Source organism: Engraulis encrasicolus, chromosome 6 (genome assembly GCF_034702125.1).
Source record: "Engraulis encrasicolus isolate BLACKSEA-1 chromosome 6, IST_EnEncr_1.0, whole genome shotgun sequence".
Taxonomy (NCBI): domain Eukaryota; kingdom Metazoa; phylum Chordata; class Actinopteri; order Clupeiformes; family Engraulidae; genus Engraulis; species Engraulis encrasicolus.
Genome location: NC_085862.1, coordinates 23,307,019 through 23,358,397, shown reverse-complemented (window position 1 = coordinate 23,358,397; position 51,379 = coordinate 23,307,019). Strand labels below are relative to the sequence as shown.

The 51,379-nt window shown below is 42.2% G+C and overlaps 4 protein-coding genes across 6 annotated transcripts in view; 3 read left to right on the top strand and 1 right to left on the bottom strand.

The window, feature by feature from the left end:
* LOC134450923 (E3 ubiquitin-protein ligase RNF138) overlaps window positions 1-6,593 on the top strand; it is a 16,460-nt gene extending 9,867 nt beyond the window's left edge. For both annotated transcript variants that reach the window (XM_063200977.1, XM_063200976.1), the window contains exons 4-9: window positions 142-221; window positions 1,167-1,532; window positions 2,425-2,490; window positions 3,858-3,960; window positions 5,971-6,078; window positions 6,279-6,593. In XM_063200977.1, the coding sequence (XP_063057047.1) occupies window positions 142-221; window positions 1,167-1,532; window positions 2,425-2,490; window positions 3,858-3,960; window positions 5,971-6,078; window positions 6,279-6,359 (804 nt within the window). In that variant the 3' untranslated portion in view covers window positions 6,360-6,593. The remainder of the gene's footprint in view (window positions 1-141; window positions 222-1,166; window positions 1,533-2,424; window positions 2,491-3,857; window positions 3,961-5,970; window positions 6,079-6,278) is intronic.
* Window positions 6,594-8,800: 2,207 nt separating this feature from the next.
* On the top strand, window positions 8,801-19,844 carry mep1ba (meprin A subunit beta a). 2 transcript variants are annotated; one of them, XM_063200125.1, is made up of 15 exons: window positions 8,801-8,854; window positions 9,264-9,282; window positions 10,565-10,618; window positions 10,989-11,032; window positions 11,239-11,317; window positions 11,480-11,597; window positions 12,230-12,408; window positions 13,214-13,432; window positions 13,979-14,131; window positions 15,126-15,332; window positions 16,647-16,906; window positions 17,327-17,534; window positions 18,290-18,475; window positions 18,777-19,016; window positions 19,545-19,844. In XM_063200125.1, exons 1-14 carry the CDS (start codon window positions 8,807-8,809, stop codon window positions 19,007-19,009), a joined length of 2,007 nt encoding a protein of 668 aa, XP_063056195.1. In that variant the 5' UTR covers window positions 8,801-8,806; the 3' UTR covers window positions 19,010-19,016; window positions 19,545-19,844. The 2 variants fall into 2 exon arrangements, with proteins under 2 accessions (XP_063056195.1, XP_063056194.1); XM_063200124.1 differs by having other exon boundaries at window positions 10,989-11,056.
* A 123-nt stretch (window positions 19,845-19,967) lies between these two features.
* mcm3l (MCM3 minichromosome maintenance deficient 3 (S. cerevisiae), like) lies at window positions 19,968-34,187 on the bottom strand. Its single transcript, XM_063200974.1, has 17 exons — window positions 33,997-34,187; window positions 33,683-33,795; window positions 32,800-33,008; window positions 31,552-31,682; window positions 30,817-31,055; window positions 28,278-28,386; window positions 27,591-27,744; window positions 26,996-27,127; window positions 26,300-26,508; window positions 24,904-25,078; window positions 24,148-24,274; window positions 23,502-23,652; window positions 22,329-22,469; window positions 21,980-22,074; window positions 21,576-21,664; window positions 21,265-21,340; window positions 19,968-20,669 (listed from the first exon to the last, which is right to left on the bottom strand). Exons 1-17 carry the CDS (start codon window positions 34,069-34,071, stop codon window positions 20,468-20,470), a joined length of 2,427 nt encoding a protein of 808 aa, XP_063057044.1. The 5' UTR covers window positions 34,072-34,187; the 3' UTR covers window positions 19,968-20,467.
* A 237-nt stretch (window positions 34,188-34,424) lies between these two features.
* si:ch211-191a24.4 (uncharacterized protein LOC100150331 homolog) lies at window positions 34,425-40,328 on the top strand. Its single transcript, XM_063200123.1, has 5 exons — window positions 34,425-35,021; window positions 35,442-35,568; window positions 35,982-36,112; window positions 39,089-39,243; window positions 39,807-40,328. Exons 2-5 carry the CDS (start codon window positions 35,444-35,446, stop codon window positions 40,263-40,265), a joined length of 870 nt encoding a protein of 289 aa, XP_063056193.1. The 5' UTR covers window positions 34,425-35,021; window positions 35,442-35,443; the 3' UTR covers window positions 40,266-40,328.
* The last annotated feature ends 11,051 nt before the right edge of the window (window positions 40,329-51,379 follow it).

Below are 51,379 nucleotides of genomic sequence, written 5' to 3'. Positions count from 1 at the left end.
GACATATTTCGCCTGCCAAAGGCCAAATTCACCCGTAATTGGCAGGTGGACGGGTGCTTATTTCCATCCCTGACACACACACAGGGAGGGGAACATAGACAGACAAAGATGTATTCACAAACTCGTGTTGTTTTTATCCAGGTTAGACGTTTTCTTCACAGACGTAATATGACACCAGTCATGCGTCCATTGGATCTTCCAACTCCTGCTGCCATACAGAAGTAAGGCTTAATAACTTCATTATTTCATCATGAGAAGTAAACATTCAGTATATAACACTGTACCAGTGTTTATCAAAGTGGGGGGTGAGGACTCCTGGGGGATGGCGAGGGGGTGCTAGGGGGGCCATGGGAGGTTTGCAGGAGTCAGGAGAAGTATAGCAAAACAAATAAATAATCATAGAGATGCACTCAGAGAGTGCAGACCTCCGCCAAGGAAGCTGTTTGATATGTTACGCCCTGTCTTTCTGCCTTCTTTTTGTGGAGCTAGAAACTGGAATGTCAAAATTCGCCCTGTCCCGCAATTCAATTTGTGGTTACCAGGGCATCTAGATTTGTAGGCTAGCAATGGTGAAGAATCTTTTAAAAAGTCCTGGTTCCGGTTCGTGATCTGGATCACCACCAAAATGTAATCACTTGTTCCTTTCGCCATTTCCAGCATTCCAAAGTTTCAACCAAATCCGTTTACAAGTTTTTGAGTTATCCTGCTGACCAACAAACAGACAGGCAGACAAAAAAAACAATGCAACCAAAACTATAACCTCCTTGGCGGAGGTGATAAATTGAATTACTAGTGTACACCACAATAAACAAAAAATAACCTAAACAATATTCTCATTACATTCCTATTACAATGTTCCCTCTATCTCTGAACATAAAGTCACTTCTATTATTTTATATATCCCAGTGGGCACGGCCTCACAGACCTAGACTATGATTGCAAAAGGGGGTGCGGAGGCCCTTGGCTGGAACGCATTGGTATATGGGGGCCTTGTCATGGCAAAGTTTGGGAATCCCTGATATATACTACAAAACATACAGCTGATTTTATTTGCTTCTCGTGCCTCTGTCCATAGCAATAAACTGTTTCCATTGCTTATAGCTAGCCCCCCCCCCCCCTCTCTCTCATCCCCCCCTTGCCTTTCTAATCTCCTGTGTTTGAATCAGCCCTTTTCTAGACCACACCGGATATGCTGCCAACCCCAGCTATGCACTGCCACCCAACCCCTTCAGGAGGACCTCTGCTCTGGGACTGGCATTGGCACCACCATTGATCCCTGCCCCTGTCCCTGCCCCTGTCCCTGCCCCTACCCCTGCACCTGTCCCTGCCCCTACATTTACCCCTGCCCCTGCTCCCATGCACTTGCAACCCCTAGTCTTCCCGCCATGGCCTTTCCTTTCCCAAAGCGACGTTGCCGGTGCTGGTGGGCCAGCCCACCTCAGGCCGCCATTCCTGGCTCATGCTGCTCCTCAGATGCTCGTGCCCATTCCTCCTCCTCCTCCTGGCCTCTCCATCTTCAGAGATGACAATGAGTGAGTAGTGTACCATGCACTGATGATGGCTTAAGAGCCGAAACGCGTCTGCTTGTGGACATGGTGGTAATCTATAAATAAAATGTGTAATCATAACACACAATAGTTAACACACATACATGCACACACAGCATATATAGGTCACCCTCATCATCTTGTTTTTTTCTTAATGTACAAGGCTTTTATATTATAGGGAGCATGTTTCAAGATGGCTTATTATTGTCTTGTATACTGTATTGTACAATTGTACTTTTAGATGATTTATATGTTTTATTAGAGTAGGTAGCCTGATCAGGAACTGAGGTTGCAAATGAGCTATCTAGCTATAAACCTTCCATGTATTCACATCTGCAAGTTGTGTCATGGCTCTGCCATGTCATGTTTGTAACAATGTGCACTGCATTGTCCCTGCCAAATAAACTACAAATAATAATAATTAAAAAAAAAAAATCAGACGTAGCTTGTGAGTGTAAATTGTTCTTCTTTAAAATGAGTGAGTAGTGCTACTACAACCCAGAGACAGTTAATATTCATGTTGTGACTGATAGGGTTTTTGATGTAATGATGGGTTTATAAACTGATAACCTGTAAGTGTTTCATAGATAGATAGATAGATAGATAGATAGATAGATAGATAGATAGATAGATAGATAGATAGATAGATAGATAGATAGATAGATAGATAGATACATACATACATACATACATACATACATACATACATACATACATACATACATACATACATACATACATACATACATACATACATACATACATACATACATACATACATACATAGATATATGCATAGTTAGATTAATCAATTAGTTATATCGTCACAGCACGAGGGAAATACTGATTATGATTTTTTTTGTATATTTCATTTCAGATGGATGGACAATCTACTTGTTGAACAAGCTCAGACAGAGCAGAGAGGCCCTGCACCTAACACCAGGTGACCATCTCTGATACATGCATACACAGTACATTTAAACTGAATCCTTCTGACGCGCATGACTAGCTTGAGCCTGCCCATCATGTTTGTGAATGGACAGCAGCAGATATTCCAGTTTGCAGAATGGCAACCAGTTTGCAGAAGGACGTTTCAGGTCAGAGGAGATTTCCTGACAATTTCCACATGGAGTTGCAGTACTCACGCTATCCCTGACCTGTCAATACCTGAGGATGCTGCATTTTTATTTTTCATTCAAACCTTTCAGAGATCCCGGCCATTCTAATGGGGTTTGTTTACATTCAAAAAGCATAATAACTTAACATACTCCAACTATGGGAGGAGCTGTGGTTCAGAGTGCCACCCGTCACATATGGGCTTGCATGTTCCTGGGGACCCAGGTTTGAGTCCAGTCTACGTCATTTCCCAATCCTGCCCCACCACCCACTGCGACTCTCTCTCCTATCAATAAAAAGACAGAAAAAGCCTGTAGCCCCATAATGCCCGCTGTACCACCAGTGGTAAGCTGTAACAGTCATTGAACAGATAACCACCATAGTACTACACTACTATAACATAACATAGGGCCTTAAGTAATGCGCTATGACATGGTCATTACCATTCTGCTAACAGCGAATTTATAACGCCATTATAACACAGGTTGAAAACAAAACATAGGCTACTCCAAAAATCCTCCCAAAAGTTATGTAACATCAGCAGACACCTTACAACACACCGCAACTTTGGGCTCCTTTGGGTCTCTCCAATCCAGTGGTTCTCAAACTTTTCCCATCCTTCCCCTCTTCGGAGGGTCTGGATGCTTCCGAGCCCCCCCAAGCAACAGCAGTACTCGCTGATTGATTTTATGATCGCTGTGCTGCGCAGAATCAAAGGAAAGGTGACTGGTGAGATAAAACAAAGAGGGACGTGTAGTCATTTTCTATGCTATTCAAATTCATGACAATTTATAATATAATGTTGGTGAGGGCTTAAAATGTATAGCTTATTGGAGAGACAGGAAATATTTTCCTTGCGGGAAAAAAACCCAAAATCAGATGTCACACGCCCCCCCTGCAATGCCTCCGCGCCCCCCCCAGGGGGGCTTGCGCCCCACTTTGAGAAACACTACTCTAATCCTTCTCACTTTCTCTGCCTCAAGCATGTTGTTGTGTGGCCCTGCCATGGCCTAACGGTAGGGCACTGGGTTACAGATACCCGGGTTCGATTCCAGCTTGAGTCATTTGCCGATCCTTCCCCGTCTTCTCTCTCCCAACTCGTGTCCTGCCTCTCCTCCGCTGTCCTGTCAGAAATGAAGGTGAGGAAGCCCTAAAAACATTTTTTTAAAGCATGTTGTTGTGCTCTCTTACCAGTGCACGGGTCTTTGAGTGTCCTTTCTGCCACCATGGAGGACTGGATGAACTGGCTCTGAGGGATCACTGCAACAGCCTACACAGAGGCGACCCCACCCCTGTGGTCAGTGTCAACATCAAGAAAACCTCAGGCCTTTGATTGTCACGTTTAAAGGAACAATCCACCTCATGAATATGAATGAATGAATGAATATACCTTTATTGCCCCAGGGGGAATTTGTTTTGCATTTTGGTAACACTTGAACATACAGACAGTTACAACATTATACAAGGACAAGACTAAAAAACAAACAAAACATACAAAGCATTCAAATAAGAATAAACAGTCCTGGCAGAATGGAAATAATTAAATAAAAATCCTATATAGGCCTACTTTTAGTATATTAAAGTTATTATATTAACTCTGTCTGAACTTATTCAACAGTTGGATGTTTGTAGGCACAAAGGATGTTAACCCTCTATTAGCTTTAAAAGAAGGGTAACCTGTATCTTAGTCCAGATGGGAGGAGGGAATATTCAAAGAAAAGGGGGTGGGATGGATCATCTACTATTTTTAATGCCAAGCTGGTAGTGTACCCATCAGAGATTTTCCTGATACGTTTAACTTCTGTTCCAGTTATTTTAGAACCTAAGTGTGTGATTTTGTCTAGCATGTGTCTGGTTTTAACAGAAAGACCTCCTCTCCAACACTGAATGGCAGACCACGCTCATTTCAGGAAAGTTCTCATATGTAGGTAGTTAACCCTCTACTGCATGAATTATTATATTTACAATGTAAAAAATGTTTCAGTGCTTTTTTAGTGTTAAAATGAGTTAAATAATAGATTTCCCAAAAAAATGTTTTAAAAATATTTTTAATTAAGATTTTAGCTTATGGTTGCCATATGGCAACTTCATGCAGTCGTGGAATCTTGTGTAAAATCAGGTTTTTCCTCAAAAAGAGACTTTTTCCTTGATAAAACTCCAATATATTACTTTCCAAATGTTAAAACTCATTAAATTACATACATTAAAATATATATTGTTAGTATTTAGTGAAATTATTTTTGGTAAAATAGCAAAATATGGTCAACAATTCGGCCCATAGACATGTACACGCATTTACAAAAAAGCTTCCGAAAAGGTTGTTTACACCTATTTGCAAATATGTACAATGTATTTTTACATTGAACATGTCTAAAATTACAAATATAAGTACAAATTATTCATTTGGTACAAGAATTATAAGAAATATCTGTAAAAATAGCCTCATACTACTCTAATTCTAAGTCATTCCAATGGGGTTGATTGGGGTGAATGGCCAAAATGTTGTTCCATAACTGGCAACCATAACATTTTACCATTTTACAAAAAAACTTTTGCAACTTAAGTTGTTTTAATGATGCAAAATAACAGTTTACATATTACAGATAGTGTTTTTATTTTTTTATAACAATATTTTGGGCTGAAATGTTGGTAATACCTTGGTTTATGGAGGCCTTGAGCGATGACCTCCACACACCAAAGTAGGTGATGAAAAAGGGCTTCCTGTGTTTATTTCTTAATCATGTGACCTGAAAAGTTTTTTTGGTTTCAAAGTAAAAGGCTGTCTTATCACAAATAAGTCTAAATATATTGGTTATAGTGTACCATCTACTAGAAAAACTGGAAAAGTTAACGGTTGCCATATGGCAACCCTATGCAGTAGAGGGTTAAGCCCTGGTAAAATATGAGAAAACATCGGATTCTCTCTGTCTTTGCAATGCCTAGTTGATCAGTATAGCCTTATTAACAATAGCAATGGAAGTCTATGGTACAATACATCATCAAATGCACTTATAAACCACTTTAAAATGAATGTGGTCCAGAGTTCCATTCACCAGAGTGCAAAATGGCTATTTAATTCCGTCCAGCATTCACTGGTGGCTTGATGCTAACGGTACCATTTACTTCCATAAGCTGTGCCGATAATTCTGATACTAATAAATTTAAGTAGGCTACACTCTGAGAGAAGAAAATTATACGCACGTTCAGGTGTAGTACTTGGAAATAGGCCTACTGCAAATATGTGAAAATCAAAAAAGGGTAGACTGTTTCATTAACACATTTAACACTGTGCACACTTGTCTCCCAGGTGTGTCCAGTGTGTGCGTCACTGCCACATGGAGATGGGAACTACCGTAGCCGTAACTTCATTGGGCACCTGAACATGCGCCACAGTTACTACATCCAGAATGTCACGGTGAGGTTTTACTCAGCACTTTAATACACAAAGACACAAAGATGTACACATGTGCAAGCACAAACACCAACAAGATGGTTTACTTGTAATTCATTTACAAATTAAAGAGCAATAGCAGATACAGTGCAGGGACAAAAAATAGTTTTGCTTAATATCATACACCTCGTTTTTCAATGTTTGTTTACATTTTATTCTTGCAGGATATCCATCAGAGTGATGACTTGAATATGCAACAGGCTCTACTGGATTCTTTCAAATCACCTGAACCTGAAAATCAATAACCAATTGTGCAATAAACAATCTGTCACCATGTTCAATTATCATCATGACAAAACTTATGAAACATGAAATATTATTAAAACTTAAATACTTTTTCCATTGAAATCAACACACAACAAGATCAGTTGGTAAACATGTATCCAGGATCCGTAGCATTCTCAGTCTTTTACTTATAGTATGCACTAGCTCACTTCCTTGCTTTTTATGTGCAATATCGTGTAGCTGTATATGTTTGTTATGTCAATAAATATTGGGTATTGTATGCACAGTTTGGTTACTTTTTCCGTTTTACTGAAGCAGAATCATGTGTGCCTATAAGCTTTAGAACTGGCATTGAGTTATTGTAGCCCTTTTATGGCAAACAGGAAAATGAAAAAATGCCTTAAAAAGTACAAACCCGAGTGAGTGAGTGAGTGAGTGAGTGAGTGAGTGAGTGGGGTTTTTTGTTCAAAATTGGGGCCTTCTACGTTTGCTTAGTGAATAGGTCACCCATAGATTTTGGTCGCACAGACCAAATGAAGCCCATATTGAATTGGGCAAAGTTGTCCCAGGCCAGGGGCGTAGCTATAGGGGGGAAAGTGGGGCATTTTCCCCTGGGCCCAGGGCTCTTCTGTTTTAGTGGTGGGGGGCGCTATTATGCCCCATGTGTGTTCAGGAGTGTACAGTATATCACGAAAGTGAATACACCCCTCACAGTTTTGCAGATTTTTGAGTATATCTTTTCATTGGAAAGCATTACAGAAATTTCACTTTGACACAATGATTAGTGACCTTTTAACAACATATTTAACCGCTTAAATTTCTTGTTCACTCAGAAAAAAACTAAATACAGCCATTAATGTTTGAACATGTACTCACAAAAGTGAGTACACCCCAGATTAAAATCCGGTAGAGAAGGGGCTGTGTTGGCTTGAATCGTCTCGAATTGAAACGAAATGAAAAGGGATGAAAAGGGAGGTCATCAGTGTGCGTTTCAACCTTTCTTTGCATTGAACTTTTACATTTTGAGTCAGCATCTGGCTTAAATAGATTGGTGTGAGATTTGAATGCAATCCTATGGAGAATATCAAGATCTGCTTCAGTAGTCACAGTGCATGTTGACATGCATGTTTCTTTTAGGTGTATTTCAGATTGCCAATGTTGACAGCATTCATGCATCCCCAAACCATGTCAGTCCCACTACCATGCTTGGCTATGGAGAGGATACACCTTTTTTGTAAAACTCACTTGTTTACCACCACACATGCTTGACACCATCTAAAGTATATTTGTTTATCTTGGTATCTTCAGATCACACGACATGGTTCCAGTGATCCATATCCTTGGTTTGTTCATCTCTCTTGAGACCAAGATAAACAAATTTGCTTTAGATGGTGTCAAGCATGTGTGGTGGTTAACAAGTGAGTTTTACAAAAAAGGTGTATCCTCTCATAAGCCAAGCATGGTAGTGGGACTGACATAGTTTGGGGATGCATGAATGCTGTCAACATTGGCAATCTGAAATACACCTAAAAGAAACATAAATGTGATCATGCACTGTGACTACTGAAGCAGATCCTGATATTCTCCATAGGATTGCATTCAAATCTCACACCAATCTATTTAAGCCAGATGCTGACTCAAAATGTAAAAGTTCAATGCAAAGAAAGGTTGAAACGCACACTGATGACCTCCCTTTTCATCCCTTTTCATTTCGTTTCAATTCGAGACGATTCGAGCCAACACAGCCCCTTCTCTACCGGATTTTAATCTGGGGTGTACTCACTTTTGTGAGTACATGTTCAAACATTAATGGCTGTATTTAGTTTTTTTCTGAGTGAACAAGAAATCTAAGCAGTTAAATATGTTGTTAAAAGGTCACTAATCATTGTGTCAAAGTGAAATTTCTGTAATGCTTTCCTATGAAAAGATATAGGCCTACTCAAAAATCTGCAAAACTGTGAGGGGTGTATTCACTTTCGTGATATACTGTATGTGGATGCATTATGTGTGTGTGTGACCTGCATACTGTAGTAGTGGCCATGTAGTCTACTGTCTATGGGGTTAATACTGGTCAGTTTTACATTGTATTTATCGGCAACAATTAATTGCTTATTGCATAAACACCATAAACTAATATAAACTACAGTCTAATGGCACAGGACAAAGTAGCAACAATATAACTCTGGATGGTCTGCGTACACACACACACACACACACACACACGCACGCACGCACACACACACACCTCCTACTATCTCCTATGTCACTATCTTTATCTCTGATAACACCGCCTGCCCCGCCTTTCCAACCAAAACATAAAAGGTGGACACCTTATGACAGTCAAGGACACGTGCCCTGCACACAGTCAGAGACTTGTGTGTACACTGGAGAAAACACACATACAGTACACACACACAGACACACATCGAGACACATTGAAGGCAGCGTTAGTGGTCTTGGGGTAACCATGCCAACCTTCATCACCTTCCTCTTCCTCCTGGGCCTGTGTGGTGTGGTGAGTACGTAGCATGTATGATGACTGTCTGTGTGTGTGTGTGTGTGTGTGTGTGTGTGTGTGTGTGTGTGTGTGTGTGTGTGTGTGTGTGTGTGTGTGTGTGTGTGTTCTGTTTGCCGATTCATGTAGAGATTAATATGAGCAATGGGACACAATTTAATGCCTCGTCTACGTAGTGAATAATAGTGTAGCACTATGACTTCCTGTGAAGTTATGGGGTGAACTTTTGACATTCACTGTCCAATTTATGTGTAGCGTAGCAGCTTTATGCTGAAACAACGAACATGACTTGTTTTTCAAGCACTATAAATGTTGGACAGTGACCATTAAACTTAGCAGAATTGACTTTGTATTATTAATTAGACGTTGTATTAACCTTCTCCATTTACTCGCCTTTGTCCCCAACCAGACGCAAGCTGCACTCCCAGGTAAGTTGCTGTGCCGTACATCCATATTGCTGTGTGTAAAGGCATGAGGGAAATACATTGACACACTTGTTTCATTGCTATTATAGCCTTTTAAAAAGGATATTGTCACCGTACAAACTGTAGTATAAACTGAAACAATGATTTTGCATAGCCAATGCAAAAATGCAAAAACATTAATTAATTAATGAATTCAATAACATTAATTAATGATATTTCAAAATTATGGATAATTTTCCATGTGTGTGTGGAGGCATTTGTTTGTGAATGGATGAATAATCCAAAGCATGTACAGCTGGCCAGATCGACTAGATTGAATAGACCTCTACGGTTTGTCTTGAGGTTTTAAACATCCACCACACAGCTATAGAAAAAAAGGGTCCAAAAATCCAAACCCTATTCAGTTCATTAATTTACATTATTATATGGTGTGACGTCATCGGTCGAATGCTCCATTCATTTCAACGGGGCTCCCCAACGTTCGCACGTCTGTTATTTTTCGATAACGGACGGGTTGGTCTATAACAGACCGCTGTCAATGGCAACAAGACTTTTCACTGCTAAAGCGACTTTTCAACAAGACTCAGCTGCTGTGATAGACGTCCTGGCTACCTAGCTGTTGCCTAGCGGTGTTCCACAACGGCACTGTTTTGTTTTGCGCAGCAACAATCTTTTGACATGAAAAACTATAATAGACTTAACATTAAATAGGCCTAAAGAAATGTCCCCGCCATGTGTGAATCATTTAAGTATATCCATATAAGCGGGTTAACTTTCGGCGAGTCGGTCGCTTTGTGGAATAGCAGCACTTCAGAGAGAACAAGACCCCTCCGCTCCGCGTCGGGGTCTAAAGATTCTCTCTGTCGTGCTGCTATTCCACGGTAGCGACCTTCTCGCCGAACGTTAACCCTTACATATTTACAGGGATAGTGCATTCAGCAGGGCAACATGTGTTGGTGTTGGTATTTGTAAAATGTGTTTACATATAAACATGACTAATGGATGAAAAAAGCAAATAACATTGGCAGGTGTGTTTTAGTCCCCTAAACTCAGTTTATATGTAAACAAGATAAGAGGTTAAAACCTGCATTTGCAATAATATCCATGTACGCGTAAGCAGCAATTTCAATGTGACTAGGCTCCCTAGATGGCGCACCAATTATTTTTACTGACAGCAGCTGCTGCATTTAAAAACATGGACACTGAACAACTGTACTGACCAAATCGATCAAATGAAAAATATAAATACAGTAGGCTATTTAACCAGTGTGCATCTCATTTTCAGAGGAGACTGATCTGGATGGAGGAAGAGACTTGGACATCTTTGACATCAATGAAGGTGAGCTGATAGCACTATCGTGCCCAATAATAAACTGATCATTAGCTGACCGTCACAATTGATTTTTTTTTTCATTTTTGTTGCAAAATGTCAGCCTCTGAGTATTTGCTGTATTCATGTTTTAAGTAAAACCAATAACTAAAACCCTGTTACTTTGCATGGCCTCGTGGCTGACTGAGCATTCTGGCAGGGCCGGAGCTATAGGGAGGGCGAGCAGGGCATTTGCCCCTGGGCCCAGAGCATTCTTGCATTGGTGATGTGGCCCCAGTTGTGATCTTGTCAGGCCATATGCGGGCCCGATAAGTTTTGCCCTGAGGCCCTGTGTGCAATTGTTCTGCCACTGCATTCTGGCATCTATTTCCCTATCTAGAGGCCGGGTTGGACTTGATTGAGGGCGACATAGACATGGAGGAAGTAAGTACAAGAAACCGCAACAAGGTAAAATACTTCCTTTTCCTTTTCTTTTCTTTTCTTTTCTTAATCGTTCCATCATTGAACAAACACTTTGTGTGTGTGTGTGTGTGTGTGTGTGTGTGTGTGTGTGTGTGTGTGTGTGTGTGTGTGTGTGTGTGTGTGTGTGTGTGTGTGTGTGTGTGTGTGTGTCTGTGTGCGTGTTGCAGGATCAACTGAAAAACTCCATTATTGGGGAGCAGTATCGCTGGCCAATGCCTGTTCCATACGTGCTGGAGGACAGCCTGGGTAAGAAAGACACACACACACACACACACACACACACACACACACACACACACACACACACACACACACACACACACACACACACACACACCACCTTTCACAATACAAAACTGTGCAGTCCTGATTTAACCCTTGCCTGTCTGCTTGTGTGTGTGTGTTCAGATATAAATGCCAAAGGAGTCATCCTGCAGGCCTTTGAACAGTACAGACTGAAGACCTGCATTGACTTCAAGGAGTGGACCGATGAGGAGAACTACATTGGGGTGTTTAAGGGCTCTGGGTAAGCAACACAAATCCACATAAGGTCTCTTTCCATCATTGAAGAGCTCTTTCCAAAACGAGATATATCCATTTTATAGAATGTTGGGAAATTGATATTTTAATATTCTACATTCCATTGAATTGCATTGCAAAATGCATTTTATAGAGGTTTAAAAAGTATGTTCTCAAAACATTTGAATGGCAAGAATTCACACATAGATGATAGGACTTCTTAACAGTCAATTCCAATATTAAAATGCAAAAAGTCAAAAATGGTGGATATAGCGTTTTGGAAAAGAGCTCTTCCATTGTTTCCCACCTTTTTTGTGTTGCGTATGCTCTTAGACTTGTTTGTAATTGCATGAGTACTGTGAAAATGAAAATAAAGTCTGCACACCAAGCTCGCATTTCTCTCATGTGACTTTGCCTGTCCTCCACCCAAAACATTTTTGAGACGGATGTGCGCTTTTTTCTTTGTTATACATATGAGTACTCTCCAACTCGTGCTCTATATCTTCCTCTATCCAAATATGACTAAGTTTTTCCACGAACACGTTCCACGTGATGTAACAGCAGAGGTTGAAATGTCTTCCGGTGTAATGTAATGTGATGTAACAGTAGAGGTTGAAATGTCCTCCATTCCCACTGCAGGTGTTTCTCATCTATTGGAAACCGTCGCGAGGGGAAGCAGCGCTTGTCCATCGGGTCCAACTGTGACCGTCTGGGCACCGTGGAGCATGAGTTCCTGCATGCCCTGGGCTTCTGGCACGAGCAGTCACGCGCTGACCGAGACGACTATGTGGACATCATCTGGGACGAGATCACTCCTGGTAATTTTACACTAAAGTGGAGTATAATATAATATAATATAATATAATATAATATAATATAATATAATATAATATAATATAATGTAATGTAATGTTATGTAATATAATATAATATAAAGGATTTAAAATAAAGCATTTAATACAATAGAATACAATAGAATAGAAGGGTAGCCTATTACTGTATACCGTATGGTGCAAATATGTCTATCTTTTCAAAAGCTATTGCACAAAATTCAGCCATCTTGAATGTCGGCCATATTGATACCATTGGTCGACGCAATCCAATTCATAGCATGTACCAGAATGAAGTCCAGTTTTTTAAGATGGTGCTCTTTGGTGACAGGCTTGGTTGATTTCAAAAAAAGTTTTAGAAATACCAAGGCACTCATCTTCTTTGTAATTAAAATGCCTTTATTTTGTTGGGCATAGCATGATTAAAATACTTTGACGCGTTTCGGCATGAAGCCTTCGTCAGGAAGTGAGAAGCATGTACCATTGAGAATTACGTAGTTCACAAGATTGGTACAAATTGTCCTGTATCTGTTCAAAAGTTATTTTATGAAAACAAAAATCTCCTATGGCCAGACCACTGGCAAACAGAATTCATCCAGCAACTTCAAAAGCAGCTATGATAACTCTGATCACATAGCATTTTTAGACAGGAATGTTTGTATTGATGCCATGAGGATTCACTGATCTTCAAAGTTGTGAATGCAGATGTGTACATCAAAGCAAACAACAAAATATAACATTTATGTTACATATATTCACACAAATTCAACTTTCCAATCCTTAAAACCCACAGGTAAGGAGCACAACTTCAACAAGTACGATGACACTGTGTCCAGTGCGCTGGGTGTTGCGTATGACTATGGATCTGTAATGCACTATAGTAAGAGCGCCTTCAACATCGGGGAGCTGCCCACCATAGTCACAAAAATCCCAGCATTTAGCGACGTGATTGGACAACGCATGGGCTTCAGTGAGAGTGACCTGGAAAAGCTTAGCAAGCTGTACAACTGCAGTGAGTAGACGTACACGCACACACACACACACACACACACACACACACACACACACACACACACACACACACACACACACACACACACACACACACACACACACACACACACACACACACACACACACACACACACACACACACACAGTTTGTTCCATGATGGAACGATTAAGAGAAGAAAAGGAAAGTAAAAGGAAAGAAAAGAAAAAAAAGAAAAAGCATAGCAGTATGGTACGGTATTTTATTTTAACTAGTTGCGGTTTCTTGTACTTACTTCCTCCATGTCTATGTCCCCCTCAATCAAGTCCAACCCGGCCTCTAGATAGGGAAATAGATGCCAGAATGCACACAGACACAAAGACACACACACACACACACACACACAAAGAAACATACGTACATGCATAGACTATGAAACCTCATTATCATGACGTTTTTTTCACACTTACTTGCAGCGTTTCTGGACAGGTGTAGCCTTGACTTTTGATTAATTGAAGTTCCAATTTAGACATGGTCCACAAATTCATTCTTCACACTTTCTTGCAGGCAACTCCTTGACGTTTCTGGACAGGTGTAGCTTTGAGGAGGCCAATGTGTGTGGCATGATCCAGGGAGCAGATGGGAAGGGGAGCTGGAAGCGGGTGACAAAGGCAGTCGGAGGTCCACAGACTGATTACACCACCTTGGGACAATGTGCAGGTGACACGCACACACGCACAGACAGCCAACACACACAAACACAGACACATACAGAGGCATGCACACCCAGACACACACCCACACACACACACACACACACACACACACACACACACACACACACACACACACACACACACACACACACACACACACACACACACACACACACACACACACACACACACACACACACAGATAGGAATATTAAAGGTGATAACACAAAGGGTTAAAATTCTGCAACAGCTTTTTTGTGCAAAGTTATCTCCTGCTAAATAACGTCTTGGAAAAGGTCCTGGAAAACTGATAACAGTTCAATCATTTCTGATCAGTGGTTCCTTGACCTAAAGTGGCTATGGTCACATCTCATAAAATCAATAAAACATCAATTCAACTGAGAGAGAACAGAGAACAGATGAAGACATACACATAGAAAAACACAGTTGACAAAAGAAAATGTGCATTTGGCATAGTTTCAACACGCACAAAACTGCACTGTATATGCATTTCATATGTAAATTCACACAAATATACATGAAGAGCTCTTTTCCAAAATGAGATATATCCATTTTATAGAATGTTGGGAAATTGACATTTTTGTATTGGGCATTCCATAGAATTGCATTACAAAATCCATTTTATAGGGGTTTTAAAAGCATGTTCTCAAAACATTTGAATGGCAAGAATTCACACATAGATGATAGGACTACTTATCAGTCAATTCCAATATTAAAATGCAAAAAGTCGAAAATGGTGGATATAGAGTTTTGGAAAAGAGCTCTTCACATGTTTTCTCTTTGAATTGTGGATGTAGAAATTCTGTATGAGAAAACACAAAAAGGGGCCACTTTCAGGAATAAATGTACCAAAAAATGTATGCAGTATCTGTTTTCACGTTCCTATAAAAAATATTTTAGAATTCATGAAAAACTTCTTGTAAAACTTGTGTATGATTTTACAATATCCTTTCCATATGGGCGTCTATCTGCCACAGGAGTCGGTTACTTCATGCATTTCGATGGCAGCGCTGGGGAGACTGCGTTCCTGGAGAGCCGTCTGCTGTATCCCCGCCGCCACTCCCAGTGCTTGTCCTTCTACATGCATCAGGCCGCGGCCTCTGACGACAAGCTGAACGTCTACATCCGCGACTACAAGGAGGGAGACACCACGGGCACCCTCAGGCTTGTGCAGACCATCAGTGGTAAATCATTGAAACATGTTGGCCTCTGAAATTTAAATTAGAAGATCTAATACAGATTTGGTGAAAATCCATGTAAGTTACACATTTGTACCTGTTCAAAGCGTTGTCCACCTTGAAAGCATGCAATAGTAGTAATAGTATGACTTTGGCCTGTCACCTTTGGCAGAAGAAAGCATTGACAAGACATGTGGACGAAGACCATAGTTGCACATTTGTTGGGGGCACCCGCAAGCCCCACAGAATTAGAACATCAAGAGAAGTGAAACATTAAACTTTGCATTGACAATGATTATTCATGGGCATTCAATAAATATAAAGGCACTAGACCAGCTGTGCAATGCTGTGTTTACAGATATCAATTTCTAAATGCACGAAACGGAAAGGTGGTGATCGCCAAGGGCACCAGATTGAAGACTATTGTGTGATTTAAAGTACACCAAAAACAAGACACTGGCTATGTTTGTTTACATGACATTTTTAATTGAAGTGTTAACATGATGTTTTCAAAGCAGAATCAAGCTTAATTCAGAATTAAAGTGAGTTCATTCTGTAAACGTAGCCACTGACACAATTGCAACCTAAAATGAATTAAGATGTGATGCGGTCATGGCACTGGCCTCCAGTGTGCACATGGTGTTAATGGAACTTTTTACTTGTAAGGGAGCCAAAGTCATAATACTTGAACAGCACGTTTGGCAATCTACATGTGAGGCACTTTAGATTAATCACACAACGTTTATAGTTAATGGTGAGACTGAAGTTCACACTTTGTTGCTGAAGATAAAGCAGATGAGCCAGATAAAACAGAGTTCATATTATATTGGAAAATTATGCTGTGTTTATGTGAGCTTGTATAAAGTTGAACTGTGAGCACACTGATTTTTAGTATATCAAAACACAGAAAAAGACAAATACAAAAAAAAAAAAAACGTCCTAAAATTGAATCCCTGTTTCGTGACAACACGACAATCAACATCATCTAACTCAAGTTACAACAATTCACTGCAAGATGACCACACTAGACATATAAATGATAAAAATAGGGAATGGGGCCCTGTCGTGGCCAAACGGTAGGGCACTCGTCTACCATGCGGCTGACCCGGGTTCGATTCCTGGCCCGGGTCCTTTGCCGGCCCTTCCCCGTCTCTCTGTCCCCACACGCTTCCTGCCACCACCTTCACTGTCCTATCATACATAAAGTCAAAAAGACCAAATAAATCAATAAATCTTTAAAAATAGAGAATGGATGAACAAACAAACAAGCAATAAATGTCTAAGTGTAAGCATTGTAGCTTTTTGTTCTGCCTATTGCAGGAGGTGTGAAGGACTCGTGGGAACTGCATCATGTTCCTCTGGACGCATCCTCCAGAAAGTTCCGGGTCGTTTTTGAAGGAGTGAAGGGGAGCGCTGGACCTGATGGTGGCCTCTCTCTCGATGACATCAACCTGTCAGAGACTGAGTGTCCCCACCACACCTGGAGAATCCGCAACTTCAACGAGCTCCTGGCCACCGTCCCGATGGGAGAAAAAATCTACAGTCCCCGTTTCACCTCGCGTGAGGGTTACACCTTCCAGGTAACCACGCACTGATGATGGAGCCGAAACGTGTCTGCTTATGGATATGGTGGTAATTGATTAAACAAATAATGACACTTAGCTTGTGAATAGGTCTGTGAAGAATAATCAATATGTATCGATGCATTGATTCTACGGACGATGATCGAATCAAATCAAATCCTATCGTGGGGAATTCTTAACTATCGAAAATAATTAAATTGCTGGCCCCTGCCCAATGCTCCAACTCCATAACATAATACCAGTGGAAAATGATTGAAAAAAAAAAAGTTGAATCATATCGTATCGTGGGGCATTCTTTAGTATCGGAAATAATCGAATCGCTGCCTTAAGAAATCAATATCGAATTGTATCGTCATGGAGGCTATGATTTACACCCCTACTCGTGAGTGCCGATTTTAAGCTTTTTTAACCTTCCAGGTGGGCCTGTATATCAATGGCAACTCCAGTCCAGGAAGCATGGCCATCTACTTCTACTTGACCTCTGGTCCCAATGATGACACCCTCAAGTGGCCGTGCCCATGGCGACAGGTTACCATGAACCTGATGGACCAGAACCCAGACATCCGCGAGGCCATGAACAACTACAGAATGGTCACCACCGACCCTACTAAAAACGAGACAAACCGTGAGAGAACATGCACGCACACACTCTTACATACACACACACACACACACTCTTACACACACACACACACACACACACACACACACACACACACACACACACACACACACACACACACACACACACACACACACACACACACACACACACACACACACACACACACACTACAGAATGGTCACCACCGACCCTACTAAAAACGAGACAAACCGTGAGAGAACATGCACGCACGCACGCACACACTCTTACACACACACACACTCTTACACACACACACACACTCTTACACACACACTCTTACACACACACACACACACACACACACACACACACACACACACACACACACACACACACACAATTTTATTTGGGAGGACCAATACTTATTGAGAAATAATACAGTGCCCCAAACAATATTAAAGTAGCAATAATGTGTCTTCTACATAAATGCAAGAAAACGTATATCGGTCTGAAGACTATTCAGGGGTACAAGTGGCATAGGAGCAAAAACATAGGAGCAAAAAAAGCTATAATTAATACATTGATTTATGGTTTTCATCCATCCAGGTCATGTTAGTTAGCTGAAACAGTTGAAAACAACTGGACCTCTAAAGTCTTTCCTCTTTGGATTAGTTGATGTTCCGATCCTGATTTTAGACATCGTCCACAAAGAAAAGAAAGCATTATATAAAATGAGCACTAACTGAACATGATGAAAATGTCACTGATGTAGCCTTTATTATCCATTAAATCAGCTGATGGAACGCTGGAATTCTACTGGGACGACCCAAGGAAGGTTGGCAGCCTGCAGACTGACACTGACGGGACTCAGTTCTACCGCGGGCCCGGTACTGGAACAAGTTCCTTCATCACCCACGGCCGCCTGAAGAGCCGGGCCTACATCAAAGGAGATGATGCCATCTTTCTTCTCTCCCTCCGGGGTAAATGTCTTTAGCCTACTGTATACGTAGTTGACAGTTTCACATATGTAGATGACCTCCTCATATATAGGCTAATTTTAATAAACGTTCTGTATTTTTGTTACACACAAATATTTTGCTGATGTACAATTACCTGTTGAGACCCGTGTCGTGTTGACATGGCTAGAGAAATGATATGGGCTGTCTGTCAAGCTGAGCTATAAACCTTCCTACAGTAGGTCCACTCAGCATATCAGTTACTTCCGAACAAATATAAAATATTCTTTGTTTCCATATGTTCATTCTCCTGTTTTCTTGGCAGATCTGTCCTCTCTTGTCCCTTCAACGACCCATGGTGACAGGCCTCAGGCTAGGCTGTCCGACCAGCCCATCGGAACGGAATCCAATGGAATTCCCACGGCAACGGCTGCTCTGTCTGCATGCGCTGGAATTCTACTGTTGGTTGCCATGGTGAGCTCTGTGCTCATCGGCAGGTGGTACAGGAGAAGAGGCGTGAAAGATGACCAACAAGAGTTGGAACTGGAGAGCAGCTAAGATGCTGGTGAGTTTAAGGGTTTCTCCTTCACCAAGGCGGTACTAAAATCTCATGCCAAACTGAGAATACCACAATTTTACTAGCCTAGCTGTCGCGACTACAAAGTTCTTCTGAGCCTCTAGTCTGGCCAAGCAGTGTTGGTTTCAGACTTCTTAGAGGGTGGACAGTGTATCAAAAGCTTTTGCATGCTTCTGGTATACAAACAATCAAGCCAGTGTCAATGGCGGGACTAAAGTGTCTTCGTTATAAACCTATTAAAGTCAAATCAAAATGCTTGATTTTCACTGGTCCCAATTTGGGGGTAAATTTGAAAAGGAAAAGATATCCAGTTTGGCCAAACTAACAGGGTGGCAATTTTCTGTGTCTCATAGGAAGTATGGCCATTCTCAGGTCATACTTATTTGTAGGGAATAGTTTGGACATCGTTTTTAAAACAAATTACACACCTTTGCAAAATTGATGATTTATACATTATTTGGCCTTAGAAGTATGTTTCAGACTTAATGATATTCCTTGTCTTTCATGTGCCAACAGATGGCGATGCAATGGACCCTCTCCTCTTTTCTCTGTTCAGTCAGACAACCGCATGATGCAAGTTGCCAATTCACTCCTCTCACAATTCAACAATAATTTCATTTACCATATATACTGTTAATGTTAACATGTCAACGTTGAAATTCTTATATTTTTGTACAAATTAGTCCTTGAATAAAGATTTGTATCCTAATGCTTTGCTTTGCTTCAAGTGTGCATATTGAATTTGGTGTACTTATAGTGCTGAAGGGAGGCATTATGGAAACCTGGTTAAATGGGCACAACAGCCTCAAAGTTCATGAAAATAGTTTGCAGCCAAGATCATACGTTTTACCCATTTACGACATCCAAACATCAAAAGCCACACACGTATTACACATGTATTTATAAGTAGTAAATGGACAAAAATCAAGCTAATCCAGATCAGATGCAAAATAGAATTTATTGGACATATTTGCCTTTTCTTTCTTTCTTCGAAGTGCTTTTTTTCTTGAGTCCTGTAGACGTGTACATTCAATTCACAACAACATCCCATATGGTGCTCAGATCAGACAACGTCCTCAGACACCACAGCAAAGATGCAATATATTATTTCCTGGACAGGCATACACAAACAAACTGAGTTTGCCATTCAAGGGTCTTTTCTTCAGTTCTCAAGGCTTAAATTCATAGTAAATTCTCCGTAATCCTCTAGATTAGAAAGACCATGTCCACGTCCTCAGCGATCCTCTAGATTAGAAGACCATGTCCACGTCCTCAGCGATCCTCTAGATTAGAAAGACCACGTCCACGTCCTCAGCGATCCTCTAGATTAGAAAGTCCACGTCCACGTCCTCAGCGATCCTCTAGATTAGAAAGTCCACGTCCACATCCTCAGCGATCCTCTAGATTAGAAAGTCCACGTCCACGTCCTCAGCGATCCTCTAGATTAGAAAGACCACGTCCTCCGACACCATGACCTGGTTGTCGTCCTGCATGCGGTCCAGTAGCTGCTGAATCTCCCGCGGCTGGAAGGCGTCGTCGCTCTGGCCCTGGTTCACATGCGTCAGCAGCTCAGACACGGCGATGGACTGCGACCGCGTCGACTTGAAGGCCTTCAGCAGAGCCGCCTTGAACAACTTTAGTCTGAGTAAAAAGGAACACAAGAGGGCAATCAGAGATAGCAGACAGTATAGCGCGATACTTTTTTTTGAAAAAAGGTTGGCACACTCCTTTTGATTTTTCCTCTTTGAGTTCTTTTTTCTTCTCTTTTATTCATTCATTGGCATGATGCCGTTTCGACCTTGCATTCTTCCTCAGATTCCAGGAAGGTGCGAACGTTTAAAGAAAAAAAAAAAATTGCAACATGACAGCATAGCGAGATAGACCTCGACTGGAAGTTGCTATGGTTAAAAAGAGTCATTGCCAAATGCAATGTAACATAATATAGCTAAAGATAGGTCTTACGATTTTTTTTTTTTTAAAGCAACATGTTTCTTACAACCTTATAATACATGTGTACAATGCTGTTTTAGAGGTTACATGACCTTACATGATGGTGGAGATGGGCATCAAAATGGGAAAATGGCAAATCAGGAGGCACGGCCTGTCTTGGTGTATTTCGAATGGCAAGGCACTACCACATTTAACCAGTTGGGTGTGAAGATTAAAGCTTGCTCAATTAGGCATTGATTGGTGTAATTGAATCCTGCTCCAAAGAATGCATCAAAGCATACTGTACCTGTCCTGACTAACAGGAGTCTTTGTCTTCTGAGATGATGGTTGAGATGGGGGCTGAGACCTCTGACTAGCCTGGGCTGTGGACGAAACAATAGAGTATTAGAGTAGAGTAATTAATCAATCCTGAAGGAAATTAAGGTGTCCAGCAGCATACATAAATACACAAAAATATCATCTTCAATCATTCCTTGTGGGAAATGTAACATATGAACAACACATTTATGAGTATAGAATATGTCATTTGTATTATAAAATGTTATACTGCAGGTATATATACATATAATAAGTGTGTGATTGCAAAATAATACATACTCATTTCATCTTGAGAAAAGTCATAAGGGTCCGTTTCATCTCCTGCTTCAGTGCTGTCCAAATCATCTTTACCACCCCGTCCTCTCTTCCTGTAACGACAACCATGCAGCAGTCACCTTCGGCCTTGGCTCAAACAGTTAAGGCACTGTACAATTACCCCATGTTTTGGGTTGGTGGACACACACTCACTGACAGGTTAGGGTTAGGAATGAGTTTTGGCATAGGCACAGTTCGACAAATTTACAAACATGGCTGTCGTAGCCGTAGTAGCCTACAATAACCAAGAATGGCGTCACATCATGTGACTGCACTTGGAGTGGCATGTGCCATGCCTTCTCTCCTTATGGCTGAAGATTACACAGATTTTACCTTGGCACCATTACTGAAGATTACACAGATTTTACCTTGTACTCCTTTGGCTCTGGGTCTCCTGCGTCTCTTGAGATGCATCAACGTCCATTTCCTCATCCTGATGATGCTTCTTTGTCTTCTCCAAGACCTGCAATTGCAATCAAACATTGACGTGAAAACACACAGACACACACACACACACACACGGGAGTAAATAATACAGGTCTCTGACTGACTCCCATGTGTGTAGATTGAAGGTGAGTGTATAACTAGGTAATTTCCCCAGTCAGAGTCAGTATTGGCCTGAATAGAAGACGGTCCTGAAAATAAGACGACCCACCCCTTTTCATAGCACTATTTTTAGAACAAAAACTCTGTCTTATATTCGGGCCAATACAGTACCTTCTTAAAGTAGGCAAACTGCATAAGCTCCAGGGCCGCCTCTGCGTCGCTCAGTTCGATGGCTTTGCTCATGCGAGCCTTAGCGTGGGCTGTGGCCAACCGGATCATCGTCTCAAGTGCTCGCGCAGTCACAGGCATCGTCTTTAATCACAACACACCAGTCGAATCACACAGACACAGAGACAGACACAGAGGCGGACACACTCCTGCAAAACATTTTACTTGAATGTTAAACTTAACCTTCACCATATGTGCACCGTGTGTGTGTGTGTGTGTGTGTGTGTGTGTGTGTGTGTGTGTGTGTGTGTGTGTGTGTGTGTGTGTGTGTGTGTGTGTGTGTGTGTGTGTGTGTGTGTGTGTGTGTGTGTGTGTGTGTGTGTGTGTGTGTGCACATACATGTGGAGGAGAATAACTTTATTGATCCCAAAGGCAAATAAGGTGTCAATCAGCATATACATAAATAATACACAATGTTGTTCAGGTGTGTGTGTGTGTGTGTGTGTGTGTGTGTGTGTGTGTGTGTGTGTGTGTGTGTGTGTGTGTGTGTGTGTGTGTGTGTGTGTGTGTGTAAATGCCACCTATATCCTTAGGGCATTACAAACAAACACTTTAGTGTGTTACAAGACTCCTGTAAGCCAAATTTGGATTGTGTCATGATCAATGTATATCGGTCAGTGCAAATAAAGAAACTTAAGTGTGTGAGTGTCATAGCGTAAACTTGTGTATGTGTGCATGTAGACATGTGTTTATACAGTATGTGCATGCGTGTAGGCCTATACGCGTTAGGGCATTATGAACAGAAACACTTTTGTGTTGATTTGTACAAGATTCCTTTCAGCCAAAATGTGTATTGTACCATGATAAATGTATATCAGTTACTCAAAATAAAGAATCAGAAGAGAGAGTGTGTGTGTGTGCGTACGTATATGTGTGTATATAGTGTAAACGTGTGTATGTGTGCATGTAGGCATGTGTGCATACGTGCACAAGTGTGTAGGTCTATGTGTGTTTGTGTTAGTACCGACCCGTGCCGACTCCCGTTTGACCTGGTCATGGCTGTGTTGTTTGGAGTACTCCTCCGCTGTGTGTGTGTGTGTGTGTGTGTGTGTGTGTGTGTGTGTGTGTGCGCGCGCGTGCGTGTGTGTGTGTGTGTGTGCACGTGTGTGTACTGACCCGTGCAGACTCCTGGTTGACCTGGTCGTGGCTGCGTAGTTTGGAGTACTCCTCCGCTATGTAGTCAGAGGCCTCCTGCGTCAGCACCGGCTTCACCATCTTGGCTACGTGGATGTACTTGCGGATGAACTCCATGGTGACGATCTTCTCCCTAGAAGCACATACCATACACAGAGGGTCCAACTCAAACTAGTAGATCTAGATTCAAGACGTTTCTTGCCATGTCAACACAGTTGACAGTAATTTGTTGTGACGTGGCCTTGTGATGACATTGCAAGACATAATTGACAATAGCAGTTCTGTTCAAGATCTTGCAAAAGCACAATTCAAAAATGTCATTTTCTCATTTGAAATTTGGTTGTTGAATTGGGAAAAGCCCCTCAAAACTTGCTCTGTGTTGTCTGAAAGTGGGGAAGCTATATCGTTTTCTTTACAGAGGTGGGCCATCAGTGGGGCAGAAGGCCACAAGCACAAGGAGAGGATGGCAGGTACTAGACTAGAGGTACAGGCGCTACAGGCTCAGTAAGAAAAGAAGAAGAAAGTGTACTGAGAAAGGACACAATGCTACTCTGGGTGTTTGACTACATGTTATGGCGTGTAGGTAGCAGTGTACTGTACATCTGAGTGAGTGTTGGATAATAGATACCGTTTTTTGCGGTGGCCGTGGAGCAGGTTGTCCTTTTTCTCATAGATCTGCAATTCCTGTTCCGCTGTCTCGGTGATGTTGGGATCTTCGGTGGCAAAAACGTCCACTGTGCTTCCCAGGGGCATCGCTGTAGATGCAGACACGTGTAATACTTCAGCACCAAAGCTACGAATATATTACATTACATAACGGGGGCGACACGGCTCAGTGGGCTAGTGCACCGTACCATTACGTCTCATTTTCTGTCTCCTCCACCATCCTGTCTAAATAATAAAGGTGTATACAGTATTTTTTTAATACTTCAAAAGAAAGACGTTTACCGCACACTTGTTTGACTTTTTGCTCGCTTATTCAGAGCGCTCTGAATAAATGAGAAAGAAGTCAACCAAGTGTGTGTTAAACTTCTTTCTTTTGAAGTATTGAACACTTCTGCAATGACCAGCACCTAGAAGCTGTGCATGGATCTTTGAACTGTTACAGTATTTTCTGAAATTACATTAAGCTGAGGCTTTTATCCAATGCAACATAGAAAGGAGGACCTCTGTGGTGCCACCATCAGCGGGGCCGGGACTTTTAACCTCTATGGCCTGTACTAAGAAGGTCAACGGAGAAAACCAGGTTAAGTTAAGAGGTAAATCATCTAATAGAAGAGCCTAGAGTCCTCATTTTCCTCAGGCTCTTCTATTAGGTGATTTACCTTTTAACTTAACCTGGTTTACTCCTGAACTAGCTTCTTAGAATACCCCTCTGGCTCACCTGTTCCCTCGGGCTCTCCAGGTGTGCGGTAACGGTGCATCCGGAGTACGTGCTCCGAGATCTGCCGATCGCTGTCCGGGTCCATCTGATCCAGCACGATGAACAGCAGGTCGAATCGAGAGAGCAGAGAGTCCTGCAGACCAATGTTCTCCATAGGAGTTTTGTACTGGTCATACTGTGGACACACATGTGTATGTGCAACATTACATTACACTACACTGCACTGCACTTAACAGATGCCCTCCCCCAGACAACAAAGTAGCAAGGACTGTAACATTATGATGACTTAATAAACTGCTCAAGAAAAGAAACAGATACAGATGCATGTAATGTGTATAAGTACTGTATAAAGATCATGGACAATGGATCCCAGCTTGGGATCAATGAAAATCCAGTAGTTTTGGGTAGGGTACGCACATCCAAAAACACTTTTTGCAGATGCCAGACAAAAGTGTCAGACAGTTGAAGGAGGTAGAGGTCTGCACACTGCCAATGAGTTCCAAAAAGTAAACTTTATTACCAGTATTTAAAAGGCAACATTTCGATCACCCTGGATCTTATTGCCATCCATCAGTCACTGTCACGGAACCTGAACATCAGTCACATCATCTCAAAAGCCCACCAAAGATTATACTTCCTCAGACAGCTAAGGAAATTTGGAGTCAATCAGGCAAGCATGATGCATTTCGACTGAGCTACAATTGAAAGAGTCCTCACCTTCTCCATCCTGGTCTGGTATGGCAGAACCACCAGCCAGGATAAGCAACGACTGGAGAGATGGGAATGCAGGGCCTCTAAAATCATCAGTCACAGTCTTCCGACCTTAGCCTCACATTACAACACCAGAATAGCCAGGAAAGCCAAGAACATCATTTCTGACCCCACGCACCCAGCACACCATCTATTCACACTCCTTCCATCAGGGAAAAGATACAGCAGCATCCCATGCAACACCACGCGTTTTAGGGACAACACCTACCCACAAGCCATCCGCTACTTGAACTTGAACATGCACTAGCACTTTACAGCCACTCCAGTGCCTGGCCTTCTACCTCTGCCTACCTTGCACTATGTACTGTATTATGTCTTATTGCACTTTTCAATGTTTATTGTATGCGTAATTCCCTGTTTATTTATGCCCCCTCTCGTTTTCTTGTCTTTGTCTTAGCTTTATGTATTTGTGTTGTTAAATATACGAGCAAACCAAAGACATTCCTAGCAACTGTATGTTATACTGTTGATTTGGCTATAATGAACTTGAACTTGACTTGATTGGCAGTGTGCAGACCTACCTGCTTCAAACATCAATGAAAATCCACCCATCCATCCATCCAAAAAGTGATGCACCAGCACAAGAACACATTGAACATCCAGGTAAAGGCAGAGGCCATCTTACCCTGCCATAGACTGGGTTGGCTGCAGCCAATACGCTGCAGCGAGCGTTGAGCCGTGCCTGGATACCGGCCTTGGCGATGGTCACCCGGCCCTGCTCCATCACCTCGTGGATGGCTGTGCGGTCCATGTCAGACATCTTGTCGAACTCGTCGATGCACACCACCCCTCGGTCCGCCAGCACCATGGCGCCAGCCTCCAAACGCCGCTCGCCTGCAACGACCATGATGGAATGATGACAGAGAGGGGAGACAAAGGAATATAAAAAAGAAGGATGAAGGAGAGGAGAGGCAGAGGGAGAAATATAAAAAAAGGGAAAGTGGAGGTACCAGGATTCAATCAGTTTTATTCATCACATGCAGAGAATTACTAAAAGTGAAACATGCCAACCACAGCATCATCCAGGACACACTCAGCTGTATGATAATGACATAGCAGAGGACAAAAAAAAAGAATAGTAAAAAAGTGGAATAGACAATGCTAGTGTGTGCTGTGAGTTATTTCAACTCAGTCATCCTCAATGTTATGCATCTAACCCTGTCAAAGTACTTTACACTGAATGTGGATTTTTTAACGACAATAGCATACTGTATTTAGTCTACTTCATCCTTATGTAGTGTTGTCATCTGCAGTTACAGAAATCATAAATTAAATCTTTCAAATCAAGTCAAAATCTTGTGTGAGAAGGCTGGTGTTTTACCGGTCTCCTGATCAGTTGTGACAGCTGCGGTCAACCCCACTCCGGATGACCCTCGTCCAGTGGTGGGGATCGCCCTCGGCGCGGTGAACAGCACATAACGCAGAAGCTGTGACTTAGCAACCGACGGATCACCTAGCAACAAGAAGCAGGGACGTGTTATTCATGCCTTTTCAGGTGCAGTTCGTAGTCATCATGCTTTTCAAGTGAGGAATGCTAATTGATAAACAGCTGGGTAATTGAATGCAATACAAAAGGAATTAGAAGCAGCTTGTTGCAGCAGTACCAGCAGCAGCAAGGAAACAACTGTGCTGTTCAATACAATATCCATCAATTGCTACGTTTACATGACGTTTTTAATTTTAATAGTTCAGAATTAAATAGATCCATCAATTTTGCTTTGATCTTTCATTTCATTCTGAATTGTGGAGTGTTTACATGACATTTTCAAGGCATAATTAAGCTTTATTCAGGATTAAAGAAAGTTAATTCAGAATTAAAATAGTCATGTAAATGTAGCCATTATCCTGATAATTGCCATTAGCAGCACATAAAATTCTTAAAATCGAAGTTCAAGCTTGGACAAAGCATGGCCCACCAATGAGAAGGATGTTGATGTCTCCACGGATACGTGTGCCGTTCTCCAGGTTGGTCTCGTTGCCGCCCAGTAGCAGGCAGAGGATGGCCTTCTTGATGTACTCATGGCCATGGATACTGGGAGCCAGCGACCGGCTCAGGTGCTCAAACACATCCTGCATAAAAAGGATCCATAGAAAAAAAAATCCATACAAATTATAATGTAATTGACATGCATGTACGGACGCACGCACACACGCATGCGCGCACACACACACAATGTCATACTGACTATTTACTTTTAGTCTTCGTACAACCTAAACAATGTAAGGACATTTTACACCCAAAAGAACTCTATATAGCCTACTTTAAGTCCTCCTTCCTTTGGACAATTATACAGTACAACATTTTGCACAGAAATCCACAGAAATGAATTTGAAGACTTGTTCTTTGTACTTGTATTTGAAAGGCATTCTCTGTGGTCCAACAGTGCACCATATACTGCATCTGAGCATGTGGTTGAGTGAGTCTATTTTCTAACCGCTAGTCCATGGCTGGCTGGCATAAAGCAATACCATTCCATATTACTGCATTATAAGGCTGATAAAGGCATTTTGTTTGACATGTGGTCAGAAAGAATGTCTGAATAGGTCTGAAGATATCAGCTCACTTGTTACTACTACTGGACAGCAGAGGGTGCTGTTCTCACCTTGGAGTGAACTTTACAGAACTTCTTGATTTTGCTGACGTCATCTGCAGAGAAGGTGGGAACGATCTCCTTACTCATCAGCTTTATGTTGTTCACCAGGAGAATAGTTCTGGAAATGATAAAAACACAAAAGACTTTCCTCTTAATCCTGTAAACTCTAACCTGAAAGTGCCAGAGATGAAGGCTCCCTGGTATCGGTAGACCCCCACCAGAGGCACAAGGTTGCATCATGACAAAGCCAGCAAGTTACATAACATCTCTAAAAAGTATAAATAACTCTCATGAACGTTTCTAATTTGCAAATTTGCCAGAGTAGGTATTGCAACTACGCTGATCATTAAAACTGTGCTGCCCATTTCCAAATTTAATCTTTTCATGAATAAACTAATAATAAACCTTGTAGAAATTCAAAATGTCGGACCATGGAGAAGATCCCATTTTTCATGTATGAAGTGTGATTTTCCCAACCATAATGAATACTTAGAATTTGATGGTGGTGGTAGTCCTAAGTACACTGTGTGCAGAATTATTAGGCAAACAAGTTTTTTGACAATATCGTCCGTTTTATGCATATTGTCCGCCACCACCCTTTATGGACATGAACACCTATTGGATTTAAGCATTCCAGGTCATGCATATTGGTATAATAAGAGACGGTGTGATCGAAGGAGCCCAATACCCAATATCAGGGCAAAATTAGTGCGCATAATTATTAGGCAACTTTGTTTTCCTCTGGGAAAATGAGCCACGAAAGAGATCTAACAAACTCTGTAAAGACTATAAACAATTTTGAAGTCTTCTAGAGGGGTGTGGCTGTCTTGAAATATTGGTCACATCCATCTAATGCACCGTTACAAGCCATCAGTGTCACATGACATGTGCTCGCAAAGTAACTGCCAGATTGAGAAGAATTGAAGATGAAACTACCACAAAACTATTACCCTGCAGTGCTGTTATATTCCAGAACTGAAACCTACATCGAGTGTCCACAAGAACATTGTATTCAGCACTCAGAGACATGGCCAAGGTAAAACAGGCTGAAACCTGAAGACCACTCAACAAGAAACTTAAGTCAAGACTGGGTCATGAAATGTCTTTAGACAGTTTTTTCAATGGTTTTATGAACTAGTGAAAGTGACTGTTAATGGACCAGGTTGATGAGCCTATGGCTAGATCAGTAATGTGCACACTCAGATCAGTTCCTGAGTTCCACTCTAATACCACCAGATTACTGCATAAATATCATTGTCTTCGTAGAATATGCAATTTTCTCCCTCTAAAAGATCCAGCCATGGGTTCATCCACCCTGTCTGTCAAGAGTCACTATCCCAAGTCCATAATACCTTTGAAAACTCTGTCCCCAGGTATTTTTGACCCAGTCTTGACTTCATTAACTTGTTGAATGGTTGTCTGGTGTCATCCCTTCTTACCTTGGCCATGTCTCTGAGCACTCAATACCCTGTTCTTCTGGACACTCAGTGTTGGTTTCTGTCCTGGAATATGATAGGACCGCAGGGTAATACATTTTTTGTAGTTTCACGTTAAATTCTTCTCAATGTTTGGCAGTGACTTTTCTCAAGAGACTGATGACTTTGTAACGGTGCATCTGATGGTTCTGTGCGAACGTGACCAACATCTTGCTAATTTCAAGACAGCCACATCCCTCTAGAACACTTCAAGATTATTTATAGACATTTCAGAGTTTGTTAGATCTATTTTGTGGCCCATTTTCTCAGAAGAAAACAAATATGCCTAATAATTATGCACACCTGATATAAGGTGTTGGGCACCTTCGACCACACCCCCATCTTATTATACAAATATGCATGACCTGGAATGCTTAAATCCAATAGGTTTTTATGTTCATATAGATTGCTGTTGGAAAATATGCATAAAAAAGACAATATGGTCAAAAAACATGTTTGCCTAATAATTCTGCACACAGTGTATTTGTGGAAAAGGTAACATTTCTAAATGGGCAGCTTGAACTCTGGAAATAAACTGCTAAAAATATTCCACAGTGCACCTTTAAATAGTGAAACAATAACAAGTCTAGTGCATGAACTCTAACCTGAAAGTGCCAGGGGTAAAGCCTCCCTGCTTGGTGGGTAGGCAGCGGTAGACCCCACCAGCGGCACAAGGTTGCACCATGCCAAAGCCAATAAGTTGCATAGTATCTCTTTAAAAAATAATACACACAGAGATTCTGTCATATTCCCTCACATATGGCATCATTAGACTCGCCTGTACAAGCTCTGGACCCAGTGTCTGGGCGAGGAGTACAAGACTTATTCCTCTACAGATCGACCTTGAACAGTAAAAAAAAATCTCTTTAACCCGTGAACTCTGACCTGAAGGTGCCGGAGGTGAAGCCTCCCTGATTGGCAGGCAGGCAGCGGTAGACCCCCCCCACCAGCACAAGGATGCATCATGACAAAGCCAGTACGTTATATAGTCTCTCTTTAAAAAGAGACAGACAGACACAGACATACCGTACTCTTTAACCCATGCAACAATGTTCCCAATGTTCCCATGTTACCTGAATGTCCCGGAGGTGAAGCCTCCCTGCTTGGCAGGCAGGCAGCGGTAGACCCCCACCAGCTGCACGCGGTCGCCCGGCTTCACCTTGTCCACCAGGTCGTCGTTGGCGATGATGTCCACGGAGCGCGGCAGCTGCCCCGCCGGGGCCTTCTCCGGCATCTCCTGCACCGTCAGCGTCTGGTGGTCCTTGTAGCGGCACAGGCCAAACTCCGTCTCCAGAGGGTTGTTCTCTTCATCCTTCACACGTGCAGACAAGACAAAGACAGAGAGAGACAGAGAGAGAGAGAGAGAGAGAGAGAGAGAGAGAGAGAGACAGAGAGACAGAGAGACAGAGAGACAGAGAGACAGAGAGACAGAGAGAGAGAGAGACACAGAGAGAGAGACACACAGAGACAGACAGACAGACAGACAGACAGAGAGAGAGACACAGAGAGAGAGACACACAGAGAATGTCATACAGAGAGACACTGACACACAGACAGACTTCATTACATTGCTAATTTGTACCAAAAATATGCAAACAGTACTGACATTTCCTAAATGCATTTTATGTCCTTGTATTATGAAAGCACCCTCTATATTTGCAGCACTCACACGCAGCCACACACACGCACACTTTTACCCCCAAAAAGGGTATGATTGTTTATGATATCCCAGTGAGGTACTATGATATATTTGCCTTAGTAGACAAATGTCATCCGTCCATAAACCTGATTTTTAAAATGTATTTCACCTTGGTGGGATAGATGGAGCTGGAGGGGAAGGCGTCAAGGGAAGTGAGGTCGGTGTACTTCCTCTCTAACGTTTTCTTGGTAGCGGGACAGTAGTGGACACTGCGCATAATCTTCGGCCTGACGAGAGAACCTGACACAGAGACACACAGACAGACACACAGACAGACAGTGTTCATTTCACTCAAATGCATCTGCATCATCAAATATTATCTCAAAAGTTATGCAGCATCAGAAGCAGCATCTTACACCACATCAAATACTTTTAGGATGATCTGGAGAATGTTAAGACATTTTTTACAACATACAACCAAGAGACAAGACAATGTGTGTGTGTGGGAACTTTATTGTATCCAACGTTAGTGACCCAGAGGTTCCATTCCGACACCCCTGGCCAAAGAAGGAGTGCAAGACTTCTACACAAAATAACAATTTGTAACAAAACCATGCCCCCATTTCATTGGCTCACATCTTGGAAGGAGCTGAAAGAAAAAAAATGTGTCACCAGGTACTGACAACTCACTGCACATTGAAAATGGCTGACCTCATCTTGAGTCTGCCAACGCGCTGCTTGAATGAAATGAGCTTAAATAGTTTGCAACTGAGTGCACCACCTCACAGATGTCTCCCTCTCAATGCCCCCCAAGGGCACCCTAAAAGCCCCATGGGGGCTGTAGAGCCCCTGTTAAGAAAGACTATTAGATTAATGAACCTTCAAATGGGAGAGCTGCCATTTATTACTGGAGATAGCTTCACTGGTCTACTTCCTAAACCAGTGTTTCTCAACCTTTTTTAAGGCGAGGCACCCTTTCAATTCATGAAAAATTTCAAGGCACCCCAAACCAACAAGCCGTAACATGGCATTGCATCCCAAACCACACAAGCTTAGAAAAGAAACACATTTGGAAACGTCACATGACCTACGTTCGAAGTTGCAGCTGACTGGGGTGACCTATATTTACTTTATTGTGCGTAAATGGCAGATGAAAGATTCCACTGACTAGCATTAACTTATCAATTTAGACAAATATGTATTATATTACATCATTTTATTTATCAGCCATGTTTCCGCGGAACTCCTGAAGGGGGCCCGCAGCACCCCAAGGTGCCCTGGCACCCCTGTTGAGAAACATTGTCCTAAACCACCAACTACCTGGTCCCTTGGGACACTCAAGAAAGTGGTAATGGGTTAGCTAGTTAATTATAAACCATACGCATGGTGAAGGTTACGCAAAAAAGTAAGTTCTTACACTTGGTGACAATGCCTTCCACACACACAAGGCTGCCTAGGAAACGAGCGCTGAGGGAGCGCGGGGTCACATGTTTGTTGCCGAAGCTTCCTTGGAAACCCACATGGAACTCCTCGAACTGTTTGGAAAACGTGGCATCTACAGAGGAAACCAGGTCCTTCAGCGCACGCTGGAATGCTCCCAGCTCTGAGAAGCCATTATTCAGCAACCTGGGAATGGGGGTTGAATATTGAAGAAAAAAAACCATTGCAGATGACAGATTCAACATGAACACAAGTATTATCTGCACATGCATGAGAAATGGAGGGAATAGAGGGGGGTAGAATATTGAAGAGAAAAAACACATTGAGAGAGGGGGAGAGGGATACAGGTGCATGACAAATGGAGGGAATAGAAGGGGTGAGGTGTTGGAGAGTAGAATATTGAAGGAAATCGCACATTGCAGATGACGGATTCAACATGAACACAGGTATTATCTCTGTACATGTATGAGAAATGGAGGGAATAGACGGGGTAGAATATTGAAGACAAACAAAGACATTGTACTGTAGATGACCGAATCAACATGTGCGCAAAGGTATTATCGCTGTACATGCCTACTAGGTTTGAGTGCATATGGATACTCTCAAAGTAGTGTGTTGAAGGTTAAGATTGTGCACATCCCAGGAAAAGGTGCAGGACAGCTGACTATAATTTTAGAGTGAGGAGTCCGCACACTTTAAATCCTTTTTTCTTGATTTTCTTTAATTATGAAGACAACAGTAGAAAACGTCATCCTATCCTGCCAGGGAATAAAAAAAATAAAAAAAAGAATAAGGGGATTTTAAATGTGCGGACTTCTCAAAGTAGTGTGCCCTTTTAATAAGTTTGATGAAAAACTCACTCCCTGGCTCGTTTCTCATTCTTGCGCCGCAGGTCATTTATGTTGACTACAAGTCTGCATTGGCCCTCAGATATCATGCTGCGCACCTTCTCGTGGTACACTCCTTGGTCTTGCTGTGGAGAGCAAATAAAACACATTATTTAGGGCAAACATTACACATTCATCTTCATAGTCATGGGCCCCATTATTAAACAAGGCTGAGAAGTTACAAATTATTTGGAATTTAGGACTGTGATTACTCCAATTAGTACATAATACAAAAGAAAAAGTGAAATTTAACACGAAACTGGCATAAAACAAGCCTCATCTCGTACATCATCATCCAAGAAGTCCAGGTACTCTCTCTGTGCTTCACGAAGTTCAAGATCCTCAAAGCCACCACCATCCATTTTCTAAAGACTGTTGCTCAGCAATGGTATTGTTTGTGATTTCCTTACACCAGTGTGTGTTTTCTTGAAATGTAGCCTAATGTAGACCAACTACCAGTACAAGCTGCCTGTTTGACGTCAAGTAAATGACAAACCAAAAGCATCATGACTTCTAACACCACTTTTAAGCCCACCCCTACAAGTGCACCAGGATATCAATTAAGCAGCTTAATTAATCAATTAAGCAATTAACTGTATCCCCCTCTACATTGGCAGAGAGCTGGCACAGGCAAAGACGAGGGCCATCATACCAGACTGTTTCACAGACAACTTAACAAGTTTTATTTTATTCATTATTTTTTGTGCAAAAGAAGAAGAAGACCATGAAGGAGGAGTCGTAATTTGGTGTGTAACATTTACAGACAGAAGAACTGCTTGTCTAGCTATGCCAGCAAGCAAGTCTGTTGGCAGGACTGGAACAAGGGCGTATGTCTGATATATAGTGGGTTACATTCTGCAAGGGTTGCCCTGAACCGGTGCCAACCAGCTCGCATTTAAACTGCCACATTCCTCGAGCCACGGAATGGATGCCCCGCTGGCTAGCAGAAGAACACCCGAGGGGGGAAAAAACACCGAGGAGGTCCTCCTCCCGCGCACAGAGTCAGCGACGACAGACAAAGCCCCCAATTCACGCCTCCACCTTGCACTACCCACTGGCCGGGACAGAGGGATCTTCTACTCTCGATAACGAGGGTCTCTGTCCCGAAACAACAATATTCTCTCAACTTTACTGCTGTAGCCAAGCAACCTGCGCGCGCCTCTTCTCTACGACGCACCTGGGTTCCGCCTAATCTCCAGGGTGGGGCCCGCTGCGCAACAGGTAATCGCGAGACCACAGTCAGTGGATATGCGGAAATAATAAAGCACGCGTAAAGATCAACATTCTGCAATCAATGTCCACCGAGATAAGGGTAAGTGATTCTGTACCTTTTCCCTGCCTGGGCCAAATGTTTACATAGTTGGCGGTTGGGCAAATAGGTTATCCAAATTTCCTTTTGGTTGAAAGGCTTCTGGCATGGTTTCACCTATGGCATGTTGACGTCTTGACCTAGGCCTACTTGTTTTCTCAAGACGGACATACTGAATTGAAGATTATGTAATTCTATTAACTTTGCAAACATGCCCGGAAGAAGTTGAAATTATCCTGTTTTTGTTGTTCCAATTCTGTTTTTGTTTCTCCTGTTAAGAAATTGTATTTGTAATGCAAACGGATTGACAAACGCATGACAAGCTGCTGGCTGAGCTTATGACAGGGACGAGAGAGAGGACGCCGTAGTTTCGGTTACGTCAGTAAACGAAAACATATTTGTTTCTCCTCGATGAATGAACAGATATGAGCCACCCACCTAGGAATTATCACGGGCACAGGGACCAACGCGGTGGAAGAGAGCCCAGAGACCACCGAGAGGGGAATGCAAGGCGGGACTACTATGAAGACAGACCGCCACCAAGCGACAGGTGCTTTATTGAGCATCATCTATCGTGATAGACATATGATTATCATTCTGTGATTATTCATTATTGACAGAAATTAAAGTTACGGGCTGTCCATAACAGGTTGTCCATAATAAATGATGCGCCATTCATGTTCAACTTGGGCTACTAATCATGTTTTGAACTCTCCAATCTCAGTTTCTTTCTTTTTTGAAAACATTGTTTTTGTTATTATTGAAATTATTTCACTGTCTAGTTTACCATCATTGTCCTATTTACCTGACTCATTTGTCTTGCACCTATCCCCCGGCTCATAGCTTGTAAATAACACCCTGTGTCTCTTTTTTGCATGAAGTCATGAAGTTTCTTGATATTCCCCAATGTGCAATGTGTCATTTTTCCTCTCCTGAAAGTATTTTTCTTTTTCATTACTTCAGTGCATCAAGCCAACCTCCCTACTACCCCAACGCAGAACCGGCTCCAAGACAGAGAGAAAGGCAGAGACAGAGGCCTGCCCCCCAAGAGGACAGCAATGTGTCCAAGTGCACCAACATATGCTCACGGAGAGGTAAGACTCTTACTGTAAGAGTCAAGTCGGTTTTATTGTCAATTTCTTTACATGCACTGGTCATACAAAGAATTGAAATTACGTTTCTTACTTTCCAGTGCAGACATAGACATAGACTTTAGGTGTGGACATGGACAATTAGACATAGACAGTACACATGCATTACACCTAGAGTGCATATACAATACCCTTACAGACATATAAAGTGCAAGGCTGGGCAACAGCAGACATACATAGAACATGTATTAAGAAGAGGTATTGTTGTGCATTTTCAGTTATGTCCTATTGTGATGATTCTGACATAGTAGCATTGTGAAATAATAATAAATATAAAGTAAGCAATTGTAATGTGCAATATTTACAACCAGCTGGTAGCTAGTTTTCCAGTACAGTCATTCAGAAAAGTTCACGCATATAGTTCACAGAAAATCACAGCTCTCACTTGGACAGTAGTCTACTGTTCATAAGGGCATTTTGGACATGCTGACACAATAAGTGACTGACTGAGTAGCACTTGGAAAGCTGGTGACCCTTGTAGATGTGGGTGAGGTACTTTGAAGTCAGGCGGTCAGGCAGGTAGGTCTATTGTACAAACTGTTTAAATGCAGTACATAGTAGCTGAAGCTGAGGAATGAAGTTAGGCCTTTTCTCTCTAATAAAAGGGTGGCATTGAAATCAGGGCCATTCCTCCAACTGCTTAAAAACAAATCGCTATCAGATGTTTTAATACAGAAGCAGTAGAGCAGGGATGTCAAACTCAGGCCCGGGGGCCAAATTTGGCCCGCGAAGCCATTTCAGTCGGCCCGCGAGATCACTTCAAATGTCTATTACAGTTGGCCCACATACACCATTAATGTATAGCGTAACGTGACTTGAACATGAAATTTGCTGTGTCACAGGATGTGCAGACACATTTGAACTAACAAATATGATGGGAAAGAGTGTATGTGAAATGAGTATGAAGTGCATGCATTCACAATCTTAGTCCATTTTTTTTAAATAATTGTTGAGTTTGGCCCACAACTTCGTTCCAGATTTTTATTTTGGCCCTCAGTCAATTTGAATTTGACACCCCTGCAGTAGAGTAACATGTTTTGTTGTGGTCAAAGTGCAAAAGTATTTATCCCCCAGTCAGTCATAAGACTCTGTTTTGTGCATTAGAATGAGTTTCACTTAATTTGTGAGGCTATCCTCTTATTTCTACACCTGGGCCCTCCTCCGATGGCCTGTCCTGTCAAACTGGTTTCACGGCTGCTGGGGTTTCCCACACCAACCTAATGGCACAGTAATGGCTGTGTATTATCAAATGCTCACTGGCTGAGCTGTGAGGAAGCGCGAACACTCAGTGTTATTCCCCATAACACAATGCTGCCCCATTGTTGCTGTTGGCGCGACGAGTGGCCAATGTGTTCTGCAAGTGTGAAAGGCCTTTTGCTTTCTGGATGCTGAGATCACTCAAGTGAACGCATCGACAACAGCGCCTGCAGACAAGCAAAAATGCTGTCAGAAGATTTATATCGGAGAAGAGTTGGTCAGACACTCCCTGGTGTACTATATAGGGATGTTTTTGCCACTTCAGTCTTTAAGCATTTCTATTTTTGAAAAAAGTTGTGTTGGTACTGGATGTTTTAAACATGAATGTGTTTACAGTACGTATAAGGGATACACATTTGATTTCGCCAACATTATTTGCACATAATATATTTCCAAAGAAAATTCACCATGTCTCACATGTGAACTCTCACATCACAATGTAGGAATTTCTCAGGAGGAGAGTAGCCTTCAAGAGATTTTCCCATTCATGTTTCTTGAAAGGAACATTTAATAGAATATAGCAATAAGAATATGACTGAATTCTAATGCGCAAACCCTGATTTTGAATAGAGTGAGGTCCTTTCTCTTGTGTCTTGTCATTGGCCTCATCACTGCTCCACTGTTTCCTTATTGCAGATGTGTATATGCCTTACGTTTCATGTCATGAGCATGTTGGTAAATAATTAGTCATGTCTCTGTGCAGCAGAGGGCATCAAATACCAACTTTGGTAACCTAGGGAGTATATGTAGGTCACTATGCCCTGTCTTTTCACACACACACACACACACACACACACACACACACACACACGCGCGTACACAGATTATAAACTTCTTTTATGATACTTGTTGGTCAGAAATTTACTGTATGGTCATATTTCGACTGACTCAGGCTGTTCTCAACTCAGGAACATGCGTGTCTTTAAGCGAAAGAGCAAGTCGAAGTGTTTTTTTTTTTTTTCATAAATATAACCGCTGAGGAAAATCTTATCGAAATACCTGAGGTGAGGTCCCTTTGTGGTCCATGGTACAATATGTATTTAATGATATTGTATGGCTAAATGTCATATGTACCACTGATACAATTACTTCCTAGCTACTATATCCAGAAGCTCAGAGGTGTATGAATTGGGGTAAGCCAGACAAATCACTAAGTGGGGTGTGATGGGTGATTACAGTGCATTACACCTGTTATACTGAGCACCCTTCAGTTTCGTGTTTGCATGTGTTGAACCTGCGATGCACTCAGTGCTCAAATCACAGTCATGGTGTCAGGTATTGTACAGTCGGGCATAGTTACTATTTCTTTGTGTGATATTGACTGAAAATGGCATGCAGATCAGGCATGCAGTTATGTCCTGCTTTCTGCTCTGTGATATTCACATTAATTGTGTGTGTTTTTTCTACAAGGTTTTATGTTGATATATAAGCTAGCATTTACCTGAACCTACTCCAAACAATATTGAAATATTCTCCTCCGTATGCTATTATATGCTTAATAGTGTTTTAGGGTGCAGAAAAACATGAAGTAATTTGATCTCCCTCCTTTATTGCCCCCACTGGTATAGATTTTGACCGCTTGGCCCTTAGTTAAGCCATTCTACTGTATGTTTTCCATGCACCCATATGCTGTACATGTAAAGGGCGTCTGTTTCGTTGCAGGTATCGTGCTGATCTGCGCCGTGCTGACCAACGCGCTGGTGCTGGTGTGCATCGTGGCGGCGCACCTCTCCATGTCCGGCATGTCCTCCGCCGGCATGTCAGGCGGCTTCAACATCAACGCCCAGATCCCTTTTCAGGGCACCGAGCTGCAGCAGGTACGGACTACAGCACCAGAGATCCACGTCCTGGGAAACTACACACACACACACACACACACACACACACATGCACAGGGGTGTCATTCAGGGGGGTAAAGTGTGACTGAGTTACCAGGGCCCCAGGTATACAGTTCGATTTATGTAGATATATGGCTGGATTGGTCCATTGGAGCTGAATGTACATAGGGCCCACAATTTGCTGCTATGCCCCTGCACATACCCACACACACACACACACACACACACACCTACACATACCCAGTGATGGGGAAGTTACTTTTTAAAAGTAGTGTGTGCTCGTTACTCGTTACGCTCTCAAAAAGGTAGTGCCTTACTCTACCTCTGATGGAAAGTAACTTTTTGCGTTAGTCGTTACTTTTGCGTTATATTTGGATGGATCTCCAGGATAAAAAAAAAAATCTCTCCACTATTTCTTTCTCCTGAAGCTTTTGATTCTTGTGATGATTTTTTTGTGATTTTCTCTCTGCCTCTCTCACATGTCTTCTGTCTCCTCTCTCCTCTCGTCTCCTCTCTCCTGGCGTCTCCTCTCACCTGGTCAGGTGCGGGACCTGGACATGCAGTTCAGCCAGATGCGCGCCCCGGGCGTCTACGGCGGAGTGGCCTTCAGCCTCACCATGGGCGTCATCTCCTTGCTATTCGTCGTGTCGGGCACAAAGCCCGCCTACCTGCTCTCTAGGAAGCTGCTGGTTGGCCAGTTTGTGTTCCAGCTGGTGGGGGGCATTGGCTACGTGGTGGCCGTGGGGCTGTACCTGCACTTCGTCATCAGCGTCAACGCGACGGACGTGTGCCAGAGGCGGGAGCGTCTGTACGCAGGGAGGGGGTACACCTGGATGAACTGCGACGTGGGGGGAGGGGACGCGGCCGTGGCCCTGTTCGGACTCATCACGGCTCTGCTATACGCTGCGGGGACCTACTTCACTTTCGTCACCATACGCAACGTGGCACACTACCACAAGCAAGCGCACCACTCGCACAGAGAAAGAGACTCAAACCTCTAACACAGTGGCGTATTAATTAAGGCAATAACTGTACATGTCCAAATAGAGTAAATAAAGTCTGCAACACTGCTTGTCTTCTGTGGTGACTTTAATAACAAGAGCGCAACGTTTCGACCCTCAGTTCTTCATCAGGCCAAGTCTGATGAAGTCACTTTGCCTGATGAAGACATGAGGGTCGAAACGTTGTGCTCTTGTTATTAAAGCCGACACAGAAGACAAGCAGTGTGACTTTATTCAATCTATTTGGATTTATGCTTTTATTGTCCTGCACCTGAGCCATTGGGTAGAATGTGCACACAGCTACTCCTTTTGAACAGTGACTGTACATGTGGTTGGCTAATCATCCCACCGCCACAAGTAGGTGCACAGAGACTAACACCTTTAAAACAGTGCCGTATTATGGGAAAGACTACATTCTGTTGTCATTACTGTTGGCTAATCGTCCCATTAATGCAAGCACACATTAAAGACTCACATCTTTAACACAGTGTCTTGTTAAGGAAATACCAATGACTGTAGATGTGATTACATACTGTAATAGGTAAGCCAATCGTCCATTAATATACAGTGTATGGGTTGCAATTATAGAGTTATGTGGTTTAAACACTAAACATGCGTACATACATGCATACATGCATGTGTTAGAAAAAACAATTGCAAAGATTATTTTTTTACATTTTCTTAATGGTGGCAGAAATGTTTGTCGTTCTAGTGAAACTATTTGTGTTGATTTTTGTAATGTAATAATATTTTTGATGAACTTGCCGTCTTTATTCTGTAGACTGTGAATATTTGGGTTTTTATCTGGAGGGTGGAGTCCAACTTTTTGTCCAGATTTTTTTTCTGTGGTTGTGTTTTGTAAATAAATTGCTGGATTTTTACATTACCAACCCATTGCTGTAGTAGTATGTATGTGTGTGTTCATAATTCATCTGAATGCATATACAACTCCTGTTAGATATAACTTAACAGTGCCCTACCCAAGTTCAGAGTTGCATAAAGGTGAATAGCTGACTAGTTGTCTCTGTGTTCATTGCATTACTTTTGTCCTGATATGTTAAGTTTTTTCTCAGTGTATTTTCATGCAGATTTAATAACATTCCTTCTGTAAACTCGTATGTTGTTTATGTTTAAGTCATTGTAGTAAATTAATACTTTTGAGGTTTAATGATGAGGTGAGGTAATACAGTAGTCTCACTGTCTTCCTCTGACTGAGAGTGTAATTTCAGTGTATCACCTTTAGGTGGCACTGTCATACTCCTGCCCATAACAGATGCATAGCGCGGTGTTGTGGTGTTGAGTTTGACAGCACAGCAGACTTTAGTTTTGTTACAGAAATAATACACAATATTTCTCGTACCAAACAGTCTAGACAAGGGTTAAAATAGACCATTCACAAAGAATTTGGTCAGACTTTCTTTTAATAGAAGAAATTAGACCAACAGTATATTCTATTAAAAAAATGTATAAATAGATAATTTTAATAAACGCTATTCCACTCATGGATAACCTATATATGCTCATACGTAGCTTTATTGATGATGTATGTACAACTAATGTATGTACAACTAATAATACTACTAATAATACAAGCTTTATTTTCTTTCCTAATAAACACACACTCAGGGTACAACTCATACTAGTACCTCCTGTCCTGTCCTTTAGCTTGAAGCCTCTTGCCTTGGTGTTGCTCTGCATCTGTGGGGAAGACCACAAACTTAACCCACTGTCAGCTTAGGCAGGCAGGTCGACTTTCAAGGGGCGTTCCCCTCATTCAACATCCCAAATGCAAATTAGATAATTACATTTGAATTGTGAGTATCTTTTGCAAGATATGAAATAAATGCACAGCTGTCTGTATAATGAAAATAGGCCAAGGCAGTGGGAACAGAAGTATCAAAATGTCAACATCAAGTTCAAAGGGTCATGGAAGACTCTGGTATAGGTACTGTATATGGTGGCACAAAGAACAACACAGCTGTTATAAACAGATAGATAATGGAGTCACGTGACCGTGCCCAGCTATGCAGACGTAGATTTCCGAGCTCTGCCTCGTAACCCTCCTAATTTAATATATTTCTGAAAACTGCCGTTTATTTTACACAGTTTGCCTACCTAATGTCGACTACCATCATGTTGGGTAAAAGGGGACTGGAAAAATCGTCACCAGAAAAAAAGAAACCGAAGGAAACCGTGAGTGTCATGCCAGAACTGGATGCTGCTATCCTGAAGGCTGTACGTGTAGCATTAGCAGAACAACAACAACACTTTGATGCTGCTATTTTATCTGCAGTCAAAGCAGCAATGGACAGTGCGGTAATACCAGCTCTATCTGATTTAAAAGTTCAGGTTAAGCAGACGAATGATGCTGTGCAGAACGTGGTGGCTGATGTTGAGCACCTGAGCAAAGTGGTGAACAAAAGCCAAAATAAAGTTGATTCGCTTCAGGCTACTGTGCGCGCTAACAACCGAGATGTGCAAGAACACAGTGAGCTAATCGCTGCCCTCAATGATAAAATCACCGAAATGGAGGATAGGAGGGTAGCATGTCATTTTTCCGACACCCCTTTGGTCCGATTCGTCAATATTCCGAAAATTTCCCATTAATCCTACAGCCCACTAACTCGAAATAATTAAATGAAACCCTTTTCTCCGACAGCTCAATGTTCCGATCAATGGCTGTTTGGGTTTGGTCATCATCCCAGGGGTATGTCCTGCTTTTCCCGGTGCCAAGTAGACTTCAGCTGCATGCGCTGCGACGAGCACATAGATGTCGTCTGAGTCGGTCTTGCTGTGCCCTTACCAAAACCACCCCTAAACATAACCTGTCATTAATGCAATGTTGCCAAGTTTTACAATTGTGCCCTACCCAAAACCCTTCCTAACCCTAACCTGTCAGTAGGCTATTGCAATGTTTCTGAGTTTTCAATTTGTGCCTTGACCAAAACTTTCCCTAAACCTAACCTGTCACAGACAGCAGCATGACCACTGCGTAGGCTTCAGAGATGACGGTGATCTAAAGCAGCTTTTGGTCGGAACATTGGACTGTCGGGACAAAGGGTTTCATTTAATTGGTAAAAAGTTATCTGAGACTAAGTGCTGTAGGATCAATGGGAAATGTTCGGAACATTGACGCATCGGACCAATGGTGCGTCGGAAAAATGAGCGGACCCCGGATAGGAGCCGGAGGAACAATTTAAGACTGGTGGGTTTAGCCGAGTCCGCTGAAGGTTCAGATCCAATTGGGTTCCTGAAAGCACATCTGCCTCTGTGGATCCCATCTCTAAAGGGACGTGAGATAAAAATTGAGCGAGCACACAGAATGTATGCGAATGAGAGGTCCGACGACCGTCCACGCACTTTCATCTTTAAATTGCTGGACTATACTGACCGCCAGGCGATCTTGGATGGGGCACGGGAGGTCTTCCCTATTTCCCATGATGAGCAAACCCTGTCCTTTTTCCCGGATTACAGCGCAGCAACGGGCAAGAAGCGAAAGGCGTTTACCGATATAAAAAGGAAAATGATCAAGGCCGGCCTGAACGCATTTCTCACGTACCCAGCACAACTCAAAGTCCAATTCCAACGCAAAACACACGTCTTCAAATCACCTGTCGAAGCGGAGAAGTTTTTCTTCAGCATCAAAGCACCTGCCACGACTCATCGGACGTCTGCCTCTTTCCTAGCAGTCGAGGGAGAAGAGGTGGTGCGCAAATCCAATGGCCAGAGCGCTGACGCGGACCACAACGGTCCCGACATGGATACATCCCAGCCAGCCCCGTGATTGACACCACTCTCTCTACCCCCTTTTCCCCCACAAGGACGGTAACATTGATCATACTTGAACTATGGTTTCCGACCTATTTCGTAGGTTTTTCTGACTGAAGTGCTTGTATGGCTACATCATTTGGGTTTGGGGATGCGTTTGCATTGCGGTTAACTAGTCACGGCTCATAGCAAACTTGCTTTCTCTCAGGTCTTGGGGAGCGGGACTACTCCTGCGCCCCGGCGACCTGCTTCTCTGTATATAGTTTTTAGTTCTACCGTCATCTTGTTTTTTTTTCTTTTAGAAGTCTTTAACTTGGGGGATACAGTGTGCACATGTTTTAAGTTACTGAAAATGAGGGGCTCAATGTATGCATCGCCAGAGATATCTTTACTGTTACATATTTTATGGGTGACATCAATATAATAAGCTGGAATGTCAAAGGCCTCAACTCACCGATTAAACGCACAAGGGTTTTAGAATTCCTCCAACGTCACCATGTATCGATTGCTTTTCTCCAGGAGACGCACCTACGACGAGGGGACGTTCACCGTTTCCAGAATAGGCGTTTTAAAGTGGTAGCACACTCATGTGCAAATACTAAATCAAAGGGCGTTTTGATTCTTGCAGACAGAGGTTTACAAATAGATTTAGACCATGTAGAAGATATGGATGGTAGATTTGTTTTGGTGGTTGGCAGGTTTAATAACACACGTTTACTTCTTTCTTCCATATATGCACCTAATGATTTTGATCCAACATTTCTTAACTCAGTTCAAAGTAGCCTGTTAAAATTTCCTGACACTGACCAAATTGTGTGCGGTGATATGAATTCCGTTTTAAATCCTGCCTTGGACCGCTCTTCAGGGAACACATATGGCTTAGCCTCCTCAAATGCATTGAATGCTTTTCTAAAAGATTTAAATTTAGTAGACATATGGCGAATTAATAATAATTCGGCCAAAGAGTTCTCCTTTTACTCAGCACGTCATCGTACTTATTCCAGGATTGATTACATCTTTGTCTCACCTACTCTAATTAATAACATTAGGTATACTAAAATGCTGCCTATCCTCTTATCTGACCACTCCCCCATTCTTTGCAACTTTCTGCCTCCTTCCCCCTCCTCAAAATTTAAAAGATGGCGATTTAACACTTGTTTGTTGACCAATACAGAATTTTTGGTAAAATTAAAAAATCACCTTGTTGATTTTATTGATCTTAATAGAGACTGTACCAACCCACAACTTTTATGGGAAGCATGCAAATGTGCTATACGAGGTTTTTGCATATCTTTTTCATCTTTCCTGAAGAAAACAAGAAATAAAAGATTCTCTGAACTTGAAATAAAGGTGGGGACACTTGAGAAACAACAGAGTGAACAATTTTCAGAAGAAAGGGCAAACTCTCTCTCCATTCTTAAAACAGAATATAATGCGCTCTCTCTTCAAAGATCGGAATTCATTTTACATAAAACTAAATTGAAATATTATGTTCATGGGGATAGGCCTAGCCGACTTCTTGCCTGGAGGCTAAAACAAAATGAAGCGAGAGCGTCAATAAATGCCATCAAAGACAAAGGGGGCAAGATAATTACTAATCCTGTGGGGGTGAATAATATTTTTCGTTCCTTTTATGAAGACCTTTATGCTTCAGATGCTAATTTTAATCAGCAGAAATGCACAGACTTTCTCAATAGGTTATCATTACCCAGGCTTGACCCGTCTGACTCTGATTTTCTTGATGCACCTGTTACATTAGAGGAACTTAAGAAGGCAGCTGAATCACTTAATAAAGATAAATCTCCTGGCTATGATGGGATACCTCCCGAACTATATGTTGCGCTTTGGGATAATGTGGGACAGCTTGCTTTAGACTCTATTAATTTTGCAATAAAGAACAACTCATTTCATAGAGATCAAAAAACGGCTTTAATTACCCTTCTCTTGAAAAGTGGTAAAGATCCACTTGACTGTTCAAGTTATCGCCCTATCTCTCTGATTTGTGGAGATTTAAAAATGTATGCAAAAGTATTAGCCAACAGGATTGACACTGTAATGGATAAATTAATACACTTTGACCAAACTGGTTTTATGAAAAGACGGCTGGCTGCAGACAATATACGTAGACTTCTTCACATTGTCGATATTACACAAACCCTTCCAGTTGATTGTGCAGCGCTCTCATTGGACGCTGTCAAAGCTTTTGACAGAATTTCCTGGCCTTTTTTGTGGGAAGTTCTGAAACAATTTGGATTTGGCCCCAAGTTTATTTCTATGGTTCAGACCCTTTATGAGACTCCCCTGGCTTCTGTCATAACAGGTAATCATCAGTCCACAGCCTTCACATTACAGAGAGGGACAAGACAGGGCTGTCCTCTCTCTCCACTCTTATTCGCACTGTCTGTGGAGCCTTTGGCACAGGCAGTTAGAGAACATGACCATATTCACCCCATCACTATACACGGTTCCAAACATGTAATTTCTCTCTATGCCGATGATATTTTACTTTTTCTGTCTAATATAAGAAGTTCAATCCCCCATGTGCTTTCGTTATTTGAAGAATTCAAAGATATAGCAGGTTATAAGATAAACTGGTCAAAATCGGTTTTACTCCCTCTTAACTCTGAGGCAAAAGCAATCCCACTTCCTCCTGGTATCCCTTCTAATTCTACCATGCGCTATCTTGGTGTGGATATATACACATCTGTGTCTAAAACTGTAAATGAGAACTATGCAAAAGTGTTCCAGAAGGTCAAAAGTGACATACAACGATGGAGTGTCCTGCCTGTATCTTTACAGGGAAGGAACTCCATTATCAAGATGAATATACTACCCCGTTTCAACTTTTTGTCTTTTATGTTACCTGCCCCCCCTCCTGCAAAACTTATTGATCAAGTCCAAGCTATGACCTCCAGATTTTTGTGGAATGGCAAAAGGGCAAGAATCAAATCAACCACCTTACAGCGTCCCAAGTTGGATGGAGGCCTATCCCTTCCAAACTTCAAATTTTATCACTGGGCCTTTCAATTACAAGCGTTGCGTACCTGGACAACTGTGAACTCTGCAGTACCTTGGAGGGTCATAGAGGAAGCTATAGCGGCACCCCATAGGTTGCAGGACCTTTTGTATATTAACCACAAACATAAGAGCCGTACTAAGCTAGGTAGTATAATGTCATACTCCCTTTTGGTGTGGTATAAAGTGCAGAAATGTCTTGGCAACATGCCCTTGTTTCATAAACTGTCCCCCCTCTGGAATAACCCTCTTATCTTAACAGCTAATAAACCATTCACATTTCCCCTGTGGTCAATGAAAGGTATCCATACTTTTGAGAATATATATGGTGACAATGGTCTTCATTCTTTTCAGGAACTGAGGCAAGAATTTGACATTCCAGCTTCTTCATTTTTTCTTTATTTAAGATTAAGATCTTCTTTGATGGCATGTGGCTTGAAGTGTGATGCGCAAATACAGACTCATCCACTGTCAGAGTGGTTTGGCATCTTCCAATGGGCCCGAGGATGGGTCTCAAGAGTATACAAAGAACTCACACGTTCTCAATGTAACCTACTACCCATCACAAGCATCTGGGACAGGGAACTTAAAGACTCTGAGCCAAACTGGAAAAGGATATGGACAAATTAACAACACCTCCAGGAACTGGAGCCACCATCTTATCAATCTTAAACTAATCCATAGATGTTATGCCACTCCTTATAGATTATACAGAATGGGCTTGCTTTCTAGCCCTGAGTGTACTTTATGTTTGAACACTGTTGTGGGTACAGTAATGCACATGTTCTGGGAATGTGACAAAGTTTCAGCGTTATGGGCTCATGTGTGTAAGGTTATGAGTAAGATACTCATGTTTACAATAGACCCAGATCCATGTTTATGTTTGTTAAATGATGACACAGTCTTGCATTTTAAAATAATTTACAGGAGGATCATTTTTTGTGCATTTACAGCAGCTAAAAAAACAATTTTGAGTTACTGGCATGATAAGAACTTGAATTTAGTCAGCAACTGGATGATAAATGTCAGATACATGGCCAACTTGGAACTCTCCACTGCTCGAGCACATCGGGCAAAGCCAGAAACTGTGGCTGCTTGGGGACATTTTGTTTGTGAACTGTCTGAACTCCTAAGAGGCTCTTGAGTTAGGCCTGGACCCCTCCTTGGACAATTCTCTTTGGTTACAGCACCATTGGATGACAACACCCCCCCCCCCCTCTTTGTCCACTATTCCCTGACTTCATGTTATGAGGATGACGGTTTGTTTGTTTGTGTGTTTGTGTGTTTGTTTGTTTGTTTATTTTTTTGTTTTTAAAAAACCTAATAAAAAGTTAATCACAAAAAAAATAAACAGATAGATAATGGATAAGAAATCCCACAAGCATTGTCAATGACCTCTTCCCTCTCATCACTAGGCCACACGCAAAAGGAGAGGATGGGAGCTACTTGCTTGAGTTGAACCCTTAGAGAAGCACTGGGCGGGTTTCAAAATGCGGAACCCCGTCCACGGTCTATGCTTGTGGCCTCACGTTTTGCTAACGCTGTCAGCCTAGCCACAACATTTTTTTGGGGACTATTCTTCATTTTCCATCCCGTTTTCAAATGAGAAAATGACATTAGAATTGAGCCATGTATTGAAATACAGGGCTGCTGTCAGTGATGTCATCACGAGGCCTCGAGGAGGCCAATGAGCAAGGGAGGATGGGAGTCTGCATATTGGAATGCACCCAATGTGATTGGCAAGTAACCTAAGAGGCAGGAAGGACAGCGGAGGCCTAATCTTAACCTTTGACCCTTGTAGTGTTGTGCTTTAGGGTGTTGCATTTTCGGAGATGGGTTGTGGAGAGGGGATACACTTGTTTGTACAGAGTGAAGTGCCCACACCCTAAACCACTGCAAGTTACCGTGCACAGGCAAATTGTGTGTGTGTGTGTGTGTGTGTGTGTGTGTGTGTGTGTGTGTGTGTGTGTGTGTGTGTGCGTGTGCGTGTGCGTGTGTGTACGTGTGTGTTGCGTGTGCATGTGCGTTTGCAAGTGTGCGCGCACTTCAAGATTTCTAGATAACTGATGGAACGTCTCATCCATCCATCTACAGTGTACAGAGACCGTAGGAAAGAGACAGACAGACTGGCAGACCGAAAGAAAGAAAGAAAGAAAGTAAGAGAGAGACAGACAGACAGAAAGACAGAAAGAAAGAGACAGAAACACAGCAGAAGCGTTAGTCCTACCTCATGACTAGTCATAGCCTACTGAGATCTAACTAAATCCTTAATGATTGCTACCTGGCTACTGTCTGTGCCCAGTAGGTGTGTCTGGCTACTTGAGTGTTGGTTAGGTGTGTCCATCCCTCTGACCTGGTTATGTGTTTATGTTTCATAGCTACAGAAGCAATGTATTTATTATTATCTTGGGTGGATGTCGCCCTATGTTTTACAGCTGTGCTATGGCTAGAGAGGTGTCCTATACGTTCTATCCTTTACTCATCAAAACATGAAAATGTAAAAGGTATAGAATGCCTTTCATTTCTCGTCCAAATCCCATCTTCTATGCCCACCTTTTCACCCCTCCCCCCTCCTCTCTCTCTCTCTCTCACACACACACACACACACACACACACACACACACACACACACACACACACACACACACACACACACACACACACACACACACACACACAGGAAGAGAGAGGGACGCACGCGCGCACACACACACACACACACACACACACACGTGCACGCACACACACACACACACACACACACACACACACACACACACACACGTGCACGCACACACACACACGTTAAGTCAATATTAGCACTTGGTAGCTTGGCACCTCACCAGATGTGAAGTGTGGCGATGCTGGGCACGATTAATACACACAAACTCGCTTGAGGCAAGGCACCACACACACACACACACACACACACACACTGGCATGTACTGTACAGTAGACACAACATACTGCAGAGCACAGCAGACACTTTCAAACTGTGTGTGTATGTGTGTGCGTGCGTGCGTGCCTGCGTTCGTGTGTGTGTGTGTGCGTGCACGTGTGTGTGTATGTTGAACAGGGTCTGCCTCTCATTCCTTCTTGTGAAAGAAGTCAGGTGTTGCTTATATATATATTTCGTTCCACAGACTGGTGAGCGAGGGGGATGAAAGAAGAGTTGTCTGACTGAGGGGTCTGCTGAGTCATATGCATCCAGCCAACCTTGTTCAGGGTTTCTCCCTTTACAGCTAAGGGCCCACCTTGACAAGCAACACCTACTACCTTAACTAGATCCCCCGGAATTATAAATAATTATAATTATAAATGTTGTATTGCGAATGCAATTTCTGCAGTTGCTTTACATGGACAATGTGTAGGATATTTATTTTTGGAGGTTTCCCTGTCATAATTCATAAGGAACTGCCTTTCCAATTGGGCCTCTTATAGTTGCATGTGTCTAAGACTGGCTAACCCCCCATCCACTTGACTGAGTAATGTTCTGCAGGAAACACTGGTGTAGGATTTTGAAAACAAACACACACAGAGTTTAACTGCCCCGTTCCAGATACAGTATGCCAGCTGACCTTGCTGTGACCAGGAGAATTTGGTGAATTTCATGCACAGTGCGATCCGACATGAGATGTTTCAAGCAGATATGCAAGCACAGATGTCAAAAGTAAAAGTAAAATAAAAAAAAATAAAAAAACAGAAACACAGTTTCCTTACAACACAGGTAGCTTATCTGAGTAATGAGTAGACATGTGTACTTGTCTTACGATCAGCTAACTCTGAGCTGGTTGGATCAAGTTTGTTGTGGGTTATTGTTAGGGTTTTAGAGTTTTACTCTAACAACACAGTCTATCTACCCCATGAGGTACAATTGAGTAAACGGTGTAACAGCTATGTGCTGTTACACCTCTCCATGCTAACATGTTCCAACAGTCCCAGTGCATCTTGATCGTCTCGTATGTGCACTAGAATGACATAGTTTTGAAATGCTACGAAAAGAGGATGATATGCAATCTATCAGTCTGCAATCTATCTGGTATGTATTTCTTTCTATGCTATTCTACTCAATTCTATTCTACTCGATTCTACCTATAGGCTACCTGTATTCTATTCTATTCTATTCTATTCTATTCTATTCTATTCTATTCTATTCTATTCTATTCTATTCTATTCTACTCCCTAAATTGTAAGATGTATAAACTATTTCTCTGAGAGTGGAAAGGTTAACTCTGCTTACATTTATCCTTCACAACATCCCTGCCCAGGGCACGACAGTGTGAGTATGTACATGTTCAGAAGTGCATGGTAGGTTGTGTGTGTGTGAGTCA

Excerpts from the sequence above, each read along its gene's own strand:
- mcm3l (XM_063200974.1), bottom strand. The coding sequence starts at position 34,071 with ATGGATGGTGGTGGCTTTGAGGATCTTGAACTTCGTGAAGCACAGAGA. Across the intron at positions 33,796-33,996 it reads TGGACTTCTTGGATGATGAT|CAAGACCAAGGAGTGTACCA; the intron begins GTACGAGATGAG and ends TGCTCTCCACAG. Across the intron at positions 31,056-31,551 it reads GCTCCATCTATCCCACCAAG|GATGAAGAGAACAACCCTCT; the intron begins GTGAAATACATT and ends GCACGTGTGAAG.
- si:ch211-191a24.4 (XM_063200123.1), top strand. The coding sequence starts at position 35,444 with ATGAGCCACCCACCTAGGAATTATCACGGGCACAGGGACCAACGCGGT. Across the intron at positions 35,569-35,981 it reads AGACCGCCACCAAGCGACAG|TGCATCAAGCCAACCTCCCT; the intron begins GTGCTTTATTGA and ends TCATTACTTCAG. Across the intron at positions 39,244-39,806 it reads AGGGCACCGAGCTGCAGCAG|GTGCGGGACCTGGACATGCA; the intron begins GTACGGACTACA and ends TCACCTGGTCAG.
- mep1ba (XM_063200124.1), top strand. The coding sequence starts at position 8,807 with ATGCCAACCTTCATCACCTTCCTCTTCCTCCTGGGCCTGTGTGGTGTG. Across the intron at positions 15,333-16,646 it reads GCTTGTGCAGACCATCAGTG|GAGGTGTGAAGGACTCGTGG; the intron begins GTAAATCATTGA and ends TGCCTATTGCAG. Across the intron at positions 17,535-18,289 it reads TACTAAAAACGAGACAAACC|CTGATGGAACGCTGGAATTC; the intron begins GTGAGAGAACAT and ends CCATTAAATCAG.